This window comes from Corvus hawaiiensis, chromosome 1 (assembly GCF_020740725.1).
Source record: "Corvus hawaiiensis isolate bCorHaw1 chromosome 1, bCorHaw1.pri.cur, whole genome shotgun sequence".
NCBI classification, from domain to species: domain Eukaryota; kingdom Metazoa; phylum Chordata; class Aves; order Passeriformes; family Corvidae; genus Corvus; species Corvus hawaiiensis.
The window spans coordinates 47538560-47610648 of NC_063213.1; the positions used below are offsets into that span (position 1 = coordinate 47538560).

The 72089-nt window shown below is 42.2% G+C and overlaps 1 long non-coding RNA gene across 2 annotated transcripts; it reads right to left on the reverse strand.

Moving 5' to 3' along the window:
* Positions 1–2577: 2577 nt before the first annotated feature.
* LOC125325828 lies at positions 2578–26262 on the reverse strand. 2 transcript variants are annotated; one of them, XR_007203570.1, is made up of 5 exons: positions 26180–26262; positions 25917–26106; positions 15318–15388; positions 13168–13232; positions 2578–3633 (listed from the first exon to the last, which is right to left on the reverse strand). It is a non-coding gene; the product is annotated as an uncharacterized LOC125325828 (long non-coding RNA). The 2 variants fall into 2 exon arrangements; XR_007203569.1 differs by having other exon boundaries at positions 25917–26249.
* Positions 26263–72089: the final 45827 nt, after the last annotated feature.

Genomic DNA, 72089 nt, shown 5'->3' on the forward strand with positions numbered 1-72089 from the left:
AACACCATTTTTGCTGTGGAGTGCATTTTGAAAAGCCAAAGGAAAATATGGCCTCCTGAACCTCTTTGTGCAAGAGGTTTCTTTTGGTGAATGGGGATGGTTACAATACAGATGTATGGAGTTATACAATACAAATCTGTCTGTGGGAGCTACAGACAAAACTCTCATTTCCTTTGCCTCAGACAAATTTCTGCCAGGGGAGGCAACTGAGAGCAAGCTGACTAATTTGGGGCAGCATCTGCTAAAGGGGAGGTACAGGCTAGTTACTTTATGTTTCTCACAGGACACAGGGCTGTTGGCATGGCTGAATTTCTGTTCGTTGACTAAACTGTCTCATGCAAGATATTGGTTTTGCACATTACCTAGGAAATATAGCAGAATTTCCATCATCATCAGTCTTTGAGAACCTTCAGACTCTCAAAGGTACGGTTCATCTTGCCTTGCGAATAGGGACAGGGACTGTTTGACTGTTTGGTCCTTTGCATTCCTAGTTTTCTGTCATTTATAGAGAATAATTATAGACCAAATGGAAATTGTATTTGTGCAGTGTTTTACATTGCACTGGATAATTAAACTATCTTCTATGTTCTTCTATACAAAATAAATATATATTTTAAACAAGCTGTAATATATAAAAGTACTATCCTTTTTACAGTATTTATCAACTATATACCCTTTTCCTTCTTTTCAGACTCATCTAGTTACTTTTAAGATCCATAAAGGAAGGATTATCTCCATTCTGTGTCTGAACAGTGCCTAATCTTTTAAAATTCCACTTCTTGTTGGCCCCTAGGCACTTCTATGAATAAAACTAGCAAAAATAGTAAATTATGATTTCTTGGTTTTAGCAACATTACATATGGAGTCCTCATTTTTGTTTTGACTTCAGATTTTAGCAGACCCTCTCCTAGGTGTTCTGGAGCATTATTATGCCTTTCAAAAGCTGTGTACACATCACAGGGCTGCTTCTCTACTTCTTTACTATTTTACTAAAAATCAAATTATGTGACGTTCAGGACTCTTTTTTAAAGCAAAATTTAGAAGCAGCAATACCTGGAATACACAGCTGAGTTAGTCCTATCAGAGAAGGGTAAAAAATCCTTTTTCTTTCTGTTGACAGACTGCTAGGGATTTTTAACAGCAGTTCTTTCCTATCTGGCTTCTTTTCATTAAAGAAAAAACCCCAAACCAAACAAAAATTAAATAAGTCTTCTATCAAAATTGGAAGCTGGTAGCAGTAGTTTCCTGGGCATAAGATTACTCAGAACAAAGGTAAATAGTAGTGGTAGCTACCTGCAACCTAGTAGTGTATTGGACTTCAACCTACTAGGGACCAAATTACTTTATAAACTCATACATGTTCTGCAGACACTGTCTATTTGTCTATTAGTCAAACACTGGAATCTGGAGGGGGGAAGGGAGAAGGAAAGAGGACATGCCATTGATATTGAAGAGTGCACAGCTGTTTCAGAAAAAAAAATTAAGACAAGAAGTAAAGAAGTATTCAGCTCTAGGCTGAATTTTTGAAGGGGGTGTACACAGAATTTGGCCAGGTCACAAGGCCATGTGATTTCTTCTAGTCTCAATCTGATTGTTGATTCAGGTTTCTGAATTTATGTCTTATCTAGATTCCTATCTGTGTCTGAAGAATGCAAGACAGGGCTCAAAGGCAGGGCAAAAGTGACTTACAGCAGGGCCAGGTACAACCATTCTACAGATGCATCCACTCTCAAATCACCAGTGCCATTGTGCAACAGCTCATGTTTACACACACTGCTACTGGTAAGGCCAGCAGTGGAGGTTGTGTGACATCTAATATGCTCGTTCCTCAAGCTGGAAATTAATTGCATTTTATTAAATGCAAAGCAGTCAATGTCAAAATCAGTTACAATTACAATACCAAACCCCAAATGCAGGTATCAGCTCTTGAAAAAATTGAAATAAATTTTTAGAAGTTTGAATCCACCCAAAGTTCACATTCCCCAATGGTGAAGGCTGACCTCTGCCACTTAGAGCAAACACAGCCCTTTGCTGTGCCCTTCACAACAGTCCCAGGAGTAAGACCAACCTTAGAAAGAAAGGGATGTCAAATCATCATAGGGAATATGGCATAAATTAGCCCTTCCAGGGTAAGAGAAGTGTTTCTGTGTTGAACCAAAAGCCAACACAGAGCTGTCAGTCCCTACTGGGGATCCATCCTCTTGCCACAGTATGCAGCTGTCTGCTCTCTTCCACTCAGAAAAGCAGAAGGGAGCATATGGTTTTGTACATTTATCTTCTGTGGCATGACCTTTTTGCCTCTTTATAAGGAAAAAGGAATGTTGAGAAAATCCTACCTTTTTAGTGCTGTATTAATCACTGAGTGCAAATTTGCAATCAACTAAACTAAATACTTGAGTTTGATTTCTATTTAACAGAAATCTTAGCCCAGCAAATAGGATTTGTGATTATCACTTACATTTCCAGGGTACTATATTAAAATAACAGCTTTAAAATATCTTTATGGAGTGCACTAGAAGCCCTCTCCTTCCATAGCAATCTATTTTTTCCATAAATAGGGGTATGAACTCAATGAAATAGATTTCATTAAAATGGATGTTTATTGATAAATATTACAGAACCAAATTACTATAGGAATAGCACACAGTAAAGCATGTATTACTTGACTATTAGTACAGTTTTGGGTAGCTAAAGTTTCCCAAACTGAAGCTTTTTAAAGCACAGTAGGTGCATTTTAATAGGTCATTAAAACATGGCATCTTGTGTCTTTCTGCAGTATATTACGGAGTGAAACAAGCTGCGTTTCACTGAGAACATATCGACTGCTTTTGACCTAAAAAGTGGATGAGAACACTGTGTTCCATACATGTCGGGAGAACCGGCAAATTGTGGCATTTGTCCCTGATGACACAGAACTTCATGGAAAGTTGTGAGTCATGCGAGGTAGGAATCTGTTGCCTAAAAGACATTTTTGACTGCAGGCAGCCTGCGTGGTGTCCAGCTGTCTCTCCAGAAGGTGCCAGACTCTTCTAGATCTTCCTTCATCTTCACTGTCATTTCTACACAGATGTCTTACATACTTTATATCATCTGATGGACTTCATATGCCTACTTGTTGGCATCTGAACAACTATCATTGCAACCTCTACCTCCCATAATAAACCAGCTAGACTAGCACATAAATACTTCAGCCATGAGCTAGGGATAGAGAGGGATTTGGATAGACAGGTGGATGGGTAAGCTGTCTCCAGACTTTCCATGGAGCTTTGCCGTTGAGGTATTCTCGTTCTTCCAAGATGGTAGGAAATAAGTAACAGAGTTGCTCTCGGTGCAGTTGAGTCAGCTGAGCCAGCTGATGCATTTCTCACCAAGAGCTTCTGCTGCTTCAAAGACTAATTCCTGCAAGGCCTTCTCCTTGAGCTCTTTGGCTCTTCTTCAGAAGGGGCTGAACTAAGGACAATTGCCAATTAACACCTCACAAAGCTTGTCAAGTATCTCAAGTGTCCTCTCTGTGGATATCTAACAATGGCAGCAGTTTCAACCCAAAACGTTGAGGTTTCCTCATCCAGTCATGATTCCGTCAGTCTTACCAGAGATCAGAATTACGCTGCTCAGAATTAAGTGCTGCAGACACTGGAAAGAAGGGAAAAACTAGTTATTAAGCCAGAACAGATTAATTTAGAAATGTTCTAAATGTGCCCATTACTCTATTGGTCTCAACACATATTTTTTTGGTTTAGTGTATAAACTTTTACATGTTTATATTTGTGTCTAGTACTTTATCAGATCTTAATGAGCATATAACAATAAATTATTCCAAACTTGTATGCTGTGATAACTTAAAAGTATGGCAAGGCTTTTGAGTTTTCTAGTGCATTAAAAAAAGATTACATTAGTGCTTCAAAAATAGAGTGAAGTAAATAAGCTCTGACAGTCTAAAGAAATGTTGGAAAGAATAGAATCTAGTTAGTAAAAGAGCATCTCTGTTTATTCAGAACAGAGTTTGATGTGCTAACTGTTAAACATTAATGTATTATCTTGATGGATTTTGTACCTACACACTTTAACATCACAGACAAAAAAGCTTTAAAAATAGCTCACTGTAATATGTGCTTCATTTATTAAAAATGTATGGGCAAAATAGATTGCATTTTTCATCGTCTTCACATTCTTGTCATTGTTCTCACAGTGAAAATCACAAATTCTGTTTTGAAGCTGAAAATGAATTGCAGTTGTCATTAAATGTGGGTGTTTACAGATGTTATTAACTGACAAAATAGTACACTGTTCTCAGCAAGAGGATGCTTCATTTATACTCTAGAGGGCTAAAGCTACCCTAAGAGGGAGAGAAGAGTACTTAGCAGCTTTAGAGACATGAAGAACATGGCGCATGGACATTATCTGTTTCTTGCCTTTTTTTATTAATAATATGCAATGGTTTTTACTGTGTTTCAAATTTTTTTTATCAAATTTCACCAATAACTTTGGCAGCCAAAACATGGTTCTGATCCGTCTGATTTTACAACAACTGTTATGAAGTCTTGGAAACTGGCAATATTCAAGGTAGATGATGAAATGAACAGCATCCAAAAGCTTCTACAGCCTGTGTCCCCCTTCTAATTCTGCTAGTGGCCTAACCCACAGACTCACAGAATCACAGTCACAAAATTTCCATCAGCTTTCATTAAATTCGGTAGGAGATTCAAACTCCATCCATTTTTCAGGATCAGGAAATTAATTTCTACCAGAAATATTATATGTAAAATATATCTTCTCTGAAAAAATCTTTCCTATTTAAGAAGTACTTTACTCCAGAATTTTTTAAACTGCTTTGCATTGATGGGAATCAGAATTAGCACTTTTTAATTATGATAGGAAACTGAAGGCAGGATTGGCCTGTAATTATCTTGCTCATTCCAAAATAATCTGAATCTTAATAACATACAATTGGCTGCTCTCTTTCAGGAATCAAAATACTGATGATTAAGACAGACATTCCAATAAAACAAGTATGTGTGTAGATTCTGGCAGGTAATAGAAGATGGGCAAAGTACAGAATGAACAATGCCTATATTTTATTTTCAAATTACGTGTTAAAGTTTTTCAAAAGGTTTCTGTTGTTTTAATAGGAAAATATAGAATGCTTCTTGTGGTCAAAACATTATCTTTTAATTCCCTAGTATGCAAATTTGTGTAGTAACATTACTTATCCTCTATACATTTCAGTAGCACCAAATAGCATTACTGTGACAAACACATGCACCGAGATGACCCTCACATTTTTTTCTAATATGTGGGGTTTTTTGTGTCTTACTCCTTTTTGAAGGACAAATACAAAGGTAAAAAGTGGTTGATGTAAACATAACCAAGTTACTAAAAAAAAAAAGGATACTGCAGCTGAGATGTATAGCTCATATCTGCACTGCTTCACACTGCAGAACCACTTTCCAGCATCATGGTGTTTTATAAATATGTGTTTGACAGCTCAGTAGCAAAGTATATTCCCACTTTGGGTGGAACATTGCAATTCTGCAGGATGTTGATTCATTGTGAGCTAGTCCAGTTGGCAAGTTAATTAATGTCAGTCAAAAAGAAGAGTTATAAATATCTCCACACACTATGCTCTTCCTTTTGCTTCTTCAGCCCTACTACATCTGATGGTGTTGACCCAGGCATGATCATTAGGTTAGCTTGAATTGTGTCTTGCTTAAGTTGATCTTTTAAACAGTTAACCCTTGCTTTAACCCGGCAGCTCCTTACTGAAAGACACCTCAAAGCACAGCCCTTTGAGGCTCAGCAGGAGCTTACAGGCAGATGGTGAGAGCCTTTATGCTGGAAAATGCTTGAAAAAAGTCACAAAACAGAATGCTTAAACTAAGATTCCACCTTAGTCACACCATATTTCTTACAGGATTCTTCAACAATATTTTCCAAACTGGGGGTCTGCTGAACATTGTCAGGAAATGGGTCTACTGGGTTTGCAAAATGCTGGAACAAAGTTGATTGCACCAGAGTATTCTTCTCAGATAAGATGGCAGCAGCACCGTGCTCGTAGGGCTGGAGAGGGAGAAGCACTGCAGTCATGTTTGTGCAGGAGCACTGCAAACATCTATTTGCATTTGACATTTTGCAGGTCCCTGGTCCTTACAAACATCTGCAGACAACAATACATCATTCTGTGCCCCTGAGGGAGTAGGTACCAGCTGACAGCTCTATGACTGCACCCCTGAGCTCAGGGCTTTGATTCAGTTTTGGTGAAAGTGACCATTCCAACATCCTGAGAACTTCCATCAACAACAGTTTCCAGTGAGCTTCTTTAGCTGGGTTCTTTCAACTGAGACTTTCCTCTCCACAAATTGTTTTCCTCCTGGTGCCTCTCTCTTGCTTTAAGGGAAGATACCAAGTGCTGCTCATGTCACCATAAAACAGCCAGAGACATCTGGGCAAGGGATGCAGGTACGTGGTGAGAAAGACTTGTGCGTGGCCAGAGCATTTCCCATCAGGTGCCTTCCTGCTCTCTGTTTACTGCTGCTAATCCTTTCCTAGCAAGCCATCTCTGCCCCCACACTGACTTTAGGAGCTCAGGTGTTTATCACAGAGCACAGTGCTTATCACAGAGCACAGCCTCCCACTCTCTGGGCCAAGTTCAGGAAAGACAGACATTTCAATGCCTCAGCTTAATTACACACATTATTTATTGGCTCCCACATCTTTCCATTGATTGTTATGTCAGAACATAATTTAACAGTAGTGGAATGAGAAGGAACAGAGGGTACCCAGGGGCTTAAGGCACTTGCATTGTTTTCCTAAAATATCCTGAATCATGCTGATATTTTCTCTTCTCTCTAAGGAATTGGAGAATATACACTAAAATCAGAACTAAACATTTTGACACACAAAGTCAGGAGAGTATTTCCATCAGCTTAATGCAGCATGATTAAACCATAGCTGGACAGCTGCTAACAGGGTAAAAAGCTGGCCATGTGTTAATACATTTTCATGACATCCAGATGTGTACATTTACAAGCCCAGGAAAGGGCAGCCTGGCTAATTTGAGTTGTAAAATATCTTTTCTAAATTGACAGAAATGTTTCTCTGTCTGCTGCTCTTTTCTGTGTGGCAGATCCAGTCACTTGCCAGGAGGACATCTAGTCCTATACTCCACTGCTTATTGAAATATTTATGTAACATAATAAGTAGGGAAGAGCTTTCTCAGTAGACAAACATAATAAGTAGGAACATACAAGTCTAAAATCCGGATTCTAGGGAAAAGCCTAGTTTTCTTCTGAAGTGATCAGCACAGAGCAGCTGAAGTCAAATTGTTAGAAATTTGAATGAATGAATGAAGAGTTTCTCTTGCTCTGGTTCTGCAACCCAGCCAGCATCTTATGGGGCATTAGATGCCTGACCCTCCCACTGGAAAAAAAATCAGATTCTTCCATGTCCTGTATTAAGATTCTTTCATTTGTACATAGACTGCTGTATCATTTTTTGGTGCCTTACAGGAAGATGAGTCATTAGGAGAAATGCACATGGAGAAGGCTTGATGCTCTGGCATGAGGAGAATAGGAATAATGAATATGGGTGAGGACATGGGAGGAGAAGGCAGAAGAGATGACTAGAGTGTTGATATTGCCTACAACTGACAGCCTCAGAAAAACTAATTAGGGCTGAGGAAGCTGAAGAATTCCATATGAGAAAATGGAGTTTGAATATTAATAGGGTCTGTTCTATTATTTTTCAATTTTAAATCCATTCTATTTGAAGGGGCTTAAAGTTTGGGAAAACACATTTCCTTATTCTTGCGACGTGATGAACAATGCAAGGATTAGAAGGTAATAGTTTTTGCAAGGGTCCAAACCCATGTGTATACTGGGGTTAGCACATAGCTAATGCACAACTGAAGTTCTACTTACATAATTCCCTCTTTAGGGGTTTCCATGAAATTTAATGGTAAACTGGGCTCTGTTTCTGAATAGGCTTGGCAATGTCACTCAGTATTTGCCATCAGACAAGGAAAAAAGCATTGTACACTGTCTTTTTCATTTGTTTTGCTATTACGCTCTTTTAAGAATGATTTGCCATTGCTGGGCTCTGTGATTCATTTGATTGTTTTCCCTCATTTCAAGATGAATCGTAGTTTTTAATCTGTTTGCTGTCATGTCTCATTTCACTGAAACACACATATTGCTCCTATTGCCATGCAAATAGGTGCCATATAAATAAAATGTATTATGATGATCATCAAAGTAAAAGAACCCATAGTCATCTGTTACAGAGTGTGCTCTTTGCCAGGCTCGGTGCTTGTGCTCACAGTCCCTCTCCCCGCTTCTGCTGGCAGAGCTCTGATGAGATGGCATTTCTGAGCTGTACCAGCTGAGAAGCATCAGGAAGACCAGAGTAAATGGAAGTAATGGGGCAGATTTACCACTGATACTTCCAGAGAATTACAACTTGCTTTCCTGAGGCACAAAACAGCAATGAGAATACAGCTGTGAGTTTTGAGCTCATCAGACCTCAGGGAATGGAGATGGCAGATTAGCATTTGGGAGAGAAGCCTCCCAGGAGCACCCGTAGCCACAGTCTGACAACTGTATTCCCCTGTCTGTCTCCTGCACTTACCTGCTGGATGCTCTCCTGCCTCAGCTACCTCCCTAAGGAGTAAAAGCAGCAAGTGCAAAGACACAAAAGCATCCCCCCATCTGCCTTTGCCCAGCTTTTCTTCAGGCAGGCAGTGCATGGAAGAGCACACATGGAAATATGGGAAGCAATTCCAGGGTAGGTACAGCTTGACAGGGCTATAGGTCCTCCCAGTCTTACTAACAACATTGCTGTAATGTAGTGAGGCTGTTTGTTTGAGTGTTTGAATTGTAAACTGAACTCCTGGAGATATAAATGTGACAGCCAGCCATCTCTTGCTTTGCTCAGGAGGATGAGAATGCCTGACATGTTCACTTCAGAATGACATCTGCTTGAAGATAAGAAACCTCAAGGAATGTATTTTGGAGTGCTGTCTGCATGGGTGTGTTGGGGAGGAGGAGGAAGAGCACTTCCTTACATTCTATTAATCAAGTTGTTCTGCTATAAACCAGAATGTATTTTGTGCTAAATTTGGCCAAAAAATTAAATGTGTTTCCTGGACGCCTGGGTGGAAAGGGCTGATCTATATCAGTTCCAGGGGCTGATCTATATTGGCTCCAAACACACAGTGATTCATTATATTCTCTGGACTGCTGAGAGAGCCTAGTTAGCCTCCACTGGTTACATCTTGCTGCTGCTGCCGCTTTCTCTGCTGGCATGTAATGTACCTACGGGCACTAGATTTCCTAATTACTTGTGTTCTTACTGGAAGCCAAGACTAGCCATATTTTATAATGGTCCTAAAGGAATAAATATATTCAGCCTGTTGAAGCTGAATGCTATCTGGATTCTTAAAGGTTTTCTTATAATTTATCCCAGCCACCAGCTGGGGTGTCGTGCAATCTGCTTTTATTGGATTTCTGATGACTACATGCAGGGTCCACGCCTGGGAGCTTGCACTTACATTACAGGGGTATCTCAGAGTGGAAAGAAAAGCCTGTCCAGCTGTAGGGCACAGGGAGAAGGAAACTGCCAGACTGCAGTAGCTCTCCATGACATGGAAATGTTTTTTTTAAGGTTTAGGACAGGACATATGGAGGACTGTAAAGCCCAGTATATATTATACTGGGCAAGGGAGCATGGAAGGTGGGACAGCTGCTTAAGAAGGCAGACTTCATGTGATACAGTCTCAGGGGAATGGTTGACTCTGAAAGAGGAATTAGGAGCAGGTGGGGCAAGAGATGGTTGAGGTATCTGGAAAAAAGCAGTGCTTGAGAATATAGAGACTACAATGTATGCATGCAGTACCCTCTAACATTGACCTATGGAGACATACTCCACACCACAGTCTCCCCTTTCCTTGCAGGACTCTAACAGCTGCTGGTGGCAGTGTCAGGCAGAGAGAAAACTATCCTGAGTCCTGGCGTAGTATCACATGTCGTGTCAGCAGCAGTGGCAACCGGTAACATGCAACGTGTTTGCAGAGTGAATGCAATGCGGAGAACTCACTTGAGCATACTGAAGGCTGACTAGAAGTGTATGGTGCAGATAAATCAGGAGACAAATGACCTCAAATACCTTTGTGGTAGTGCAAAGGGGCATGGGAAGCGGTACACTTGATGTGGGCCTGAAGAAAGCTGAGCCCAAAGGCACTGCAGTGTGGACACAACTGTATGAAGCCAATTGGCACAGTGAACTTGAGCCCCTGTGCTTGCTGCTCCAAGCAGCATGGCTGAGTCACTCCCTGCTGAGCTGCTCTCCCCACTAAGGCTGGCAGTCAGTAGTGCTGAGAGCTGGGTAAGAAACAACCCAACTCCTTCAGAATTTGGTTATGATGTCAGTACAACCTCACTTCTCCACCCTCACACCTCTGCAGCTCAAGGGTATCAAATTACCAACACTGAGATCCTCTGCTCTTTTGGTGTATTTCTGTTCTGGCAGAATCTGCTGAATCCTTGAAGAAACATCTTATGATAAGATACAGCAGGAATATTAGTGTATATTTAATAGTGACAGCTTTTATTACCTAGCTGGCAAGTCATCCAAAACCACCTCTGTATTTGTGCAGGAGGGTCAGAGAAGAAAGCTGCCAACTGACTTCCTTGACAGCTCTGTTCTTAAATAACACGCTCCTGTGTCTGCCAATATCAGCCTTGTCCCAGTTTTTACAAGTGATCCTCTTTTCAATCCAGCTTTTCATAGCCACTCTCAAGGGTTGTTATAACTCCACTGGTTAACTTGTATCAGCTCCACAGCATCTGCTGCACTTTCCACCTTCCCTATCTCCATGCTCTGCCTCCCAGTGATCAGGGGGCAGTGACTTTTTGCGGCCAATCTCTGCTGAGCAGGGAAGGGACATCCCCAGGAATGCCTGTCTTGCTGGAGTGGTGCTTGATTCATGCCAGGAGCATTCTGCAAATATACTGAATTTCATTGATTTGCCAAAGGAGAACAGTAGAAATAGTTGTGAACTTATCCTAATAACAGACCTTCCCCTCATAAGTAAAAACCAGGTCTTTTCTGTGAGAAATATCACTACTTGCTTTGATAGGACTTTTAAATATAACAAGACGACATTTGATGCAAGGTAAAATCTATCAGAGGACAAAAAAACAAGGGGTCTGGATGTATTGCTGATCTAGACAAACTGATTCTGACTCATTGCCAGCTCATGTGGAACACCATTATAAAAATTAACAATTTTAGTTGTTTTCTGGTTAAGTGAAAAGCCTGGAAGAGTTGTGCATGTTCACTGAAATGTACAATGTCGAGGGACAGATCAGCAGGCTCCCAGCTGCTGAGCACATGCAAAGCATTTATGCCGGTCTGAAGTAACACTTCCTGTCTCAGAAAAAACACCTTCCATGCTGCAGGAATTGTCTGGGGACTCACTTTCTCCGATTTGACTGTTTCTAATAAAAAGCGGTATTTTTCATTTTGGTTATCGAAGAATTGAAAGAAACATCAACAAGAAGTATTGAGATAGTCTCAGAAACAGCCCATGAGAAGGAAAGCTGACCAAGGAGGATTTATAGAAGTTGCCTGATACAGGCAACAAAATACCCCTGCAAATGTCTGTGCCACTTCAGAGCTGAGCCTCCAGAGCCAAATGCCTTGAGCTTGGTGGAACTGGATGGACTGTGAGGGCAAAGCTTGGGCTTGCTTTGGTGATTGGATTTTCCTGCCAGGAAACCAGGATGCTTCCTCCAAGCTGGAGGCAGAGGATGAGACAAAATTGCAGACAACTGTAGGTAAGCAGGGAATGTCAGGGAGTGAAAGTGCAGCAACAATAAATGTAAATGACTGTGTGGGTTGCACCTTCCAGCTACCTCAACTGCTGTGAAACATGGGATCTGTAGAAAAGATAAGGGGGTAAGGGAAACAGCCAGTTAGTCTTGGACTGAAAAATGGGGAAGAACGGCCTTCCTCTGTCACTTCACAGAAAATCCTGCCTCTTGATGAAAGTTGGTATTTAACGGTGGAAGTGCCTTCCAACATTTCCATTTTATTATCTGTATGGCTGAAGAGTCTTTCTTACCTACAAATGTGGAAGAAGAAGGAGAAAATTTATCTGGAGTTGTTGAAGTTTTATTTACCACTGAATCTTACAGACAACTTCAAAACTGCTGTGTTCCGACTTCCATGACAACTTGCTCAAGAGCTAGGATATCCATCATTAAATACATGCTCTAAAAAAAGTCCTCTGCAGAATTTCAGCTACTTTAGCTGAGCAATTCAGACTATCTATATCTCAGTAACATCTGGTATATGTATTTGTTGCTCAGCTTTGGTTTGTAAATATGTTTGCTCTTAGCAGCATTTGTTAATATAATTTTCCTTGTATGGGTGGATTATTTTTCACTGTGTAGCACAGTTAGGAATTTCTTATTTGTAACAACATATCTTAGCAGTTTTGTCAAAATACATACAATCATTAAAAGCTGATAGGTAACCAGTATTAAATTGCACTGGATATTGGTAAGCTCTAGATTTAAGTAATCCTGAGTAGAGGCTATTGATTTTACTGATCCGTGAATGTTGAGCACTTCTGAGACCTGGGTCTGTAAAGTGGTGTTGTTTTTATTACTGTCCAAACTAATAGCCTTAATGCCGAAGAATTGTTCTTTCCTCTCTTCACGTTCTTACTGTGACTCTTACACCCCCTGCCAAAAGACTGGGGCAAATGACTGCAATTTCTAGCATATCAAAATTTAAAAATAGCATGATAAGACCAGTCTGTACATAATCTATCTTTATCACATCAGAGATTGAAACTTCCTGGCAATTTGAGGAAAAGCCATTAATACTCATAGCCTTTTATTAGCCAAGCCAGATTTGTTTTAATTTTCCTTTGGCAATAGCAGTAGCTCCTTGAGACAGCACAAGCAGCTACACCTGAGCAGAATCCAAAAAGGACACCTTGCCTCCACCACAGAAATGTTAACTCTTGCATAGTAGCTCTGAGAGCACTCCCAGTGCTTTGGTGGCAGGGCAGTCCTCTGGACAGTCACACAGGCAAAACTGACTGTCACTCGCAGTACAACCCTTATTTTACTCAACATAACTTGGTGTGAAGATTCCCCTTACCTGCACCACATGCCATTGTTGAAAAGCTCCTCGTGCTTTTCAGAGGCAGATGTTCCCGGTTTATTCTGCTGGGAAAGAAGACACAGTGCAATCTCCAAATGCAGATTTTAGGGGTGCTATGAAATCAGGTATTTGTAGAGACATTGATAATATAATGAGGTAATAATTTGACTTAATTTGACTCAGATTAAACCCATTTCTAGACTAATAATTTTTGAAGTCCAAAGGGTGTCCCCCATAACATGATTTTTGTTCTGCTTCCCAAAGCTATGAGCTTGCAAAATCATTCAGGCCCTCCCTTTCTGAGTCAGTGCACCTGAACTGTTGGGTGATGGTGAGTCCCCTGACATTTTCCTTCTGAAGGTGATGGCAGAGCTACCTTTCTAGTCTTTTCCCCACCAACACCAACTATTTTTGTATTCTGTTCTCATCACAATTCTAGTGAGAATCGTGCTTTGCAGTCTAAACATAGGGGGAAATGCAGCACGTTTTTATTTTGTTCACAGTCCAACCACACATCTTAAAAACTTTGAGCATTTCATTTTGTTTGAAGCCAGCACATTAAGGTTCATTTATACTTACAAAAATATATATGTTGAAGCTGTTGTTGTTGAGAGCATCTGATTGTTATTCTTTGACAGAGCTATCACTAGAGGGTCCATTTTGAGCTCATTCATTGAAAGCTGTGGCAGCAACAGCAGCCAGCCTTAGCTCAGTTCTGCCTCCAGAGATTTGCGGAGAAGCTATTTGGAGTTTATCACACAGTTTTGCAAAACACTACAGCCTCGGCAAACTGTCATAAAGAGCCTCTCTTTCCAACTGGGCTCGTTTACAAGTAGTATTTTATTACTCTCTGCTCTGTTTTACCCTACAACTTGCAAAATCTTTCTTCACCTCTTCTACTCTGCTGATAGATTGAAAAATTTTGAAATATGACTCTGAAAAATGCTTGATATTTTTAATGCATTTATAATTCAAGAGCTATACAGCTCTACTCCAAGCAGAGCTCTTTGATGCTAAACTGTTCCTGAGCCCCCTGGACAGGACCTGCAGCAGAGAGCCTTGTCCTGATCAGAGGCACTTCCCAAAGCCACTCTGAAGGCCTGTGACTAGTTCCCACCTATGACTGTGCCATTTGATGACAATCATTCATTTCCATCTGCTGTTTTCATAAGAAAATTTTTAACTGGAGCACCAAAAGCCATTGGTGTCTGAAAAGCAATGCGCTTTCATCCTGTCAGGAGGATATCCAAGCAAAACCATGAGGCTGATTTCACTCCTGTACGTTGCTCTGTGTACATTGGCTCTGCCACAAATCTGGCTCCCAGGAGAACTCCTCTTGGAGCCGGCCCAGCGGCTCCATACTCCCCTTTCCTCAGCATAATGTCACAAGGGGTTTGAGGGTGTTCTGGGTTAGAAGCTTAAATTTGGGGCTGTATCAGACTTGTCATCTTAATTACACTAATCTACGTCAATAGAAACCTAGTTGTGCCCAACCCACCAGCTCCTGGCACTCCAAGCAGCATTGCTGAATCTCACAGTTTTATCTCAGGGCACATAAACATTTGGTGCTTTTCCCAAAGTCTCAGCTCCTTGAGTCAAGTGATTATGTGCGCACACCAGCTTGTAAAGGTGAAGAGCCAAGTTCTTGCCACCACTCTGCCCTTTCCAGAAGAGCTAAAATGTCATGGGAAGAGAAGCAACACGCCCTATTTGACAGGTAAAATGTAGTGGATGATGTGGTCTTGCAAGCCAGGTGCACACTGCAAACGCATTGCTGAGGCTCTGAGGTACATACAGCAGGAGCAAGGACACAAATGAAGGAGCTGGGTTTGTGCAGCTGCCTGACGCCCTGGGGATGCTACAATTTTAGTTCCATGTCTGATACAAGCACATCCCTCAACACTGTGTTTTCTGACTGGGAGAGGGAAGCATCTGCCACCTGAAAGTTGCTATTTTGCATGACTCCCTTCCAGCTCTTACAGTTAACTCCTGCTCTGTTTTTCTGTCTCATAATCCTCAGATGCAGTGTGTCCTCACACACTTTTCTAGTCAAGAAGGAACTGTCTTCTTCCCATACATCAGTTTCATCAGTCATATGAATTCCATGTGAGACTTAAAAACCATTGGCCTGCATGGAATTCTTGTACCTATTAAGTGGCAGTAATTCAGGTGATTTTTCTCTTCCACTTCTTGTTCATCCGTATTAGTGGGTGACAGCCTGTAACAAATGCATGCATACATGGTAGATTTCATTAGCATAAATTACATCTCCTTCATGAGGTAATTAATACCAAACATTTCTGTCATTTCATAAGATCATAATTCTGAGAACTATTTTTTTAACACATGTAAACAATGGTGATTTACAGCTTTGAAGATATGTGACTAAAACCTGCACCTTTTTTTTTTTCTCCCAAGACTTTCTGGTACTTAAAATAGTAACTCCTTTTAAAACCGTGTAATTGTGTCTCTGATGTCTATTGATATAGCACCAATTTCACAGTTGCCAGCAGTAAGTTTTCTGGGTGATCACACCAGGAGTTTCACTTCTCTTTTGATCAGAGTAACTCAATTTCCTTGTCCAGCCCAGCCTGTTCCTTCAAATTTTTGCATTCTCTTCCCAAGCAAAGTTTTATTTCCACACAGCCCGAAGAAGTTAGCAGGTAGGTCTGCTCTTTCAAATCTCTTTTCTGACACAAGAAAAAAAAAGCTGAGAATATTATATCTGATTTAGAAAATATTGCATAGCCTCTGAAATCTACCATGTCATCCAAGAACCCCATTCCTGAGGGCTGCCAGGAGTTCAGCCATAACTGCAGTTAGCACTAGTATTAACCCGAATGGTTTGTGTCCCCTCTCCTCCCCTTCCCTCTTTGCAATTTCTGCCTAATGAGAAGTGAAACTGATGCTATTGTTTGCACTTGTGAGAGGAAGGACAGCCTTCCACACACTGCTGCCTGAAGCCCTGCACATTGCTGCCTGAAGCCCCATCCATCTGGACATGTTTCTGGATGTTTTTCCTCCTACCCTTACCAGACTGGGGCAGGCAGCGATGCAGTGTGGTGGTGCACACCCTCCTGCAGTACCCCTGTGCCATGAACCCTGTGGATGCAGCTCTCTTTAGCAGGGGTGCAAAAATCCTTAGTGGAGAGGTGATGGGGACAGGAACCCCAGGTCCCTGGTGACCCCAAGCCTGTGTCACAAGCAAGGGCTGACAGGGGTCTCAGCTGGGGACTGGGGGTGCAGGTTAGCAGACACGATGCCCTCCGCCTCTTTCATGCAGAGTATTGAAGGGCTCATCATACAGCAGCTTTTGATCACTACCCCCTTTGGATGAAAGCCAGAAGCAATGACGTAGAGATGAAAGCTTCTGTATCCCAAAAGCAATCCCCTAAGCCATCCAAGTCCCTCTAAAGCTCTGACTATTTGCTAGCTGAATAGTTTTAGGTTGGTTATGTAGTACAGATAAGAGTGAAAACACTCCTGTAGAGAACAACAGCATTCTTTCTATTTTGGATGCTCTGTCTGTTTCCTTTACAAGTATTTGTTTGTTTGTTTGTGCTTGCTCTACCACTGATCTTTGAGAGATTCCTGCCCACTCTATTGTAAGGGGAATGTGGCTGGCTTAGCTTCTAAAAATGTGCTACCTCCTGTACCTCTTCTGTTAGTTCAAACAAAGAAGTCTTATTAGTATAAACTGTTCTATTCAAATTACATTTTTATGCTGCTTGAGTTTATGGACTTAAATTAGTTTTAATTCTTACACTGAAATAACAAGTAAAATAAAGCTGAAAATCATCCAGTGCTGCCAGGATCACATTTTTCAGCTGATATGCTATGTGGCTATTAAACATGCTTACATTTTTTTCCATAAATTGTCATTTCTCTTTCTCCCAAAGTCAATAGAGGAGTAGTATTATTCTTCTGCCTCTATAAAACTCATTGTGTTTCACTGTCTTTGGTGTAGGGGCTGAAGTCTGCAAAGCATTTACACATGTACAAAAAGATCCTCAGAACAACTCCCAAAAGCAGCTGATTAAAATCAGACTGATTTAAGAGGCAGAGAATATACCGATCTGCCTGATTTTAATCAGCCTGTTTCAGAAGATTGCTCTGACACTCCATGTTATTTTCAAATGCTTGATCCCTGTGCTACATGAATTTGCTATTACAGCAGGGTCACTAAAGTGCTGTCTCTGGTGAGAGCAATGGGAGTTTTGCTACTGACTTCAGTGGAATCAGGATTCACCAGTGATATAGCTGGAGGTTATCTGCTTTTGATTTGACTGCTGCAGTATTCCCCCATTTCTCATACCAAACATGGATATTTGCATGTATTTGCCATCTGTGGACATCACTGACTTTCACCAGATAACCCAATGCAAACATTAAGTTTAACAGTTTAATCATTACAAACAATATGTTTAAAATTATTCTACTAGTGAGGGCATAACATGCAAATATCTGTAACATGTCTGTTTTTTGAGCACATTAGTCTTTGTGAAAGGGTTTGATGATCTGTATAAAGGCCGTTAAAATCACTGTGCAGGATTTGAGTGAAGCAGAAGAACTCACAGATCTGGACTCTTATGCAATGATTTAAGTTTGCAGAACAAAAGGTACCCAGGAGACCTCTAGCAAAATTTCACTTTTTTTCCTAATCACAGATAGATTTAAGTAATATCACACTCCTTAGCACTCTCACCACCAGGCTACAATGTTTAAAATATGCCTCTTTCAATGCATGCCTAGAAACACGCCAATTCACTGCACGATTCACTAGAGAAAGGAACAACGCGGCTTGCTGCTAAATGTCTTTCTCTGATCTCAGTTGAATCAGACTGGTGTTGCATGCTGTGTAGCTGGTAGAACTGGTCTTATTTCCTGGTGTGATAGTTCAGGGACCTTAAAAAACAGTTCTATACTGAAAAGTGTATGAAGATGTAAATAATTTAATTTACAGTTTATATGTACAAGAATCATAAATAGAATTAAATTCATTAATAGAGTCATTTGGCTACATTCACAGCAATGTGCAAACCCACTAAGAGCCCCAAGTCAAATTCTAAATAGAAAGTTGAGGGTGGCTCTACATTTAATTTAAAAGCATTTTTTTTAACTAAAAGTCTAAGTGCATTGTGGGCGGTGTGCTTCTACTGCTGAATAATTTCAGAACGTCAGAGCCCTCAGCACTTCAAAAAAGGTGATCAGCGCCTCAAAGAACATGGACCTAACTCTAACTAGCAAGAGAGTTTTTATCATTTAATGTTAATGAAACCCAAATTTCCAGTAAATACTGAACATGCTAATGAAATTCATTTTGGTGATAGTAGACTTATGCTCTATTTATTATTTTTATTCAAACAATTGTAATTATCTAAAGAGAAATGGAGATTCATACACAAGTTATTAGTTTAAGCTGTTAAATAAAACCTTAAGAACTCTGTAAATCTCTTTGAAATTTCATTTAAGTTTACATTCCTATCAAGGAAAGTATTTTAATGAGGAAGTGAGAGTGTATGTCAAATCTGAAGTTTTAATTGAGTTTGTTGACAATACCCTAATAGCAGTAGCAGAGTGCAAGCAAGGATTTTGAAACAAAGACAATGAGTCAGCCAGCTGATGAGTGGCATCTTATATGCAATTGAATATATAATCATATAGAATATTTCTTCCTAGCTTCTGTTAACAAGAAGGTGTGTGAGAGTGTGCATATGAGTAATGTCAGCTTGACACTGAGACTCTGGAATCTGTATCCACAGCTGAACAAGTCTGGATGGTGTTGTGGTCCTGATTCAACTCTCACTAATATATTTTTATCAACAGTCGGTAGTAGACAGAGGGATTGTTTAGTTCAAGCTGCACCCATGGAGATAGCAAGAAGTTGTGGGGGAGATTCCAACTGCCTGTGCTCCAGTGCCTAAAGAGCAGTTTCTCCAGATACTCATGTTCCCAAACTCACACTCACCTGCTCTATACCCCAAGGTCAGAGGCTGCTTTTGACAACATTTGCTTTAACTGTTTATTCAGGATTTTTTTTACATCTGCCAAATCAAATGAGCACATTAGCAAGTGACCTGATCACCAGCTAGGAGGGCATGATGCCAGTGCAGTAAGGTACAAAACTTAAAGTGCTACTCAAGAGGGCACAACCAGGTATGCTCCTCTCATCACCCAGAAGAAAGAAATCTGAAAAACATGACACATAATCTCTGACTTTAGTCAGTGATACTTCTCATGTACACACAGCCAGGATCAAAATAAATTACTGGAAATACCAAACTGTTTACAAATATAAACACTACTACTTACCGGTTGACTTACAGCTCAGTCAAAGAGCAACCACAGTTTCCTTGAAATTCCAAGTCTTACGTAAAATATGAGCTGCTTCTGGCTTCAGAGTAAATATGTGCTTTTGTTATCAAGCACCTGACATTTGCAGGATAAATCCTGTGTGAATTTTAAAATAGAGAATGAAAGTGAAAATCCTTCTCATTTGATGAAAGGTAAACTGAGTAGTTCCTGGGAAGAGCACAATTTTCTGCTCCTGAAAAGAAGCGCCTGGGTATTGTCAGGGCAACTTAATTGTCCGTTTCTAGCAGATAGCAAGAAATAAACACTACCGAGCTCTGTTTGTGCCACCAATGTAGATCACAAATCTTTCCCATAGAATTGGATATTGCTGAGATAACTCAGAAACAGACTTTACTATAGGAGGAAATAAAATATCACATTGAAAACTTCCCTATCTACACAACAAGATAACTGTGAAGGAGTGAAAAATAGCAATTTCCCAATTAATTTGATAATAAAATCAAAACTGCAATGTTTACTTCAATCATTTTGTATTCCTGTCGTGAGAGATAGAAAATGTTTCTTGTTAAACAGATATATATAATATGAGAACTTCAGAGCTTCAGAGACTGTTTTGAATATCTCATAAATTTTACCTCATTGATCACTGTGGTTCAAAACCATTGCCCATTCTTGGCACAACAGAAGGAATGAGTGTCTGAAATTGCATTTCTGTGGTCTGGGGGGATAATGACCTTCAGAAGAAAAATGTTAGCAGTTTCCTCACTATATGACTCCACCAGAGTTAATCCAGCAGAGGATGTGGCCATTTTTTCTCAGAAAAAAAAGATTAATTTCTGTAGAGAAATTCCTACCGCACACAAGACACCATATTTTTAGGACATAGGGGTGCTCCACTTTGCAATAATAAAACTAGTGTCATAAATGGTATTTTTTGTACTGTGTAAGTTCCATATCCAACCAGAAGAATAAAAACTACAATGAAACAGAATCAGATTGTTTTGCTGCCATTTATCAGTAAAATTAACAATGCATTAATGCAAGACTTGTGCATTGCAAAAACTTAAGCCCTAGTGACCCGAGGTTAATATTCATGTATTTAGATTGCTGTCAATTCCCAGGATTTAAGAAAAGCCTGGGATTTAACAGAGTGGTTAGAGTAATCATAAGAGGCTGCTGTTAGAAACATTGGATTGAGCTTGAACTGTCAATCACTTTTAAAAGCAATGTACATATAAAAACAAGGTGACCGTGAAATGTCTTTTGTCATCAGTGAATGAGAGCTTCAAGAGCTTCAGGCTCTCAAAGTGGCAAAACTCTTGGAGGCTGGGTCAGAGAAGGGGCTTGGAAAGCCCTGCAGCTTCCCCAGTGCAGACTGCAGAGAAATGGCTGTATTCCTGTTTGCTTCTGTGGCAAATATTGTTTGGGTTTTTTCAGCTGGAATAGTTCTTTAGGAGTCCCTATTTTAACAGAAGAGAGCTGCAGGAGGAAAAGCTTTAATGCGGCCGTGCAGCTTCATGGGGAAGGAGGGACATTCCATTCATGTGGTACCAGATACAAAGCTTCATACAGGGAAACGTTTGTGTTCCAATTGTTGCACATATCAATATATTTAATAATGTTGACAAAACCCAAAGAAATATTAGTGTTCTGGTTTTGGCTGGGATAGAGTTAAGTTTCTTCCTAGTAGCTGGTATAGTGCCTGGAATTTAGTATGAAAATAATGTTGATGACACACTGATGGTTTCAGTTGTTGCTAAGTGGTGTTTATACTAAGTCAAGGACTTTTCAGCTTCTCATACTCTGTCACTGAGAGGAGACAAGAGGTTGGAAGGGGACACAGCTGGGAGATCCAACTCAAACTGGCCAAAGGGATATTCCATACTGTATGACAACATGCTTAGCATACAAACTGTAGGTCAGGGACCTCTGCTCAGGAACTAGCGGGGAATCAGTCCGTGGGTGGTGAGCAATAGCACTGTGCATCACTTGTTTCGTATAACCTAACTATTCTGATGTTGTTGTTGTTATTGTTGCCATCATCATAATCATCATCATCACCATCATTATTATTATAATTACTATGATGATCATCATTATCACCATTATTATCATTATTATTATTATTCTCTTTCAGTCTGTCCCATTAAATTGTCTTTATCTCCACCCAAGGGTTTCCTCACATTAACTCTTCTGAGTCTTTGCCCCATCCCACTGGGAAGGGGGAGTGAGTGAGTCGTTGTGTGATGTTTAGTTGCCAGCTTGGGTTAAACCATGACAACTAGAAAAAGTATGTGGAAGAAAAAAAAAGTAATTTCTTTTCCACAAGTACTGTACTACGAGTCTCAGTATTAAGCTGTTCCCTCTGACTTTGAGTGGGAGGGATGAAAGCCTGACATAATCTAGGGGCAATTGCAGGACCACAATTCCTCCATAGCACTGTCCCTCCATCATCTGGATAAAAAAGAAGATGCCCCAAAGTATTTCAGTGGGCCTGGGGTAATCAGTGAGGCGGGAGAGGGATAAGGAGACCAACTCTTGTCTGTAGCACTGTCCTCAGCCAACCCCAGGGATTTCCGACTGGAAATCAGAGCTACAGCTAATGCTGCTTGACACAGAATTAACTCTCCCAGGGCCTCCTCTTTGCTTCTGCAGAGCTGCCACAGAAAAAATCCCTGAGTTGGGTTGTGTGCTCCCCACAGGGTTGTACTGTGAGGAAGACTAGAAAGACAGAGGAGAATTGTGAAAGAAGAATCCCTTAAAAGATCCATCTTGCAGCCCCACAGGATACAGGCTGAGGGAGAGTCCATAGTTTAAAATTATATAAATATCATATATCTCCCATATCTCGCCCACAGGAATAACGATGGTCTGCAGCAAAAAGCACCATGAGTTCTGTATCATCTTTCATGCTGGTGTATTTGGATTGAAACTAGAAAATAAACTTTGTGTTTCACCACTTTTTCAGACTTCAAACATGTATGTAGCACTGCTTTCTGTCTCTCTTATAATTGCAAGCTGAAGCAAGTATTTTACCTGTTATCACCAATTTAGCACTGCTCAAGAGCATTACAATGATTTCCTCGTCAGTCATTTTGTCATCTTACTTTTTAGGTGCAAGTCAGTATTTCGTGGATTGGCTAATTTATCATGCACAAATCAGTACACTGGAGAATGGTAACAGGAACTTGAACATTTAGAATAATGTGAAATCACTCCAAACTCTGCACCAAGACATGAGAGTAACAACTGCAGTGTGGAGCCCCTGGGATTTCCTCAGATCACCTATGCAGCATCACAGAACTCCAGGTGACCCACAGGGTGACAGGGACCCCAACACACAGGGCATCCCAACCTCACTGGCTTCCGGGCCTGAGGGCCTCCTCCCAGGCAAGGACAGCTGGTCCATGGTGTCTGTCATCAAACAGAGTGCAAGCAGGCAAGCATTTCTCAAGGTTGGATATGGAATACAGGATTTCAGATGGCAAAAAGGAGCCCTTCTCAGAACCTGGGTTAGCCAAGAGGTGTCGAGGAACCAGAAGCAGCTGACCCCTTAGCTGGGTGTTTTCTGCCCTTTGCAGTGAGACTGATGATTTCTGCCCTGTGAACTGGCTGACAGCTGTTTACCAAGACCTCGGCACAGCACTGGATCTCCAGCTAACTGGAGCGTGTCAGCCCCAGATCAGCCCTGAGCTGCCTCAACATTAACCTTCGACCATGGAGACCCAGTTCAAACTTGCTAAAATCTGCAATCAGTAATGTGACAGCACAGATTCTTCCGCTGACGCAGAATGAAGAACTTCTGAGGGATTTGGAGCAAATAATGGGTTAAACATTGCCCTGGAAACACTCCTGGAGCTCCCTTCATACACTGCTTTTTTTCCCCTGTCCTGAAACAGAGGTTTTGCAAGCCATGCAAATGAGTGAATTCAGCATGTAATTCCAGAGTGGTATGCAGCTCTTCTCTTGCCACATACACAGACACTGTTTTTAGTGCACATCATCACATAGAGATTAATGGCAACATGGCATTTACTCTAGGGAATGCAGCCAGCTTAAACATGAAAACCCACATAGACTCCGATGGACAGACAGGCATATAAATTTTATTTATTTTGTCAGCCAAGCAAGAAAACTGTAAAAATAAGAATACAAAAATCTGCTCTGATGTTTGCTTTACTCAGGGATAAAGTGATTTAACAGAATTACCAACCATGATTTTTTCTGAATAGGGTTACACACGCTGGCTTGTCACCACCCCTGCAGCTAAGCTGCACTCGGCACAGCACCAGATGCAAGAGAGAGAAAAGAGAGAGGGACTTTCCACTGCCTCTTTATTCCTTTCTTTTGATATTCCCAAGGGATATCATCAAGACAGCGGCTCCAGGAACAGCCTCAACTGTGGTCACACCTAAGGGGGCTGTTGGACAGCAAGGGATCACTGACCTGGAGTAACATTTACATCGTGCTGCCTCCTCCTCACCCAGCAGCTCTGTGGCGGGAGCTGTCACCCAGGGTCCTGCCGGGATGGAAAGGCTCCTCAGGAGATCATTTAAATTGCTTTATGGCCCTTGCTATTACTCTGGAGTTGCAGAAGTGCTATATATATTATAAGTCTGAAGTTCTGGTCTGATATTTGTATTCCATATATATTTCATCTTTCATAGCCATTAGAAACTATCAGTGACAAACTGGCTCTCCAGATACTAAAGGTTTAGAGTGACTGGTAAAAAAAAATGAAAAGGACAAAGATTTGTGCCATAAATATGAAACATAGGGTCCAATTGAATTAGGTTATTTTTACATCTCCGATTAAAATTGGCCTTTCTCCTTAATTTTTCTGATTGTAACTTAAATCTTGCAAGGTCAGTGGTTCTCTCAGGTAGTTTTGTGTTATCTGATATGCTCTTTCCTGATTTTCTCATTGGCGTTCCTCAAAAAGACTTTCTCCTTCCTTTTTGTCTTCATTAATACAGGATTTTTTTCCTGAAGTTGTGTAATGAAAAGCAAATAAATCGCTTTTTTGAAAAGGTGCTTTTTTCAGAGATAGATTGCTTTCTGTGAGGATCATTCCTCATAGCATGGCATTATAATTCAGTTTGCTAGCCAGCTACAAAAAGAAGCACTTGTGAATAGGGATGAAAGGACATGAAAGTAGAAATCAGAAGTCTAATGCCATTCAAACATGCTCCTCTATATAACATTTTTGTGATACTTTCCCTACTCTGTTTGACTAGATGGGAGTCTCAGAGGCTTAAAAATATAGACAGAGTATACAAATACTATTGAATATCTAAATCTTAGTTGAAGTCCTTTTGAAGGAATATAAAATCCTCCATTTACGTACTTCACATGAGTCTACATGAGCATTTCAAAGAGAACAACATATACAACATACTCATTTCATGCTGTGAGGAAGGGAGGGAGGAGCCTTTGTTTTCATCACCAGATATATTTTTAATGTCTGTCCATTCAAGGCTGAATTTTAAAATATCAGATATCCAAGGGAGTCAAAGGCAAACATAAAACCCCTTACATGATTCAGGCACACCCTTGCCATGTTCCATGCAAGTATTTGTCTATCTTGGACACATTTTCTGGTTTGATGTTTTACATCAAGCCCATGTAGAGAAATAAGACTAACCAAATTATCACGCTGTGCTACATGTCTTTACACAAACACTTCCATGATTTTTCCTGAAGAACCCCAGATAATAGGAAACAATAATGAACCCTTTTATAATATAAACTTCATACTCTGTGCAAATTGCAATATTATCAGGAAGCCAAATTTCTCGTTAATATATTACGAACTTCTCAGCTATTTGCATGCAGCAAGGTTATTAGAATGATAGTATTTTAAAAATAGACTCACATAACATTTTTTAGTGTAATTAACCATGGATGAGGCCCATCTGTCATATCTAGTCTGTATGACTAATTGTTAGTGGTCTGTAATTGAAATTTAAATTTATTAAATGAACAGCAATGCCATTATAAATGCACTAATTCAATATGTGGAAGGGGGACGGCAGGATATGAAACTGGGCAGTAGCTTCTGAGCACTGTTTACGTTTATACATATTCAGATGGATGTGATCCCTTCTACAGCTGGGCCAATCCTTCTGCAAGGCACATCAGAGCTGGCCGGCAGATGCCTAAATCATCACAAACATTCTCCTCCCCATTTTTCCACACTTCAGAGGGGGTTGTGAATGGAAGATGAGCTTGGGCTTGTTGCATGTTTATATTTTATAGGACGTCCTAGAAAAAGAAGAGTTCTTTGTTATCATTATAAAATACAGTAATGTCCAAGACATGACCTGTGGTTTTATCCACACCGTGACAGTGGCCAAGGCCAGCAGAGTGTCAAAGAATACGTATGCAGACAGCAGACAGATCTGTTTTACAGACATAGGAAGAAATCTTACCCAGATTGATGGCAGAACTCCCATTAATTTCAAAAGAGTCAGAATTTCACTGCCTGGAAGCGAAATGCATTTCTGTGATGTGCTAAGCATCCTCGGCTGGCATCAGGTAAACTCACGGAGGAAGGAGGTCACTCAGCCCCTGCAATATTGAGTTCTTCATCCCTAGAAAGCAAGGCAACATCTTCCCGCTCTATAAGAAAGAGTTTTCAGAGTGACTACACAGCTAATTTTTCTTCAGTGGAATAAATAACCACTGAACATACACAGATGTCATCACCAGATGCAATTTCTCGGTTGGTGTCACTGGAGAAGCAGAGAAACCACCAGTGAGCTCTGCACTGCTCCCTTGTTGCTTTACGTTGTCACTTATTTTAGAAACTCCGTATTTTCTCTGCTAATCTGTTTTATTATGGATGTGTTTTATCTTTCTGTTTGAAAAAAAAAGGCTAAGCACCAGATTTAATCCCAAGGATATAAGATCATGCCTTCTGTGAGAGCATGTAATTCTTTAATGACTGCAGCTTTGACATATTGGGTATGTGCATGGGCAAGAAGCGGGGCATATTTTTTAGCACTAGTAGCTTGATCCTGCAGCCTCCTGAGCAGCTTTAAATTGCAAGTACTATCCTGAGAACTGAGGGCACTTGGTGCCCTGCAGGGACTGCCAAGGATTTCACAGAACTGGCACTTTCAAAAGAGTGCAGCTCTGTGTGTTTTCAGAGATGAATTTTGGGACTCCTGCCACACAGAGGTTTTTTCCTGAGTTTTTTCCTGGTTGTTTTGAAAGAGCTACTTTTTTTATATAAGAACAAAACCAAATCCACTCCAAGTAAAAAATGCTCATTTAAATAGATAACCACTTACAGCAGATGTACCAGAGACAAGTGTCAGAAAAAGGCTGGAAATGCTAAGGCTGTTAACATAAGAGGTCAAATCAGACACTGCTCTTGGATTTGGCAGAGCCTCCACAAACAGCTTATGACCAGAAAGGTCTCCCTTTTGATTAGGTATGTTACTTTTGCTTTTCAGCTCTGCCTTGACCCTGTTTACATTTGCTGTGGCAGTGCTTCTTTCCAGAGCACACTTGCAATTAGGGTAGGAAATTTTGAGGCGCTGTTAGGAGACTGCAAGCAATTTTCACACAGAAATAAGCAAGACCAAGGGCAGTGTTTTGGAGAAGAAATGTAGTATATGAATATGAATGTTATGGTTGCTCAGCTGAGAGGAATGATGAGCCACTCTGGGAAGAGAAATTAGATCCTATCTTTGTCTAAAACATTAATGCCCTTATTCTGACTACGAAACATAGAGCAGGATCCACAGCCATTCCATTATAATTATAATGATCAAGCCTGTGTGGCTGAAGCTTAAAAGGATATTCTACTAAACATTCCCACAGATGATGAGAGACATTTTGCTTTAAGTGTGGGCAACATTGTCCTTGAAGCTCAGTGCTTGTGTCAGGTGAAACCATGGATAAACCCTGTCTGTGTTCCCACCTAAGCACACAACCAGAGAAGGACAGGGTGGCATGGGTCCTTGCTGAAGAGGAAGCTCATCAAACAGCTTCATTTTCCTGCTCATACCATTCAACTCTGCAACAACTGTTTGTTTCATGATCTAGCAGGCATTTTGCCCACTTCGTGTCATGCAGCCTTCGCTCAGATGTGTCGCTCATACAAGGCACTGCTCTTTCCCAGGATTGCTGGGGTGTTTCAGGATTTCAGGATTGCTGAAAATTGTCACATTTGTTATTCTGGCTGGAAGAGAGAAACTCTACCATTTCGAGGAATCTTCTGTACATCCTTCTCTGGATACTTCTTGCTGGCTTCCTGACTTACACAGTTGATGATACTTTTTCTTTGTAAGCCAGTGTCACAAATGTTAGCAGTCTGGGTCTGGTCTTCATTATTCTTTTGTTACTTTTCCAAAATACAATTTTTCTTCTTGGCTCCATCACTTTTATGGTGACTTGCTCGTATTTTGAATCCTAGGATTTCGCTTGCTTTATGCTGGCAATGTTTCTTGTGGTTTGCTGTAAATTACAAATTATCAAAACAATATAGTATTTCAGAAAACTGTGTGGGAAGAAGAGAGGGAAGAAAGGATTTTGTGTTTGTTTTGAAAAACCAATCTCCTGCTTGCTTTGACTGTCTCACTCTTCCATCGGGCTGTCTCCCTAAACCTAAGGCGTTCTATTTAAAAACTTCCCAAGTGACACAGGAGCAGAAGTTAAGGAACTTGAGAAACTTGAGCTAATAATTTCCAACAGCAATTTGAAAATGTTACTGTCAGCCTCAAAGAACTGTCCTCGTGTCAGCTCATGAGATCTCCTACAGTGGGTGTGTGCTAATGCCTTGCATTTCGCTGAGCTTCATGCCACAAAAATCCAGCCTCTGCTGCCTGTTATCTCCGTGGGATCCATTCCTGCTCACCAATCCCCAAGTGGAGGCCAAATTCATCTTCCAAACCTTGCAGACTATATGCCCAGCTATGTAGAATGGCATCACACTGCTGACTCAAAATCATAAAAGACAAAAAGTCCTAATACTTTAAACTGAACCATCATGGAATATTGAGTCAGGACTCAGGGTTGGGAAAGATCGTTCGCTTTATGCCTCAGACCGTGAAACGTAACTAAGATCTGTGGCATCAATAAGCCATGAATGAACTGTCTGATACTCTTTTGTAGCTATTTCAAGTTCCTTTTCCCCAAAGCCCGAGCCTGGTTTGCTCTGCCCAAGCCACCTGCTGGGAAGTTGTGTGCCCTGCAGTTTGTAGGCTCTGCGAGCTGTCACTCAGTGTTCGCTGTCAGAGGACATCAGCATCTTTGGATCTGGTAAATGAAAATGAGGTCAAACCTATAACATTTTCCACTGAGTAAAAATACATAAACGTTGCCTCTGTGATTAAACTCCCTCTTTTCTTCTCTCGTCTTAGGGATTTATTGCTTACACGCAAGCTTATCAGAATCGTAATTCATTCAGTTTCGCACCTCTGTCTCCTAGTTTTTATCCAATTATTTCAGCTCTCTGGTTTTGTAAACTTTTATTTCTCAGGGTATGCCCCTTCCCATCAGGAAATGTCTTCTGGGGTCAGATCTGAAAGCAACGCACTATGATTTAGCCTCATGCCTTCCATTAATGTCAGTGGGAATCAGGATGCTAAACCCTGAACACTGTCTTTAAAACGTAACTCAGGGTATTTGAGCTCTTGTGCATTTCTAAGCATTTATTCTCACTTCAGACACATGTGCCAGCGGACTAGCCAATGGAAATGCTTTTTTCCCTCCTTTTTTAATTGATCTAGCAGTGGAGATGAATGAAAGCCGGGGGGAGTGCAAATAAAAGGGTCAGACAAAGAAGGTTAATGCTTTCTGCACAATCTCATCACAGGACTTAGGAGTGCTACGGCACACCTACGGAGGAGATTACGTGGCTTGGTCAGCAGCGTACACAGCACAACACCAACGCTGAGCTAATTAAACGAACACAAATTACGACAGCTTTCAGGATCAACAACTCGCCTGGTAGCTCGTGTTTAAAACTGATTTCACATGTTACCAGTATGAGCAGCTCCATGTAAGATAGAGCAAAGGTGCTAACAAAACTGACTACTACTTCCTTATGTCTCTCTCCCCCTTCTACACAGAGTTTGCATACAAAAATTTACACAAAGCATTCAGTCTCTCTTAGTAATGTTTCCGTTATGATCAGCCTGCCTAGACATCCCATCCCTCTGCCAGGGAAAACTGAATGAGGGAAAAAATACTGAGTCAGGGAAATGTTTGAAAAGATTTACATGGTATTTGCTAGCATCCCAATAATCAGCTCTGTAATTGTGCATTTTATTAAAAGCCCACATGTTTATTTGAGCTGCTGGAGTTGTTCTGCTTAATTAACAGAAGAGAGAAAGGCAAAGCCTTGCCTTAAATTCACACGTCCAGACCCAAATCCTGCAAATTCCTGTGCAGCTGCTTAATTTTCTACACCCAAATAGCCCCTCAGGGGTCAGAGCTACCCAGTTGTGTTGTTAGCGAGGTTCTCCACTGACAGATCCACACTGAAGCACCTGCAGGCTCCTGAAAGTGCCCCAGGTGCAGCTAAGTTTCCGACCTGGGATGCACTTGGCTCCATTTATTTCTGCAGCTGTTGGAATGCTGTACAAAGAGCACCCGCAACCTGTGGTCACAGGATGTGCAACACAGTGCTTGGACAAAGCCAGGGAAGGTCAGTCGGATCATCCAGACAAGGAAACCTGTTTAGGGAACCACAGCATCTGTGTGGACATAGCATCCAGTGGAAAAGGAGAGGACTTGAGGAGCCTTGACCAGCTCCTAAGAAGTGCAGCAGAGCACCAGATGGTTGAGGTCCATGTGGATAGCAGTACTGTAGGAAAGGAAGGGCAAGGAGAAGGGAGAGTGGGAGAGAGGTGATGAGAGGTGCTAGAGGTGAAGCTGAAGCTCTGAGGTGCTGACAATCAGGTTTTCTGTGATAGCTGTCTCTGAAATGCTCCTGGTAGCCACGTGCTGCCAGGGAAAGAGAGGCAGAAAGACAGAACATTTAATGCCTGGTTAAGAAATAAGGTTAAAGAACAGGCATGTGTGGTCTAAGTGAAGGCATCAACATAACAGGCATCAGAAATACTTGTGGGAAGAGAATGGTAAGTGGGATATCGTAACACCAAATATTCAGCATATGGAGTAGGCCATGCTAGAATCAATAAAATTAACAAATTACTCCATCAGTATGAAACACAAAATCTGTGGGGATTGAAATTACAAACCTAATATGGTGTTACTATAGCTGGGGAAGAACATTGTGTATGATACTGCCTCTGTGACCAGGATGTTGACACCAGCTGCAGAATACGGGGGGATTCCAAGATGCCGGAGAGGCAGGAAAGGCAGTAACAAACACCAGATTTCAATAATTTATATGCAAATGGTCCAGATATTGTGCAAGAATGTAATATGGAACAGTCAATAACTATTGCATGGAGGAACTGCTTAAGGATATTGATCAGAAAACAGGCAGTTATGGAGTTGGCTTGGAGGAGAAACTTATGTAAATGAGGAATTTTGTTTAAAAGAAACAAAATGGGACAACAAAGAAAATTAATTATTTCCTGAAGACATGAAGTCTGCTAAAGGATGCTGTGCTGAAAGCACAAGGCCAGTGCACATTATTCATCAAGTAGGCTTGAAAATGGCCAGTACATGGTAACTGAAAACAGCGAGATAAGGGAGGTTATTAGAAGAATAACTGCAAATCCTTCAAACAGCTAAAGTTGGATCCAAATGAATAAATTAGAAAGTAACAGACACTCTGGAAGATTACATGTACAATGACAATTTGACAGCCAAAAAGGGGTTTGATGAGTTTCTAGCAAAAGGAATCAAAACTAGCAATAAATCTCTTTTTCCTGAACATCAGGATCAGGAAGCTTGCCAGAAAATCAGTGGAGCCGATTGATTACCAGAGTTTGAAGGAAGCACTTGGAGAAAATAAAGCCATTAGAGAAACTAAATGAATCCTTTGCATCACCTTATTCACTGTAGAAGAGTAGATTCTCACATCAGAAACTTTTTAGGAATGGGGTGACTCCATTAGCAAGTGTGTCTGAAATAGCTGTGCCCAGGAACCAGGTCTGGGAACACTGAAACAAAATGAAGAGCAACAGGTTGCCAAAACCCAGATGATGTCACCCAGGAGTTTCAACACACCTCAGGGATGAAATGACTAAATGACTAGTAGCAGATTATAACTCTATGCTTAAAACTCCCTTGATATCCAAAGAGTTGTTATCAAATATCAAATGCCTGGCCAACTTTTTTTAGCAAAGGTTCCAGGGGAGATGTGAGAAAGAACAGACTTGGAAATCTGAAATCTGCACTAAGCAAATTAGTAGAAAATGTAATGAAGAACAAAATTCATTGACACTTCAATAAATTTGATTTACTTGGAAAGAGTCAGCATGACCTTTTCCATTTTTGCAGATTGGAGTTGTTTGATGAGATCAATGCACATACAGATAAGAGCAATTCAGTTGATACGGTCTACTTGGATATCTAAATGCTTTCAGCAAACTTGTTCCTTGATTCTCCACTACAGGCTTTTAAGGGAGTCCAAGGACTTCCCTATCATGAGAAAGAAAATCATGGCATAATAAAAAGATATTTAAAAGATAGTAAGCAGAGGAGGGGACCAGAATAATTATGCAGTGCTGTGTACTGCAGCCCTTGCTATCTGGGTGTTCACAAGCAACCTGAAAAAGGTAGTGAACAGAGGGGAGAGTTTGTTAACAACAGCAAAATATTTATACTGTTAAGGACAAGGGCTGATTTTAAGAGTAAGGCTTTAGTAGTACTTTAATGAGAGTTAGTGACAAGACAATAACATGGTAAATGTGATGCAGAGTAGATCAATATAAAGGGATACATAGGGGAGAAAAAGCAATCCTAGTTTCACAGCCAAAATGGCATGCAGTGAGATGACCATCAGCAGTCAGGAGCAAGACCTTGGGACCTATTGTGCAGATCCATGAATATGCCAGCTCAGCACTCAGTAATGGTCAAAAACCCCAACCTCGAATAAAGTATTAGGGCATAGTAGGATAGAAATAAAGAATAAAAGAAGGAAGAACATTATGCTAGTGTGCAAACTCATGACTCACCCATGTTATGATTAGTCTGTGGAGTTTGGGTCTTCTCATCTCATAAATGAGACGACCCAAAAGCCAAAGAAGGTTCAGGGGAAAGTAAAAAGTACAATCAGTTTCAATATCTGATTAGATACAGAAAGCTTCAGTGTAGGCAGTGTAGGCAGTTCTGTCCTTTACCAGGACAGAAGGTTCCAGTCTGGAAGAGGCACAATTCAGTGAAAGCAGTCTACAGTACGAAGAGTGTGGTGAGGATGCTCAGAAACCAGTCACTGTCTGTCTTCTCCAGTACAAGGGGTGGGGGGAGTGATGTTAATGCAGAGCTATGAGGAGCCATTTACAAGTTCAGAGAACACTGGAGACACTCACAGGTGGGAAAGCCTTTGGAAGCTACTGAATACAAAAAACACATCTATCCCAGGAAGATCCTAACAGAAAATAGCTTGAAATTGAAGAATTACAATTTTGGGTATCTGGAGGAAATGCCATGTATGTTCATCCTGCTCTTACTCTTCACTAGGCATTCTACAGAAAGACGATCCAGAGCTAGCTCAGTTTTTGGCTCTTGAGTGGGTGTGATCATTTGTGTGCTTTTGTGCTGTCAAGTGCAGTCAGGGTGTTTAGTCCCAGGCTAGGCTGGGTGTTCCTGTGTGAGCTCCCCCACCAGCAGGACTGTAACCTGCACCATACACACAGGTTCACACAACTGCACCTCCATCCCTGTCTGACTCTCCCACTGCCACACAGAAAGGATGGCTCTGGGTATTAAGCCAGACGAGAGAGAGATGCAGCTCTGTTGGGCAAGCACAACAAAAAGAAGGAGGCAGCTGCTCTGTAGAGTCGCTGAAATGTCAAAGCCTGCCTGGAGAACACTGCCTATGCACTTCCCCAGTCTTTCCTTTCCCCAGCCCCCTGCCTGATGCTGTGATCTGCTGGCAGCTTCCTCCAGGTGGGTGATGGCTTGGGGGTCCCTCTCTTCTGCCAGCAGTTAACATGTGTAGGAGTGCAGGGTGGTCCTTCTCACTCAGGGACACAACGAGTCCACTCAGGGGTTACTGAGCCTGGAAGATAAACATGTAATAAAACCCAGGAATAACATACTGTTGTCAAGTGTAAAGAAACCTTTCCTTACAGCAAGCTGAACTGGCCTCACCCAGAGGCTGCTGGCAAGCATTAAGCCTTGAAAGCCAGCCCACTGGTCACACACCAATCCACAGTGTGCTCATCCCATCAGAAGATTTAAAACAGTAACAGATAATGTTTGCATACAGGCTTAAGCCCCTTTAAGGGGCCCAGACCAACTACTCAAACTCCACCGTTAGAAATTTTCTTTAGATATCTTGTTTTAAGGTCAGCTAGGCCAGTCCCGGTCTTAGCCTTTTGAATCCACTCCACCTTCCCACTCTGTTTCTCTTTGGGCTTATAGAGAGTGCAGTTCAAATACTTGAAGTTCTTTATTGGCACTATCTTATATCTTACTGTAACAACTCCTGAGGATATCAGAGCTCCACACCCTACAGAGAGTTTATTTAAAACTTAAACTTAAATTGAACCAAACCTTTCTCTCTCCTATTTTTTAAGGTATTATTCATATTTTAATGGAAACAGATACTGAAGAGGGAATTTTCTTTCTTCCTGGAAGAAAAAAGTATGGTAAATCACATGGGAATGCCTGTTTGTATGAAATACTGAGCTTCATTTTCAGTCTCAAGTGGTTAAAACTAGTTATGAAGTGATTCAGATTAGCAGCTGTGCTTGGGGTACTTATCTAATTGACCTAAGCTTGGCAAGCTTTTGATGTTCCCTCATCAGTGATACTGCTCTGTGGTACTAAGGATGTAGCTCAGTAATCACAGATTTAATTAAAATGAAAAGTGCTTTAGTTTTTATGTTGGTTTTTCTTTCTGCAAAAGGATGGAATCTTCCCATGAAAGAAACAAAACTGATGGCATCAAGGATTAGAATTGATCTAACATCAATTACTGAGGTTTTGTTTCTACACCCTCCTAAAGTACCTGCAAAGAGCCTATGCCCAAAATTTCTCAGAACAAAAAAACATTTGGCAGTTCTGTCTGTCAGGTGGATGGACTTTTCCCTCTTGCTAAGCAATGCTTCTGATTCAGAGCCCTGCAGCTGGTTGAACTGCAGCCTCTCTGAAAAGAGTGGATGAGAGGGCATAAATACTCTCCAGCACTTGCAACATGGCTCTGAGCCCTGGAGAGAGACTTTATTTCCACTAACTGTCTGCCAAAAGAGTCTCTCCTGTCAAAACACAACAGATGAATTCACAAATTCCAGATTTACGTTCCCTCACATTTGTGGGCAGGTGATCAACTGCAATCATCCTGCAAAAGGCTAAATAACCAGTATGGCAGCCGGCTCCTGAGCTAAGTATTCTTGAACTCTCTTCTGTTGCAGCATTCTCTTTTCATGTTAGTAATCAAGTGGGCTGAGTAAGAGGCTTTGTGACAGCAGAACTGACTTCTGTGAACCCATAGCAGCCTCCTATCCCTTCGTGTCCCATGGATCAGAGGTGGCTGTTTACCTTTCTTCTTCCTAGAAGCCTGGCAGAGGGGGCAGAAGAGTTCTTGCTCTTAAGGTTGAAGACAGTCTCCTAGACGGGGGTTTCCTTAGCCAAGGAGAGAGCAGTGGATGCTGCTGGAAGTGGTGGTGATGTTAAAGGGTCTGTATTTTAACAGTATTTTTTTTTAACTAAAAAGTTGCATTTATTTTGTGAGGGAATATAGGCTCACAATGGAAATGTGAAACATTTCATTAAACTCTGAGAGTACAAACCCACAAAACAGTTATTTCTTTTTATTTTTTACTTGGTTGAAAAGTTAAGGTTTTGCGTATAAAAAAAAATGAAACAACATATGAGATACAAACTCTGTTCAGAGTTTCAGTTAAAAATTGCTCCTTTCCTTTAAATGATGGGGAAAACCTACAACTTTAAGCTCATGCAAGTTTAACAGGTTGTATGTTGACCTGACTCTAACTTCCTGAGGTTTTTCTTTTCACAGTACACCTCCTTTACATCTCTTCAGAAAGTGAGAAGGGAGAACTTCTCATCAACCATTCTTACATTTAAAAGCCTGTTATAAACTTAGTAATGCCAAAATTGTCCTTCTGAAAGTTATGTTTTTCTTAAATCACTCTTTAGATTTAATGTTCTTTTCATTTCCCCTCCTTAGGAGTGCATTCATAGTTCTAAATGACTGGAAAGAAGAAAATCGTTCTTTCAGAGAGAAAAGTGTGTGCATTCTTCTCTTTCCCTGAATAGCAAAAACACAGCAGTATCTCAAAGTGCCAAGTCCTGCACTTGAGTCACAACAGCCCCAAGCAGTGCTACAGGCTGGGGGCAGAGTGGCTGGAAAGCTGCCTGGAGGAAATGGATCTGGGGGTGCTGGTTGACAGCAGCTGAACAAGAGCCAGCAGTGTCCATGTAGCCAAGAAGGCCAGTGTTATCCTGGCCTGTATCAACAATAGTGTGGCCAGCAGGACCAGGGCAGGGATTGTCCCCTGGTACTCAGCACTGGTGAGGCCACACCTTGAATCCTGTGCTCAGTTCTGGGCCTTTTCACTGCAAGAAAGACATTGAGGGGCTGGAGCGTGTCCAGAGAAGGGCACTGGAGCTGGGGAAGGGTCTGGAGCACAAGACTTATGGGGAGTGGCTGGAGAAGGCTCAAGGGAGAACTTGTCGCTCTCTACAACTACCTGAAAGGAGGCTGTAGCCAGGTGGGGGTCAGCCTCTTCTCCAGGTAACAAGTGACAGGATGAGAGGAAATTACCTCAGGCTGTGTCAGGGGAGGTTTAGATTGGATATTAGAAAAAAAATTTTTGTGGAAAGGTTTGTAAATCATTAGAACAGGCTATCCAGGGAAGTGATGGAGTCACCATCCCTGGAAGCGTTCAAAGAACGTGCAGATATTACATCTGAGAACATAATTTAATGATGAGCATGGTGGTGGTGCTAGGTTGATGGCTAGACTTGATGATCCCAAAATTCTTTTCCAATTTTAATGATTCTCTGATCTTCCAAGAGTTGCTCTTGCTTTTTTCCTTGGTGAAGCTCCTTCATACTTCAGGCTTTTACCCCTGTTCTGCCAAACCAAGACAGAAACCAGGAGTGTTCCTGCCATTCATGATTCTATTGGCGACAACGTCTGCTTGTGCTTTTCTTCCTTGGTGAGGCTGCTGGGTACTTCAGGCTTTCTTTTGTTCCTTCTACCAGAAGGGCAACTTAGAAATATCAGCTTTCAGGCAAAAATCTTTGACTAAGAACTTGGGTGGGTTGATTTTTGATTTGTAAGGGGGTTAATTCAGGCATGATACACACATTTTCATCATCCCTTTCTGTAAAAACCAAATGACTTTTACAGCCACACATATTGAATCGCATTTTGAAAGCATTTGTGGTAGAAGGTTTACTTCATGGTTTTTTAGTTGAAATTCTTCCATAGAACACCAGCCATGGACAAACTAGGTGCCTGATCACTGCTTATTAGAAATGCAAAAGATTAGATAATGGGGTATCTGGAGAGGAATAAAGTAGCTTAATGCAATTATTTTAATTCTTTCCATTTCTTTCACCCCCACTTCTTATTGAATAGTTCCTGACTACAGGAAATGAAATTCTTATCTGGAAATTGGCTTTCTACAACACAGATTTCCATACATCACTGGATATGTTGGCTTATTTTGCATTTATATCAGGAAAAGATCTGTGCTGTTCTGCCTCTGGAGCAAAAGAGTCCTTCTGGATGCTGTATAAAGACCAGCCCATGACCAGTAAGAGGGTTTTTTTCATCTGAAATGGTCTTATCTGAAAGCCAGGGTTTTCTCAGATACTGAGCTTGATTTGTGAGTCTGATCTGAGGAATCCAGTTAGAGGTAAAGATGTTCTCTTAGCTTTCATTCAGGTGTTTCATTTTAACCACAATGGCGATTAATTTGTGTTCATCATGCAGCCAACGTCCCCCTGAACTCAGAGTGCTCCAGGCAAACAAAAGATGCTGTCAAGGTCAGTGTAATTTTACCATGTGGCAATAGCAGGCAAAGGTAAATTGCTTTCTCCTATTTCAATCTAAATGCTAAGTGCTCCAAGCACTAAAATTTATGTGTACTCTTCTACTGAAAGGGTGCCAACCAGGATAGCAGGCAAGTTGCACCTTAGCCAAGAAGCAGTGCTTTAGCAGTGACCCAGGAAAGGAGTTGGTGTTACATGCTCCCCACGGTGGGTCTGACTCGATACTGCTCTAACTGTTCAACCCTCCTGTGAGCACTAAATTCAGCAACAAGTCTGAAAAGCACTCAATGTTTACACTTCTCATGGTGAGCAGAGCCACAGCTGTCTGGAATCAGTCTCTGTTGAATATCTTTGGATCATTCATATCCTTTCCCTATCAAGTACCTAGGGGAAAATGTAAAAGTTAAATATTCCATTTACTCAACTTCTAACACTGAAAGCTGCTGGCAGGGCTGGCAGCTTTGTTTGAGCTGTGGTACAGACTAGAACATTCTGAAATTCCCCCATTTGAGTTAACTGATTTTTTTAAAAGTCAGTGCACACATGTAATGCAGTATGAGCCAATAAAAATACCAATTTCATCAGCAGAATTAAGCACAGAACATAATAAGAATTTAGAAGAGATTAACGAAACCAGGAACCATGAGAGACATATACATAGGTACGACATCTATGGACACATGAATTTGCATATAGCTAAACATAATTAAGGGGAAGATGTCAGTGCAAGGTATACAAGTGGGAGGTAGGCTCCTTCACTGGGAGAAGCTGCTGCAACAAGGGGAAGCTGGAAGATGCAGTGGTCTTATATGAGATTTCTAGACAGAGGCTATGAATGTGCCTTCATGGGCACAGCAAAGGTGTACCACAGCCTCAGAACACCAAACTTGTACATATTTCTAATCAAATATGAAAATGCATCAAGCCATGCAAAATTCTGCTTATGTGGTACTAACCTCACGTAAAAACTGAACATATCTGCCTTTGAATAAGGAACATGGAACACTGGTCCTATTTCCTCACTGGCAGGATGCTCAGCTTCTGCTTCCCAAGCAGCCGTGTCCCTTGGCAGTGCTGCTGTATTTTTCATTATGATATTCTGTACATGCAGTTTTACAAAAAAACTTACCACTTTTTCCCTGAGGCTTTGGCTCTTCCCACGCTTTTATTTGCTTGATCTTTTTCTAAAACTAGTCTAGGCCTTCTATTCCTCTGCGCAGCTTTTTATTCCTTCCCCTATCCTCTGCCCCTCTTCTTAATAAGAATGGGGTTTTGTTTCCGTGACCCTTTCTATACTGTTTGACCCAAGTGTCTCCCAGTCTTTTGATAAGTCTATTCTCACAACATGTAGAGATATTTCCCCTATTTGAATCATAGAATGGTTTGGTTCAGAAGGGACCTTAAAGGTCACTTAGTTTCAAACCCCTGGCCATGGGCAGTGACACCTTCCACAGATCAGGCTGCTCTAAGCCCCATCCAACCTGGCCTTGGACACTTCCAGGGATGTGGCATCCACAGCTTCTCTGGGCGACCTGTTCCAGTGTTTCACCACCCTCACACTAGAATTTCTTCCTAATATCTAATATCTTAATCTCCTAATCTAATCTCCTAATATCCACTCTCAGTTTAAAGCCATTCCCCCTTGTCCTTTTATTACAGGCCCTTGTAAAAAGTCTCTCTCCAGCTTTCTTGTAGGTCTCCTTTAGGTACTGGAAGGTGCTATAAGGTCTCCCAAGAGCCATCTCTTCTCCAGGCTGAGCACCCCCATTTGACAGATGAGGCTTGGATGTTTAGATGCAGAAAAAGCTGAATTCAGTGAGGAGTTAACTGCCTCAATTCCTTCATTGGAATTCCTGGGTTGCAGTGGTTTCTATTCCACATAAAATTTTGACGTAAGTCAGGAGATTATAGACTTTGTGTGCTCTGGTGTTTGGGTAGACACTGAATACTGTGTTTTATCACCTACTTACGATTTTTTGTTGTTCTTTCTGAATATGTACACAGGAGGGAGTAAAAACCTTTCTTTTCAATGGGTAGCAGTTGAAAGGAAGAGAAATATTTCATAACTGAGTGAAGGAGACAGGAAGGTCCTGATGCTTAATGATAGGTGCCCCATGCATAGCTCTTGCCTTTCTTAGGCATACAAAGCTCTCCATAAGTTTTGTGCGTGCAAACAAAAGAAATCTTCAAATGCAGCTGCACTGCATTATATGGATTCTTCAGGATCCCAAGGGGCATTTTCTCAGTAACAAATCATTACCCGGCTTCTAGAAAACATTTGTGGGAGTGAGACTCAGCTCCTTAAATCTTAGGCATAAATAGGGTTCTTCCCAGGAGTGGAATGCTGCTGAGCTTTGTTTCTCAGGAAGCCCTGGAGCCTGAGGAACCAAACATTAGCAAGGATGAAAGCACTAACTGCTCTGAAAGAAAAATGTGGAGAGGGGAAGAAGATCTGTTTTGGTGCTTTTATTCACTGAGCTCTCTTAGCCTGGACGTGTGTGTTTGTGGGTGAGCCAAAGCGTGATAGACCACGTTTCATTGCCATGGCTTTAGCGTTTGATGTCTGTGATTGGTGGGAGATAAGAGCCACCTACAAACCTTACACTATTTTACACTTGAATATCTGTCTGCAAACCACTGCGTAACAATCCAAACCCTTTGCTAAAGATATTAGAACTTCTATTAAAAGCAGTGCAATTTCACTGCATAATAAGCCCTAATGGGATGAGTTGCTGAAGTTACTTGTTGCTTTAACAAGTGCAGTGCTAGACAGGCTGAAGGAGGCCTCAGTGGAAGACTTCAGAAGGGATTCTCAGATGTTGTTGGCATGTACAGTGATAACAAGGTGATAGCATTTTCAGAACTGACCTTGTTTCTCCCACTTAAAAGAAATCCTCCCCAGGATAAAGAGACCTTTAAGAGATCTCTATATCAGATATTGACATTGTAAATGGATATAGACACTGTCACATGCTGGGACTGGTCTCACATGATAATCAAGATGCCTGGGCTGCAAAACCATCCAGCTTGTCCTGAATTACTGCATTTGTATATTCCTCTCAATTTTGTGACTATTTTAGTATGAGACAGAATGATCTGCTTCAGCCTGTGTGAGAGCCACTGTCAGAGCAGCAGTGGGGGCTGTGCTGCATGGCCTCTCACCCCCACAGGAGTGAGGGAGCTGCTTTCTCCCCACAGCACCCTGCAAAGGGCATGGTCTCCATGTCAGCCTGAGCCTGACTCACCTCCTGCTAACCAGGACTGGAGAGAGGGTCACAGTGACATGTCTATCCAGTTACACAAAAGACACAATACAGAATTCACTGGGCAACTTTTGTAGCTGTGGTCAGGAAGAAACAGCCAGGCAAAGGCACCTTGTAACTTAACAACCTGCTGTACCCAGAGATGAATTGGGAACCTGAGCGAGGGTGCACAGACAGGCCATGGTCTTAATTTCTGCCACAGCCTCCCACCAGGCTGTGGATGCACCTTTCACCCTCTCTGCACCTGACTTTCTAGCCATACAAGAGGATAGTACTTCTTCCCTACCTCCCAGGCATATTGAGACGATAAACACATCAGAGAGATCATAGCTGTTCAGGCACTGCGGTGCTTGTGGGGAACAGTGGGAATACAGCAGCACCAGAGATAGAAACCTGTGGGCAGAGATGCCTGTGTGTGTTATCCCGTGGGTTAGTTACTCACCCCATGTGTTCAGACTCGATAGACACAAACACACAAATTGAGCACAGGCTGGCTGGTTATCTGCCCCACACTGGCTTTCACAGACACAGTTGCATAACCTCCCTAGATAAGGCAGCTTCTCAGCTTGGTTTTTTTTTGGGTATAGCATGAAGTGAGAGAATAAAGTTCTCCTTGAATATTTTTGCTTTTCCCCTGTTGATATATTTTCTATTAAAAAAAACAAGGCTTGTTTTTTTATTTTCATAAAATAAATTATGTACTCCCTCTAGTGTCAGAAATTGTATATAGGCTTAAACCACGCTTGATCAAATGTTGCTATAAATGCTAAAGTAAGGTGCAATTTCATTTCTACACATTTCAGGGTTAATAAGTTATAGTGATATGTAGAATTAACAACAGTCCTACCTGCTGCTGCTCTGCCTCCTCAGCACTGCAGCTACAGAAAAGAAATATGTTATTAAACAGTGAAATAAAATAAGTACTTGTCTTATTTATAAAGCCAGGTCTCTGATCAAGGCTTTTTGCCACCCTCTTTAATTCCAGTTCCAAATTGCTGCTTTGAACGGGAATATCTGAAAAGCCAAATTGTGTAACAGAAAGGGGCCAAACAGGAGAGCTAAAGTCAGGGGAAAATGCAGGGAAGAACTCCTGAAGTCCATCAGAGAAGAAAAAGGGAGTCTCCTGAGTGCCTTGAGGTCTATCATGATTTCATGTGCTTTCCCAGATCATCTTTTACCATAATCTGAGAGCACAGGAACACGGATCTTTAGGCTGTTGGAGAGCCCAGGGCAGTTTTTGGGGCAGTCAGTGCACCAGGTTGAACATTTCAGCTGCACAAGGGGCTCGGTGCATCCCTACTTCTGCTTGGAGAGGGCCAAAGACAGTCACATTTCAGGGGCTCCATGGTCCCCCACCCACTTTTTTCAAACCATCATTGCTAGAATTCTTCCAAAAGGCCTGGGGAAAGGTGTGTCTTCTATTGCACAGAGAAGAGCACTGCTGGCTTCCAAAAGTGGCATGTTGACCAGGATATTGGATGTCCTCCATGGGTTTCTGCTCTGGTGCTGTTTTTAAATCATGGGTAGAGGTAACACCCTCTATTTTCCACTAACTGGAAAAAATGAATGTCCCTGGCAGCTGGCCACCTGCAGAGGCTCTGGTTTTCCTGCCAGAAATGCACGGCTTGATAGGGTGAGTGGTGGCAGGTGAAAATGGAAAACACAGGAGGGATTCCAGGTCCAGGGGAGGCTCAGTGCTGTGTCCAGCCTGGGGTGAGTGTTTTCATGCTGAGGTGCCTAAGGGCAAACACACAAATACTGAGGCTGTGAGTTTGAATGTTGGCAGGTGCTGACCACTCACAAACAAAACTCCTTTCCTTTAGCCACCTAACCACTAATTATACAGGTCTAATTTTATCCATCCAGTTTGAAAGAACTATGATTACTCTTTGCCTAATCTTTTCTCTAAACATCCTGCCCGAGACTGGCAGGGTGTGGGCAGTGCAGGAGAGGCAGCAGGCATGCACAGTGTGACAGTGAAGCTGCAGAGGGGCAGGGTGGATGCTGCATCCACAGGCATGGACCACGGCCCCAGGCTGGTCTGGAGAAGGTGCTCACCTGGGATCCATATGTATCCAGACATCAGCAGCTTCAAAGCCTGGTCTTAGAGAAGTAAAAGAAAACAGGAGACCTCAATGCTTCTGATTTCCTAGAAATATAAAAAGCTGTGCCCTTAAAGTTGTGCCATGGCATGGCTGATCAACCTTCTCATCAAAAATATAGCCAAGACTATGCTGTGCATCCCCTAATGTAGGAGTCAGATCATCCTGCCTCCTCTTCACCTGTTTGCTGCAGCCAGGTAACACATAGGGCCAGGCAGCAAGCAGGGATCACCACCAGCTGGGGACTCACCACCCTCTTTGGTGACCTTCTAGTTCCCCAGGCCTAGCTCACATGGCTCAGCTGTTTTCTGCTTTTGATCACACCCATCTCCTTCCTCTCAGAACAAAATTAATTATTTAAAGACATCAGGTACTGTACTGCTGATGGGAAGTTGTTGCCCACAAAGCTGTGTGAACACCCTGGGGTCCCCACTCCTGCTCACCTCCAGCCAAGTGATTACTCTCCATCAGGACTTCACAGTTCCTTCCTTTAAAAAGAGAAATAAAATGAGTGATCTTAGAAGCTATTGTGTTTCTTTACAAATCACCTAAAAATGTCCTTTCCCTGAACAAATGAACAAGGAGTAATTTATTTATTATGAACCTCAACTCACTTTCAGCCAGGCCTTGTCCTAAAAGTTTCCTCTCTTTCAGTGACTGCAAATATTTTTTCCAATATTTCAAGATCACAGCACCGTAAAGACCCTGAGGAATTATGGGAAATGCTTGGAGGTGCACAGCTGTAGGCTGAGAGGCAATAAAGAGAAATTGCAACAAGGGAAATTCTGTTTAGATACAAGGAAATTTTTTGTCATCATGATGATGGTCAAATACTGGAATATGTTGGGAAGAGCAATTGTTCAACTTGTGTTCTGGAGATATTCCAAACTCAGCTGGAAATGGTCACAAACCACCTGATCCCTTTGAGCTTTCTTTGAGCAGGAGTTTAGATGAGATGACCTCCAAAGGTCTCTGAATAAAATGATTCTATTATTCTGTGATTATATGCAATAAATCACATAGCCACCTTTCAGATATTATTGTGACTTCTGCCTGTTGCATGGACAGCAGGAGCATTGACTAAACATTGTCAGGGCAGGAGGACATAGGCACAAGCTGCACCAGGGGAGAGACAGGTTGGACATCCGGAAGAATTTCTTCATAGAAAGAGTTGTTAAGCTTTGGAACAGACTTCCCAGGGAGGTGGTGGAGTCTCCATCCCTGGAGGTATTGAAGAAATGACTGGATGTGGCACTCAGTGCCTTGGTCTAGTTGACGTGGTGGTGATTGGTCAAAGACTGGACTCAATGATCTTGGAGGTCTTTTCCAACCTAAATGATTCTGTGATTCTGCAAACTAAAGATTCAATGGGTTTGCCTATGCCTCCAGTATCCAGCCTTTTACTTGCCTATTCTCTAACACCGGAGCAATTATCCCATCTCGGCTAAAAACAACTGTTCTGTCCCAGCCCCACTAGAGGGTGCTTTAGCAATATAAATCTTGAATGCTTGATTTAATGCTTCATTACTGACATCATACTACTGAACTACTTTGCATGTTGGAGACTGACAACTCTTTGAGACTCTCTAAAAGACTTTACAATAACGGATCCAAGGATGCAGCATTTTTACATATGTGATAAGCATGCAAACAACACAAATAAATACACACACACAAAAAAGTTAAGGGTCATTTCTTAAAAGCTGAGAAACTGGAAAAGTCTTTGCACTATTTCTTTCAATAGCAGCTGTCCTGCAAAATGATCTCTTAATTTTTTCTCAGTTTGGTGGTACCTGGTACCTTGGGGCAGCTCTCCACAACTAGACTTAAGAGACAGTCAATATTCAGATCATTTGAGTTGGTGTTGGCAGGATTTGCAGTGCTGTTACCTTTTGTGATTTTACTCTGGGCGTCCTGATACTAAGACATTTTGCTTTTGTTACTGTTTTTAAAGGACAGCCCTTACAGCATTCTGTTTGCCTGGAAGGGTTAACATTCCTTGGCACAAAAACTAAGGAAAATATAGCCGCTCTGAAACCATTATCAAAATCCTTGTGAACGTCTGTGGAGCCACTGTTGGCAGACAGGCTTAAGCTGTGACTTTAAAGTCTTCAAATTTAAGGCAAATACAAACAGGCGCCATCCTGGTAACTCTCCTGAAGATCACGGGTACGCAAGAATGGAAGAAGGATGTTCTCCTTTAGCTTTTGTCATAGGGGTGGTTGTAGATGTCATGTATAATCTTTTCATGTTATAAAAAAAATCTGATGGGTCACAGGGAGTCAGATTGTTGGTGATGTTGTTACACCCAAGCTCTTTTACTTGCCATTATCTGCTCTCTTGCTGAAGCTCAACAGAGACCTGACATTTATCATCAGGTAAATATGGCAAATGGTGGTTGGAGCATTGCTCAGGTTCACTCTACTGTAGTTTTTGAAATGCATGACAGCACAGTAATAAACCTGCAGGCAGTTTTATTGTAAGCTACAAATCTGTCATTTAGACCCATGAGCAAAGCATTCTGCTATCAGCACATGGTTGTCCTGGCTTCAACAGGAAGAAGCCACCTAAAAGCAGCATTAGTTTTGGAGACAATTATATATATATGAAATAGTGTGATACGTGGTGGAATGAACAAAAGGAGTACTAGCCTTACCTTCACTTTTTATTCATAAGCAATGGCTGAGTTTCAGTGCATCCAGATGAGACCTAGGAGAATTCCAGTTGAAGTTCTCTGGTACATCTGGCCTCATCTGGCTCTCCTGGAAGCTAGTCCACTTATCTAGTGGTGGGCTAAAATAGTCTCTGATTGCATTTCGGACAGACAAAAATGTCTCTCCCTGGCTGTATCTCAGCTAGTCTCCTTTTTTCCCTTGAAAACACTTCATTGTGTTTAGCACCTTGTCGAACTCCATCAATAACACACAGTTAAGTGTTCAGGCATTGGGTCAAGAGGGGGATGAAAATAGGAAGATAAAGGGCAATGTGCGGTGTGAGGGGGTTTACAACTCCTGCAAAAAGAAAGAGACAAACTGATAATGTAAAGAGAATGGGTTTCACAGGCGTAAAAACCTATTGCAGGTAAGTAAAATCCTACTGGAAGCCTTAGAGGAAAATGAGCTTGCAAGACCTGGCGTCTCCTTGAAGAAGCTACATGAACGACAGAAGTGCGAACTCCATCCTGTCAGAGGAGGCTGTGAGACACAGTCACAGACCAACACGGCCAGGCACAAGCTCTTCTGCCTCCTCAGAGAAAGGAAGAAACCTCCCAGAAACCTCATTCTATTAAGCATAGACAGAAAGGATAATTGTGCATGGACACAACAATAAAAGCTTAGGATCTAAGGCAGATACAGCTCCCCAGGGACACAAATAAACAGGATGTATAAATACTTTCCTAATATTGAAATGACTTAAGTAAGAGTCATCTAAACTTGTAATGGGGCAGGAAAATTATCTACTGATTACATTGTGAAAAGTATCCTCAGTAGTCACTCAGGGTCACTTGGGATCACTTAGTTAATGTAGTTAACACCAGCAACTGAAAATAAAACATCAGGCTACAGCAGGGAATGGGTAGATGGAGAGTGTTCATGAAGGTTAGCATTTCTCAGCCCTGGTGGTTCAGAAAGACCCCACAGGGTACTGGGCTCCAGTCCCATGTTTGGTTGAGGGGTATTTGCTCGAGCCAGGTGAGGTGTTCAGGGTGCCCTGCCAACCCCTCCCCCAGATTGGAGCCATCCACTCCTGCTGCTGTGATGCCATGAAAGAAAAGGCTGCTTTTCGGCCTGATCATAGTCCTGGGTCCAGCTCCCTGCTCAACCATGCCCAGTAGAGGGGTGGGCATGGGGCAGGACCGAATGGCTGTGGCCACAACCTCTGCTGGGAAGATACTCTCCAAAGCAAACTTTCAGGAGCCAGCCAGAGCAGCCTCAGAGCTGTTAGAGAGCTTCAGAGAGCTTAGTTAAAACAAGAGATTTCACAGAAGAGGAGGGTTAATGCTATTCCTACTGCTGAAAAGAGGAGATATAAGGCCAAAAATATTATTGACTAGTCAGCTTCTCTTGATTTCCTCTCTCAAATCTGGAGGGACTAATCAAGCAACTTATAACCATAAAAAGGGTAAAAATGACAGCCAACATGGTTCTGAAAACAATAAATCAAGAAAAGTTTATTTCCTCCTATGACAGGGAAACAAGCCATGTGAACTGGAGAGAGGCACTCCCTGCCATTGCTTTAATACCTTCACTGTCACTACCCTCTCTTCACTGGCCTGTACAACACACTCATAAACAAGTGAGGGAAATGTACACTAGCTGGAGGTGTTATCAGTGGTATATAACTGGCTGGGGAATCCATACTTAGGTAATAGCTACCCATAGTTCACAATCAACACAGAAAGATGTATCAAGAAAGATCTCCCAAAGATCTGTCCCCCATCCAGTATTATTCAATATTTTCATTAATGACTTAGATGATAAATTAACAAGTATGCTTTATTAAATTTTCAAGCAACACCAGTGCTGGAAAGGCTACAAGCATGAAGGAGCACAGAATCAGAATTTAAAACATTCTTGATAAATTAGGAACTGAAAGTAATAGGCAAAGATTCAGTAAGGACACACAAAGTTCTACATTTATTTCTCCAAATTCAGGATGGAAAATGTCTGGCTACACAGCCATAATGCAGAAAAACACCAAGCTTTACAGTCAATCACAAACTAATCATGAGTCAAAAGTATCACACAGTTGCAAACCAGGGAAACCTGGTGTACCTGAGCTAGGCTTCTGTTTCTGAGTCAGATGAAGAAATTTCTGTCTGTACTTGGTAGTAATAAGGGTCTGGCTTTTGTTAGCACTAGCTGTGAAAAACACTCGCCAAGTAGGGAGAGGCCAAAGGATAATGGAGAGAATGAAAAGAAGTCTAGAAGGCAGGACCTATGCTGTGAGAAGAGATTGAAGAAAATGGCGCTGTTTAGTCCAGAGAAGGAAAGGTGAAAGGAAATGACACCAGCTCTCACTTGTATAAAAGACAAAAAAAAAGTATAGGTAAACTTTTTCCATGCCCATCCTGAGAAAGACAAGCAATGATGAGTTGAAATAAAAGGAATCTAGACTAGATACCAACAAAAACAGTAAGGCAAGCAAAGTCTGGAACAGATTGCTTAATGAGGATGTAGGCGGTAGTTAAAGGTTTTGAAGGAGGATCTGGACATTCATCTATTAAGAATAAAAACACTCTAGGTCACAGTGCCTGGGGCAAGGGAATGTTCTCCTGCTCTTAAGGAAATGTCATAAACTCAGCTTTCTAAGACTTTTGACTGGTGGTATGAAAGTTTTCAATGAAAAATGTTTGGCACAGGTAAGAAGTGTTTTGCAACCTTTCTACAAAACATATCCCTCACAAGTTCAAGGTAAGAGACATTGTTCTGCTCACATCACTACAAGTATATTTAAAAAAAAAAAAAAAAGATCCAGTATCCCAAAGTATTATATCTGGAAGTTGAGAACAGTCCTCCACCCCTGGCAATAGTGTGTTCCTTACATGTCTCCCCATTACCCTGCCACTTGCTGTTGTGCCATATCATAGAATCATAGGAAGGTTTGGGTTGGAAGAGACCTTAAAGTTCATCTTGTTCCAACACCTCTGCCATGGACAAGGATGCCTTTCACTAGACCAGGTCGCTCAGAGCCCTGTCCAAGCTGGCCTGGAACACTTCCAGGGATGGGGAAGCAAAAGTATGGTGTAGCCATGCTTTTGCTCCATACTACATTAAAAACTTGCTCTTCATTTGACAAGTTTTGGTTTAAGACATGCTTGTTCAATTGCCTCTGTTGAGCATCCTGGGACAGTTTAGATAGCATTTTGTAAAAAGTTCTTTCTAGACCTATTTGGGGACAAACACATATCAGAATTTAATGTATGTCTGTCCTAGTATTTATATCGTGTTTATACTAGCAATTCTGCCATGACTTGGCCTAATATTTTTGACTGATTTTGGCACAGCCTGGGGTTTCTTCTTTTCTCTGTTACACTCAACCAAAGACAGCAACATCTGGAGACTTTCCTATTTTAAGGATCTTTTGTCAAGGAATATATTTGGGTGGTCCAATGCCCATATGCCATCCCTGGCAGCTGTGTAATTCCACTGCTTGTGTAGGTAAGCAACTAGATTTTTGTAAACCTTTCAGTTAAGACTGAATAGTCAAGGTTAGAAATGCCAGCCTGGTATTTCTGAGCTGTCCAAGACTCCAGGGAGCTGATAGGAAAAAGCAATAAATAAACTAAAATCAGAAACATGAAACGTTTGCAGGAAGCAATCTCTTCGTGCAGGGTTTATCAACGGCCCTTTTGCAAGTCCCTGCTGACCACAGCATAAGGGTAAGCTGCAGGTAGCGTATTTTTTTTAAATATCCTGTCAACTCAGTGAACTTTTGTTGTCAAGGAGAAATAGGGAAGTAACTGGAATGGCAGGAACTTCTAAACCTGCTGGAGAAGCATAACCTTCCTCTCCTCTTGGGAAGCTGCTCATTTCTCACTGTGCAAGTGTCACTTCCCAGGTAGGTCCAGGGAAAAGAAATGTCAAACAAATCCTTTCATTAAAAGCATAAGTGTCTCTTTCCCTTAAACCACTCATCCTGTTTGAACAAAAAACTGGGGCAACCAGATGCTGCAACCAAGTCATAATTTCTCGTGTGTAATTATTTATCACAACACCATAGGTGCTGCCTTTCCTCTGAAAACAGAATAAGTTCTACCTGATGTTATTTCAGATCCATAATGTGATCCCATCTCATCAGAACAAAGATCAACTCCCTGACAATACTGTTCCTATTTCTAATCAGTAGTTTCTTTATTAAATTGATTTACTTTGAAATATTCACATAAGACATTTGCCTCACAGTAACTAAGAAACTGCATTGACCAACTCTACCAACATTGCAAAGTTCAATAAATTCCAAAACCAAGGGTTTGCCTATGTTACTTCATTTCAAAATGCTCTTGTGCATGCTCATCATGACACAGCGCTTAATTACAAGGCCACATGCTCATGGTAGTGCTGGACTACTTACCGCCCTGGATGGACAGAGATCAATTAATAAGCAATTATATTTGTCTCAATCAGTATGTGGTTTCAGGCACACGTCAGATCCTGACCTGAATAAAAATTTAATTTTTCTCATGGATTTTATACACATGCGTCCTCCTAATACCTTGGGGTTGAATTCACCATCACATTTAGGTGCCAAAAGTAGTCTGAGGAGCTGACTGTGGCTGATGAAATGACCACATCCTATTTCCTGTCGGCTGAGCCACAGCACCACCTAATTTCTCTTGGCCTAAATAATTTCTTACACAAATAGATTAGTTTGTGATTCAGGTCAGCTGAAGTACCCAGCTTATCTGTGGGAAGTTTTTAATATAAAGCAACTCAACCAAGTAAAACAGAATCATTTACTAGGGACCTTCTTGTGGAGAGTACTGAATGGGACTTCATAGGGGCCTTCCAGGATGGGTAGGGTAGAAGGTGATGGCGTTCACGAGTGCTTAGAGCATACCTAAAGGAGTCCTTGGTGTGTAGAAAAGCCTCTCCAAGGGCAGCTGGGAGGAGGAAGATTAATTATCCCTGGTCTTTGGGACAGATGCTGTGAGGGAAATGAGGAGGAATGGAGTATCTTCTAGCCTCTTTAACCAAGTAAAACAAGAATTCTTCTGGAACAGAGCCAGACATTTCTGTAGGGGGAATCCATCTCTATCAGTGTCCTTTATCTTTCTGCATCTATTCCCAAACACAATAGACTGTGGCCTCATCCTCACTAGCAGGACTATGTGTGCTGTAATTATGTTCAGTCACAACTGAACACAGTAAGACCTTAATTAAAATTAAAATTAATAAATGCAATTAAGAAGTAATTGCATTTATTAGAGAAACCTTACTAAAAACTTCTTTGTTTTGAATGAGACTTAAATCTGTATCTTCCAGTCCTAAATGGAGAACTACACAGATGAGTGTGGATCACAAGGGCCGAGTTAATACAGTGATTACACCAGAGACCTTGAACATGTTCTCTACAAACAAGATGGGGAGTAACAGTTTTCACTGTTATGCACTGTGAGTGCAGCCTTTCCACATGTAAAAGAGTGGAATTAATGGGAAATTTTGTTTGGTAAACAGTGCAACAGCATTGCAATATTTAAGCTATTAGTTACTGTGTTTTATAGGAGTAAAAGTCGTGACCACTACTGATGTGTGAAGACAACAGCATATGTCATTATTCTACCTTTTGTGTAAATAAAAAAGAGTAAGAAGCAATTGTTCAGCATAATTGTTGCATTTGGTTGTGATTTCTATGCCTGTCATAGCAGTTAGCAGGACTATTAAAGTGCATTAGCTCTCTGCTGGTGTTTAATGACAAAGAGACATGGTCCATATTCATCAAGCAATTATTTATACCACGACCTTTTATAGAGCTGTGAATTGCCCTTAAGACTTTTGCAGTGAGTGATATTTCTAATAAACTGTTAATTTTGCTCCATAAGTTGTTCATATTTTTAAGCTGGGAAACTAAAAACTGTGAAATTAAACCCACAGTGCAAGCTGTGAAAATAGGATCTATGAGACTAGGACACAGTTTCAGGTCACTCTAATGTAATAAAAGCGCATCATGACAGCAGAAATTAAGGAGAGCTGCAGATATTAATATCTGCACAATAGACTTTTATGAGAATAAATGGAAGTGACCTGCCAAGGTAAAGGATGTACACAGATTTCTTCAATGCTGCCGCTGGGACAGGCTCAGAAATGGCATCTGCATCAGACTTACCCTCAGATTTTCAGCTGCATCAACTCTGTGAAACACCTTTTTCTCTCACGGCTGCTCTGTCAGCTCCTTGCCATCAGGATGGGGCTGACACATGCTCTCAAGCTTCTTTTTGTTAGCAACACAATTTTCTGCAATTCAAAAAGTAGAAGGAAATTTTGGGGGCCAGGCCACACACTTCTCAGTAAGGCCAAATATTTTCTGATCCCAGTGGAGGTGCTGTCTCAGAGACGAGCACGTGCTCCAGATGCACCTGGCTCCTGTCACAACATTCATGTCCTAAATCAGAAACTTGCTTAGGCTTTGTTCAGGTCTGCCAAGGGGCCTGATTTTGCAGGTGCTTCACAAACTAATGTTGCAGACAGGCATCTGGAGAGCTTATCATGAGGGTGTTTGAGCTTAATTTCCCACATTAAGATGCCTAAATGATTTAAGGAGAAAAGTCTGGTCCTAAATGACCTTGAGTAGCTTTTCCTCATTTTCAGAACTGATGGAGGCTCTGCAGACTCTGTCCACCAGACTGCAGAGTCATCTCCTTCCACCTGGCTTTCCCCAACACCCTCCACAGAGTGCCATCAACATCCTCCCAACTAGTGATTGCCATGAAGTGCCATTGATGTCCAAACCCCAGGTGCAGGGTGGATCAAGCCAGGTGCTGTTGAGACTCAAATGGCCTCTTGTTACAGTGAGGACACTGCAACACGCGTATCAAACAATGAGGTCCGTGGGAAAGAAATATATATGGATCGATTCTTGATAGATGTTTCAGAGAGATTTTATTTTTCCCAGCCACATGGACGGAGCTCTGCCGAGGAACTGAGGCAATCTCGGGACCCGAGGGTCCTTGCCTGTGCAGGGGAACACAAAACAGCCAATGGGGAACGAGGCTGACCAGGGGCTAGGGAAACCCTGTGTCTCTCCCCCAGGGCCCCTCTCCCAGGGCTACATGACAGGGGGGAGGGCCCCAACATTTCACCCGTTTATTTTTTACAAAAAGAGATTTAAAACTTAACATTGAAAACAACTGGATAAACATAACAAGAACAGTTTCAAAACAAAACAAGCCACCCTCCTGAGTCTTTAAATGTCCAAACAGATTCTCCAGAACATCTTAAGGCTGACAGAAGGGAGACAGGACTCTCCAGGCATGCTTTGTGGGGAAACTGAGGCAGGAGAGGGTTTAATTTCTTCCCTCCCCCTTTTCATCCCCCCCTCGGCATCAGAGAGGAGTTGTAGGGAAAGGGAATTGTATAGGGAAGCCATGGGGTGAAAAACGGATTAGGAATAAACTGGGGATGGGGTAAACTTAGGAAAGGGTTCACATTGGGTATAGGGTAAAAGGGGAAAGTGGGATTAGGAAAGGGAGACTGTAGGGGGGGCTTATAATGGAGATATTGTGTAACATGGCTATGATTTTTAGCATATATACTGCCTTTTACAGAAACACCATCAGGCCCAGTGAACTCTGCTGCCTGCAACACTTTTCTACCTTGCACAATTTTGAATTCCACCACCTCTCCATCTCCCAAGCTTGGGATGCATTTTTCAGGGTTATTCTTTTTAATAGCAGTTCTATGAACGAATATGTCTTGCTGGTTGTCACATCTCGTTATTAAACCATAATTTTGTTTAACATTATACCATTTTACTATTCCTAAAACCTTAGCTACAGTGATCTTTTCCTTTTTCCGAGTGGCTGCTGTTTTCTGTCTCACTGTTTTTGCTTTCTCTTTCCCTTTTGCACGCTCCCGTGTTGGAATTGTTGGAGCTGCTTGTGCCTGCGTGCTCTTCCTGGGGTCACATTCAGGGCCGCGTGGGCTGGGCCGGGCCATGCCGTGCCGCTCAGCTCTCTGTGCTCCGCTGCCTCTGCTCTCAGCTGCGCTGCCGCTGCCAGGCACTGCACCCATGTCTCAGCTGGGCCCCTGAGCAGTGGCCCCCCCACGCCCTGCTCCAGCGCGCATTTTGGCTGGGCGTGGCTCTGCTCCACCGGCGCCGTCGCCAGCCGCTGTCCGCACGCCTGCCCTCTTGGTCGGGTGTTCACGGGGCTAGCTCCACCACGCGCTGCGCGGGGCCGGGCGGGCACCGCCGGGTCGCCCTGCTCCCACCACGCCACCCCACTCCCGCCGCGCCTCGCTCTGCCACCAACACTGCAGCTCGCGCCGCTCCGCCCACGCGTGGGAACTGCCTCGCTGCTGCTCGGAGAGGGCTCGGTCCACATGGTCTGGGTCACACAGACTCTGAGGCACGCTTTCCTTCACCAAGACACAGCTGACATTGCTCAACAGTCTCGGTAATTAAATTATATTCACGAAAGTATTCTTCCATTGGCATATATTTTGACTCAGAAATTAACTGAGTCCAAACGGTCTTCCAAAAGTCTTTGGTAAGAATCAGATCCCAAGAAACATAGAAAAAGTTCTTAAGCAACCATGCCAGGAAGTGTTTCAGTTCTTTTTGAGCTTGAATTAAGCTAAAATTTACAAATGGTTGTTCAAGAATCTTTTCAAGTTTAAGATAAATGTCCATATGAGGCTCTGAGAGCCAGGAGTCTTTCCACGATTCCTCCATAGTATAGAGATGGAATAGCAAAACAAAAACAAGAAGAGAAATCCAGATTTTCTAGAGTTTACTCACAAATCAGTCGCTTAGGGATCAGGGATTGTTCTGCTCGCATTCTCTACCATTTTGTTACAGTGAGGATACTGTAATATGCGTATCAAACAAGGAGGCCCATGGAAAAGAAATATATATGGACCAATTCTTGATAGATGTTTCAGAGAGATGTTTATTTCCCCAGCTGCATGGCTGAAGGTCTGCCGAGGAACTGAGGCAATCACGGGACCCAAGGGTCCTTGCCTGCGCAGGGGAACACAAAACAGCTAATGGGGAACGAGGCTGACCAGGGGCAGGGAAACCCTGCGTCTTCCCCCCAGGGCCCCTCTCCCAGGACCCCACAGCGGGGGGTGAGGGCCCCAACAGCCTCTGGCTTCTAAAGCTGGAGCCACAGAGAAGAATCATAGAATCATTAAGGTTGGAAAAGATCTCCAAGATAATCAAGTCCAGCCTCCAGCCAAACACCACCATGCTCACTAAAGCATATTGTCAAGTGCCACTACTCATTTTTTGAACACTTTCAGGGACAGTGATTCCATGATGGAGACTGACATTGACCATTGTATCATGATGGGCGATACTCTTAAACGTATTTCTTCCTAAACACAATCTCCTGCTGGTAGATGATTGGGTCGTGTGCAAAATATAATCAGAAATTGAGCACTTATTATTTGGCCAGATGGATTTTCTACTAACAAATTCCTACCTTTCTCCGATAGGAACCAAACCCAGAAGAATAAGACAACATTTCTCCAGGATTACCATCTTTATTTCTACCTTCCAGCACAAAGCAATTTTTCAGGAACAAGGAACAACTTCCAAAAATAGAGTTCAGGATAGAAATACTGATTTTATTGTTTTGAACAAGAACCTTATCATTCGTGTTTCTCATGAATGTTTTATGGCTCGACAATTTTCTGTTCCTCAGCAATGTACACCACCAGCAATCTTACCTCATTATGTGCTTTCTAAATGGATTTTCCTCTTCTTCTCTATGCGGTATTGCCTCATAGCATGTGACTGATTCAGCAGAATACTTTAAGATTTGATGCCGCGTATTAAAATGTAGGCTATATTCACTCAGGAAAAACTAATTTATTTTGTTACCTGTTGCCTTGTGGCCATTCAAATTCCAGACTGAGTGTTTTCATAGTTTCAACGGTACAAGGGCACTGGGGCTGCCTGGGTGTTGAGATGAAATAGCAAATTAATTTTGAAGCCTGCAACTCCTTTTGACAATGCCCTCTGCCCCCCAAAAGGTACAGCAAAAAGTAGGGCTCTTATTTTACCTTGCTTGGTGCCATCTGACACCCTGGGAAGGGATGGAAGATTATGCTTCACCCTGTAGAGAAAGTGCCATATCAGGCAAAGTCTAAGCACATTTTATCTATACGCATAAAACAGCATTCAGGGAGAAAGGCAACTGAAACAAAGCACCTATTCCAACCTCTCTAGCTGACATGATCATTTCAAACTGGCATTTATTGTCGGGAAGATGCTGGCGGAGTTAGCACTGACTGTTTCATTGCTAGCAATATGCAACTCTGAAAATAATGATTTGGAAATGTGGTGTGGGTTTTTTCCAATGTACCCACCGGGAAAAAAATAGAGGAGCACAATAAAAACCACAAAACTAGGCTGTTATGTTTTCTAGCTGTCCACGGAGAAAAGTTAAAATCATCTTTTTTTTTTTTTAAGAAAAGTGCTTTTGTACAATCTTGCAGTGTCTCACAATCTAATTTTGTTTCAAATCCCATCTCCCAAGGAAGTACCAATAAGAACTTAAAGAGAGCAGAGTACAGATCATATTTCTGTCACAAAGAAAAATTCTAATATGCTTTCAAGGCTGTAGTGATTCTAGCTTTTGGAAAGAAATTGAACAATACAGTACATGGTGTTTTGGTGGTGGGTAACTGGAAAAGATTGATAATTTTGCCTTAGATTTAACGCAGTGGTAAATACTCCACTTGCTTAAGAACACAGTAATACTGCTGAATGCAATTGGTTTGTTATCACTTCTTGAAATATGGGATTAAATGACAAAGAGGGAAAAGATTTGTCACTTTGAAACACCTCAGGTGGATGAGGAAGAATCAGCAATATTTTGTAAGTTCAGATACTGATACTATTTCTCTGTAATAGAGCCTTCATGGCATTCCTGGTGGCATTTTTCAGACAATTGACAGTATAGATGTTTGTGGACACAAATGGGAAGGTACATCTCCTTAGAGCGATGTGACTTTCCATGAATACTTCTTAATTTTTTAGGCAATTGCCATGTACTTTTTACACCAATTAATCAGCTACTAGGTAAGATGTAACCGATTTAGCAGAATGCTGTTGATAGCCTCCTCCAGATAATTTAGCAGTTAACGAGACTTAAGGTCATCAGGAGTGGGTTGCCATATAGGTGCTCACTTCGGTTTTTCACAGACAGAGAAAGGACTTTGTTTTAGTGCTGGCTAAGAGGCCAACATGCAACAAAGACCTGCATACCTGGCTCATGGAAGGGAGGCACCAATGTTCTCTCAGTGATCTCAGGAGCGGATAAGGAGGATATGAGTCATAAACAAATTATTTCTTTTGAAAGGGATTTCCATAGGTCATTGGATTAACCCTCCTCTTGAAGCAAGAACATTTTAGATGAGGCTGCTCAAAACCTTGTCCAGTCACACTCAATATCTCCAAGAGTGGAGATTTCACAGTCTCTTTGGGTACCTTGTTCCAGAGTTTGCCTATCTTCATGAGAAAATATTTTCTTCCTATTATCCCAAGGAAGAATTTCTTGCTGCAACCATGTGTCCCTGTCCTCCTGTCCTATCCCTGTGCACTTCTGAGAAGAGTCAGAGCAGAGTCCAAAAGAGAGAAAATTGATAGACCACTTTGAAATTAAGATTATTTCTGATAAGATATCTAGATAGGTAAATGGTAGTAGGCATTTTGAAGGCCAAGAGATAAAAATTTCCCTGAATGGTCAAGAAAAAAGAGATAATGTCCATTCTGAGCTGAGCCAGTAAAAAGATTCATGGTTCTAAGTCCACTAGGCATTACTACCTTTCATTCTGTTCTGACATCAAAAATAACCACTGTCATAAAACTTCACTCTTTTTCTCTGAGGTGCAAGAAGCTGAGTTTTATTGTAGTCAAGACCTGCACAGAGTTCCCTTTCTACCAAACCAGGCTCACCTGAGAGAAATTGTTGAGACTAAATAGAGCAGATGATAGATTGATTTCAGGGCAGGAAAGACAGAAAGACTAATTCAGCCAGCCTCTGGCAATGGGGACTAAAATCCAGCTCTATGAAATGATGGAGCATCTTTCTGAATGGAAGTGAATGTACTTCTCTCAAGGGGGATGCATGTAGGAGGAGAGTGAGATTAAGGTGAAAATTCATAGTTTCTGCTTTTTCTCTTTGGGGTGCCAGCAAATGAGGATGATGAGATAGAAGTCTTCCTTAAGTGGTATCTCTCCTGCGTGCTGCTCTGTTTGACACCATAGACTGAAAACGAGGACGTATCTACAGTATTTCACAGTATTTCACAGAATCACAGAATCAGTCAGGTTGGAAAGGGCCTCCAAGATCATCGAGTCCAACCTTTGACCAATCGCGATCTTCTCAACTAGACTTGGCAATAAATGCCACATCCAAGTCATTTCTTGAACACTTCCAGGGATGGTGACTCCACCACCTCCTTGGGCAGTCCATTCCAGTGTTTAACACCCCTTTCCATTAAGAAATTCTTCCTGATATCCACCCTGTCTCTCCCGTGGCACCCCTGGAGGCCATGTCCTCTTATTCTGTCAGTGGTTGCCTGGGAGAACAGGCTGATCCCCACCTCACTACAGCCTCCTTTCAGGCAGTTGTAGAGAGGATAAGGTCACCCCTGAGCCTCCTTTTCGCCAGGCTGAATACCCACAGTTCCCTCAGCTGCTCTTTACTTGACTTACCCTCTAGACTCTTCACCACAACACACACATGTGATTCTAAATTTCTCTTGGTGCTTGGGAAGAAGATGTCAAAAAAACCAGTAATGCCTTCAGATTCAGGTGTTTTGTGCATTTCCATCCTTCCAGGCCTGAGTAGGATTGCCCCACCAATCCCAGCCGTGAAACCTGACACAGAGGTCCCTGCAGAGCAACAGAGGTGCTCAAGGTCCTGGCAGCAGAAACAGAGCCTGCAGGGAAATCTGGTAGAAGGTTTGGGAAGGGAACCCTACCCATGCTGCGTCCTTGCTAGTGTCAGTGGGAACAAGATTGATCAATGTGGCCTTGATTGTGTTCAGACACCCTAGCACAAATCTGGTGGCACTGTAAGAAGAGAAAAATCCATTCCCTAGAGGCATCCAAATATTTGGTGTCATACTCAGATTAATAGCTATAATTGCCAGGAACAGAGACCACAGGTGGCTAAACATAACTGTGGTCTCTTTCATAGAGACTTCATATCTCCCACTGTTACCCACAGCTGTGGGAAGAAAACAGGCTGCACTACAGGATCAAGGATAGCTCTAGGTTTCTGTCCTGACTTTAAAGTTAGTTCTGGCTTTCATCAGAGGATGAGCATTTCCATAGCATGTACTGAAAGACATCCAGTAACTCTGACTTCTGTAGTGCCATGATGAGTTCTTTGAAGTGATTTGGCTATTATAAGACATCTTGAAAGAAATTCTGTTCATCATTGCTTGAAAAGAATTTAACCCTTAAAACTGGCTGAGCTGTGAAGTTACTTTCATAAAGGCCATTGCAAAAGAAATTGTGTCCTTGAAGGCTGAAGAATCCTAAGAACATTCTACTGACAATAGAATCAGAAGTGTAGCAGAAGAAAATAGGGGGGAAAAAACCCTTTTTTCTATGGAAATCTTTAAGAACAGAGATGCCCATACCTCTCCACATGTTAGACAGTATCAGGCATACTCTGCTTTATGTACTCAAAAACAGAGCATGAGAGGTAGGTATGGAGCCAGCTCTGTGGATAGTGTGAAAACAACAGAAAATAATCTGGTTTTTAGTGATTGTTACTGAAGGCATATATATCTCACAGCAGGAATTTAGCTCTGGTTTATCTCTTGAAAATGGAGCTGCTTAAGCCAGTACTGGAAATACCTTTCTTCTGAGATATTTTTCTCTGTGGAAGCTGTCAGTGAATAGGCTGGTTGCCCCCAGATTTCTTTCTGGTTAAAAGTATTTTAAATAGTTGTAAAACCTTTGCTGGCATGATTTATTCTTGTAGCCAGATTCAGCTTCTGGACTGAACTGGGAGCTCCCTCATCCAGTACATAGTTGTGCGTGCAAGTCCCAAGGGGCTGTTTCCCTTTTCTGGAGTGGCCAAAACCACCTGAATTTTAAGGAGTACAGAAGGCCAGCCTTTGAGCACTGGCCACCTGCTAGATGACAGAAATATCCCTGACAGATTGGCATCCAAAGTTTTGTTTGTCCTGAAGGCTTATCTACCCAAGACAAGGTGAGCCTTTTACAGCAGCCATTTGATCAGCTGTCATTGCTGACTAGGCAGAGCTCCATATAAGAGATAACAAGTGCTCAGTATTCATCAGACATCATCAGTAGCACAGCTTGAGAAATGACAGGCTTAATATATGAAGTTGCAAAAATTACATGTGCATTTTAAATCCTGTTGAGAAAATTAGCATTTGTGTTGACTGGATCTTTTTCAAGAAGGAAATGTGATGGTCCTGTGACCTAGCACCAGGTAAAACATCTCATAAAATCCTAAATGTACTGTGCATTGCTGGCTCTGTGCCTGTAAAGGAAGAAGAAACAAAACGGTCAAAGCAGAATTATAGAATTTTTTGATGTTCTACTTTTATATGAAGGGTTGCTATATTAAATATACAGAATTTGAGCAACCTAGTCTAGTGCCTGGCATCCCTGCCTATGGCAGGGGGTGTTGGAACTAGATGAGATCTTTAAGAACCCTTCCAACCCAAACCATTCTAGGATTCTATGATTTTAAATATCAGCCCTGGCAGAAAAGAAGTAGTACTACATCTATAAATTTATATATAAATGTCATGGCTTAAGTAGAGAATCATATAATCAATACAGAATGACCTGAGGTGCTCAGATATGCCTCACAAATGTCAACTCTCACAAAAACTCCATGATATAGAGAAAAACACCCTCATTTCCCTTTTACGGGGCAGGGGGGCAATTGAAGTTTCCAGAGTCAGAGGCCAGGAATCACTTTCCTGATAATCAGATCTTTGATCACCATGTGATCAATGAAGAGAGAGGCAGCTCCAAAATAGGAGTTGGTCTTTAAGGGAAAAGGGCTTTCCATGATGATGCTCTTTATTGAAGCAACTCATTTAGGTTCTTAATTACACCTCGTGAGTCTCAACCTGAAAGGCTTTCAAAAGTGATAGGACCATGGTGGTCTTACAAACAGGAAAACACAGTTTTTCCAATCTCCAATATTCACTATTGTTTATTTCTACAAAAAGCAGCTTTCTTTAGTTTTTCTTCTTTTTTTCATAACCATGTTTCTTATCTAAAACCAAAGCAGACAAATAGATTTACTGTTTAGTTCTCCTCTGTTATTATTGTGCAAATTACCTGTTGGAATTATGCACACTAGAGTAGAAAAAGAATTTAAACATTTGCTGTTACCAGTTTCTGACTTTTTTGTGAAGGATTGACTATGAAGGATTTGCCACTGCTTCTCAGAGGAAACATAGAGGTCTAGAAATGGTGTTTTGTTTTCAGCTGCCAGCTCTAGAGTGAACTTCTTGAGGGCATGGGCTTGGAAGCAGCAATGAACTGGGGCCTACCTCCAGTGTACTTTGGATCTCAAACCTGCATTTCAGACCTGCAACCAATGCATTTCTGCTTCTTCTAGCAAGAAGGCCACATAGGCAAAGACCAGGTACAGCACTGCTGTAACGGAGAGGGGAGCATCTCTTCAAGCACAGCAGGGTCCCCTGCAGTGACCAACAAGCTTCTTTTCAAGCATCCCTGAAACATGCACATGCCATCATCAGTATTTAAATACATTTCATGCTATCACAGAACAATTCAGGTTGGAAAGGAAAAGGAAAAGTGATGCCTCTCAAAGGCTTTTCCTTGCATAGCTCTTTGGAAAGATTCTATAATGACAGCAGATGGGCTTACCTCAGTGTCCCTTCAGATGCAGTATGACCCACTCAGTAGTGCAATCACTCAGCAAAGGGCCAAGGAATTGCTTTGGAGCAATTTAGTTCCCTTTCTTCTTCTATTAGGAGTAATTGTAGGGGGAGTACAGAATAAGGAACCTCGAGTTTTGACCAAACCCCCATTCAGAGCATCGGCTTTAAGCCTAACAAAAAAAAAAAAAAAAAAAAAAGATGGAGGGAGCATCAAAGTTAATTTGCAGCACAAAAGAGCCTTCCCTGAATTTTCAATAAAACACAAAATGCCTAAGTTGCAGGGATGCTTACAAAGCTAGGAGGGCACCAAGAAGGTAAAATGGAATTGGAGTTATCTTACTGTCTTCAATAATGAAGGGGCTCAGCCTGGGCATAAAATTGCCGCCCAGCCCTGTTCCCTCTTTTACAAAACCCAGCTTTGACACTGCTTGCATGAGAGTGGCTTATTCCACTTTTTATTCCTACTTTCTAAAACATGTTTTCCCTACAAAGTACTGAGGACTCTGCAGAAACTGAAGCTCCCAGAAGACAAGGAAATCACAAACAGAGCAATACCTCCACAAATACATCTAATTCCTGTAAAAGGCAAGGGATTTGTTATGTTTTGTGGGTTAAGAAAAAAACAAGCATTCATAATCTGTGTAAATCATACTATTTTCTAAAGGCTTGATCCAAAATTCACAGACATCAGTGAAGCCTTTCCACCAGATTAGCCCAACTTGGAAATCAAGACTGTTATTATTCTTAAAATAATAGGAATAATTTGAAATAACTAAAATGGGTAATCCAAAATTATTGTGAATAATTTGGAAATCATTAGAAAAATTAGGCATAATATAAATATTCCAATTACTGTATTTTCTTAGGAAAAGTATAATTATTCCTAATACAATAGATTTCCTAAATCATTTTATTTATTTATATATATGTATATATATTACTCCCTAAATAAGATAGTGTCTAGAATCATTAATTAAAGCCAAATGTAACCAGCTATAAACCTCTTTAAATCCTTCTCAGCCTTAGGAATTCTTCCTCACTGGTGCAAATTATGGCCTCTTCTGGAGTAATTTTGTGGTTCACCAACTCATTTCATTTAGACAATTCAACAGCCATCAAAAGCAGCAACATCTGAATGAAGCACATAATCCTCAAGTGAAAAGCAACACATGCCATTTTCAACCTCCTTAGCCATCTGGTCTCTCATCACCAGATTATTTTTAATATTCACAGACCACGGCCATAAAAACTGCTTGGGGGATAGAGCAAAAGATAATTAATTATCGTGACCTGAACTACTTTTTTCTACATGGAGGACACTGATTGTTTAATTAACATTTTCCTTGATTGTTCTGTAAGGCTGGAGGGATTATTATCTGGATTTAATTACCAGCATTTCATAAAGCACTACATATTCCAATCAGAAATGTTTACAAATTGATGAACTGATGCAAAACCTCTGTCTAGTGCACAAGTTTGTTACTCCTAATTAGGTGTCCCTTGAAAAAGAACGCCAAAACAAAGCTTAGGATGGTAATGACACAGTAGGCACTCACAAGGATCAGCATAATTGCCTCTCTAAAGCCAGAATGATGGAGCAAGGTACCATTTTTTTCTCCTCTGCATCCAGCACGCACGAGGAAATGCTCCATTAGATGTCTAGTCAGGAGCAAAGCATGATCACATACACACGTGTGTGTGTGTGTGTGTGTGTATGTGTGTGTGTGTGTGTGTGTGTGTGGGGTGTGTGTGTGTGTGTGTGTGTGGTGTGTGTGTGTGTGTGTGTGGTGTGTGTGCACCAACCAGGTGTCCTGCAAAACACCAGGTCTGCACCAGAAACATCACGGGGCTGCAGAAACTGCAGGTCATGGGTGCGGCGTTGTTCTAGGAGGTCCCTGGGAGAAAAGTCCAAGGCTGGACCTGAGCCAGATGTGATTGCCATGAATGAAGCAGTGGTCACAAAGGAGACACAAACACACAGGGCCAGGCAGGTCATGGTGTCACTGAAATACCTCCTGCTGGGCCACACACTGCCTGAGGGGCTCCAGCCTGCGATGAGCATGGATCTCATCTGTCAAAACTCTTTGCAAGCCTGTGTGCTTACAGTGCACCATCAGATGAAGAAAAGTGACCCTCATGCTTATGCACGACCCAGCTTAGCAGCCTCTGACGGTCCAGAACGTGTGCATGCATGAGGGCAAGGAAAGGAAGGGAAGGATGCAGTAGCTCAGGAAAAAGCCATGGCACAGAGGCTGGAGAGGGCTCTCCTGAAGTACCTCTGGTGCCCTGGTCAGCATGTTGAACTCAACCAAGATCTCATCTATAGTGTCTGAGATGGTTTCAGGACAGGGCCTGGGCACTGTGATCATCCCCCTTTACCAGAGCTCCCCAGGGGCACAAAGCATCAGACAGCAACTCTACTCACAGCAAGCCCTATGAACCCAGGGGGAGTTTCCTTCTGCTCCAGACTCCTCCACCTCCTGGAGGCCTCCAGTCTCTCCCCAAGGTCTTTCCCTCACCAGGACACCTTGCCCTCCAGGCCGCTATGGCCTGGGGAGGTGAACTGCCCCTTGCAGAGGGTGCAGCATGCTGCACAGACAGCAGCCTCCATCCTTGGAGCAGACACAGTCCTTACTGGATGGGTACAGGGCACACCTAGTGGTGCTGCACTCCTCTGTGGGGTTCTCAGAGGGCAAGAGGACAGGGTCACAACTGGGTTGTGTGATCTTCACAGGGGCAGATGAGAGCAGAGGGGACAAGCCACAGCAGCCAGTGGCAGCCAAGATCAGAGAAGGCACCCAGCCCATGGGATGTGCTCTGGCAGCCTGTGCTGAGCTGTTTGGAAGGTGTATGGGTTCAGTTCATCATAGGGAGCATGGCTGCCATGGACACATGTATCTTCCAGCCAAGACCAGAGTGCCTGCATGTTTGCATCCAAGCAAGATCCTAGGAATCTGGTGACAAAGTCTGTACAGTGGAGCTGGCTGTCCCTGACAGCCATCACATCAACACCACATCGACACCATAGGTCCTTGATGTTGCCACCTTCTCCTCTGCTGCACTCCTGGAGATCAGCAGCCCCCTCACTTCTAGCAGACACTGCACACAGCCCCTCCATTTGCCCAGACTCTGCCACACCTCAGGCTCTGCCTTGCTCTTCAGAGAGGGATGAGGCTGTCATCACTGGTCTCTTTCAAAATACTGTTGGTAATTTTGGGGTTGAGAGGAGCCTGCATGAGGCAAATCTGAAGTCAGATGGGTTTCTTAATGAACTCTTCTGTGGCTTTAGTAAGGCACTTCTGGGAAGAACTGATTGGACATAGTAACTCAATTTCAAATACTAAGATTAGACAATGATCTAAAGATAGCTATAGTTACATGGCTCTGTGGCATATCAAAGTTAAGTAAGGCAGAAAGGATATTTTTGTTAAAAATCAATATTATGACAAAGAGGTTAACCATAGACTGACAAAAAGCTGTACAGCCCTAGGATGCAGCGAAGGGGTTGGTAATCTGATTCTCTTCAGGGGGAAGGGAACAAAATGATTAAATGACCTTTGAAAATATTAAGATCTATGGATTGACTTCCTAGAATAATGAGATTAATATTTTTTCCTATTTATTATGAGTATCCTCTTCGGCTCCCCCTCCCCCTCAAAAACCCTAGATATGCAATTATTTAAAGTTGAAGTATATAAAATGGAATTTAAGAGCATAGACCTAAGGGGGGGGAAGGCAGGCAGGAAGCCAGGAAGGCAGGCGGGCAGGCAGGCAGGCAGGCAGGCAGGAAGGCAGGCAGGAAGGCAGGAAGGCAGGAAGGCAGGCAGGAAGGCAGGAAGGCAGGAAGGCAGGAAGGCAGGAAGGCAGGAAGGCAGGAAGGAAGGAAGGAAGGCAGGAAGGCAGGAAGGAAGGCAGGAAGGAAGGCAGGAAGGAAGGCAGGAAGGCAGGAAGGCAGGAAGGCAGGCAGGAAGGAAGGAAGGCAGGCAGGAAGGAAGGAAGGCAGGCAGGAAGGCAGGCAGGAAGGAAGGCAGGAAGGAAGGAAGGCAGGAAGGAAGGCAGGAAGGAAGGCAGGAAGGAAGGAAGGCAGGAAGGAAGGCAGGAAGGAAGGCAGGAAGGAAGGAAGGAAGGCAGGAAGGAAGGAAGGAAGGCAGGAAGGAAGGAAGGAAGGAAGGAAGGCAGGAAGGCAGGAAGGCAGGAAGGAAGGCAGGAAGGCAGGAAGGAAGGCAGGAAGGCAGGAAGGCAGGAAGGAAGGGCAGAGCTGCTGAAAGCAGGCCGCTTTATCTAGCTCTTCTCCAAAACTGCTGAATATTCTTTCGGTTTCTTTCTGCTGCCAGACAAAAACCTTCTCTCTTGCACCTGGGGGAGGGGAATGGCAGCAGTTGGCTGCTTATCCTAAAGCAAGCAAGAGAAGAAGCAAGATTTCAAGACCAAACAGAAGCAAAAGTGTGTGCCCCTGAAATGCCAATAAAATAATATTTACATGCATACATGCATGCAAGTGTGTGTGTGCCTGGGCACAGATACAGGTGTACATGCAGCATGTGCTTCCACACCTGTACATGTACACACACACAGAGCACAGCTAAACAATTGGTACTGGACATGCACTTCTCATGTCTTAGGGTGCTACACAGTTCTATATTTGGTCAAGTTATGTGATGCCCATAAATCTCATGATTTTCCTTACCACATTTTAGGAAATACAGCTTCCTCCAAAATGAGATTTCTGGTTTTGTGAACACTCTTCCTGGTAGTATGACTAATGGTTTTATTAGCACAAATAAGCCAGGTTTTCTTTTTACTGTGCTCTGATCAATATGTGGTCATCTGTGTTTGCAGCCTTCTGGCTTGGCTTCATTTAGTATTTGTTCACTCTAGTGGAAGGAATATATATGCATACATGCATATAATCCCTTCTTCACTATGGGGTTTTGATACCTGGTTACAGCAATGTTAAGGGTAGTTATAAAGCTTATTTACTTGAATTCATTCAATTGTCTTCAGACTACTACACAACTGACAGCCTGGATTCCTGCAAACCCCTCTGTTGGCTTTGGTGATTTTTGTTTTGGTTTGGTTTTGACGGGGTTTTTTTTGGTTGTTGTTAGGGGGTGGTTTTTTGGGGCTGGGGTTTTTTTTTTTTTTTTTTTTTGGTTGGTTGGGTTTTTTTTTGTTTTGTTTGAGTTTGGTTTGGGGTTTTTTGTTTTGTTTTGTTTTGGGGTTTTTGGTTTGTTTGTTTGGGGTTTTGAGGGGAAGGGTGGGGGGTTTTGTGGAAAATTTGTACAGCTTAACGAGAACAAATCCTTCCAGAGTGCTTCTGTTCCAGTCAGGAAAGGAGTGACTTTGTTTACAGGCAGCTGAACAATTGCTGTACCCTAAGTGCCCCAGTGGGTGCCTGGTAACCACCTTTGGGCACATTCATACCCATGCAAGGAGGCTGCTGTGTGTTTTCCATGGGCTGCACAGGCACAAACACTCAGCCAGACCATTGCTGCGGGGGGTCTGACACACTGCAAGCCCACACCCTGCTTTTCCTCACTGCAGCGTGATCGTCTATCCCTCCCTTGCCACGAGAGTTAGCTCAAATAGCAGAAACTGTGGGAAGCAGCTTGCCCCAGTTCTGTCAAGGACACTGGGGAACCCGTTTTGTACAGACACCGAGTTTCTTGATTGTGCTATCAGCACACACCCAGATTTCAGGAGATAAAATTAGTGATTCATGGCTAGACTTGATTGAAATCATGCTGATTTAGGTTTAGGTCAGACATTCATGACTGGAAATAAAGAGTGCTTTAAATAAAAAGGAGACTGTCTACGGGGGAGACTGCAGTAGGGTAGCTAAATGAGACCCAAATCACGCATGGAGGTTTAACTGAGTGAAACAGCTGTAAAGCCAATGCTGGGCTGTGGTTCACGCTTCTTTTATCAAAAAAAATTGTCTTTTTGTTTGATACTTCAGTTTTCTTCCTATATGTTTCTTCCATCTTATTTTTTCCTTCCTTTGCACCATTTTCCCTGCAGTGGCTCACTGATGGGAGAAGTGCTGTGCCAATTATCTAATAAGAATCTGGCAGAAAGTCAATCACATTCAATGTATGACATTTAGAAAAAAAGCCTGAATTATGATTGAAAAGTCAGGAATCTGGTTATCCCAATAATGATAAAATAGCAGATTTCCTTTGTTAACATTCTCATCTTCAGGAGGGAGTGGGAAAGGACATGAAGGTGATTTGGGTAAATGCAATTATCCGAATATATTTATAAAAGGCAGATCTTTTTTTCCCCACCACCCACCTCCTGTAAGAGAGCATATCTTGAGCTCAGCTTGTCAGTACCCACAGAGTCATTGCTGACAGTGCAGATTACACCTGTGGAACACAAAGCTCTTTTAAAGAATTCTGCTCAAAGAACTAAAATCACTGGTGTAACTCACTGCTAGGTGCCTGGCATACAGTGGTGAGTAGGAGACAACCCAGAGTTTCCAGGTAGCTGAGGGGAAGGTGGGGCTTTTTCCAGGAAACATTGCACACTCACATATTCCATCACAGACTGTTATTTGTACTTGCAGAATACTCCAAGTACAAACACAGCTTAAACAGACCCAAAGGATGTGTTCAAATGGTGCAACTACCAGCCATCACAGCTTCCTGGTGCTAAAGAGGTCTTCTGTCCCCATCCAGTTCTGGGTGAACCTGAGTGCAGGGCTGCCCCAAAAGAACCCTGTTTGGATTCCAACCAGGGAAGTGTGAAACCTTCTCCATCCCTCTGAAACATTTTTCCCACCACACCTGGCAAAACACGGCCCCAGACAACAAGAAGGCAGTTTTGCAGTCAGTAGAAATACATGTGGTGCTCACAGATGCTGATGGTCCACCCGGTGCTGTGGAGGGGCTCCCCCCTTTGCTTATGGCACAGCTCTAGCACTGGGACTGACAGAAACTTCTCTGCAAAGTGTAGAGGTGTTAAGAAAATGTCAGAAAAAGACAGCTCAGTGACCACATTTTTCAATCTTAACTTGCAAATGAAAAGAAACATTAATTGTCTGTTTATGTCATCTCCTCCCACAGCTGACTGATGCAGAATACAGCTTAAGGTGGCATTAAAATGTAAGGTGGGTGTTATAATTTGCCTGAAGTAGTTTAGCAGTTTTTAGGTTTTGTTCCAGAAGTTATCTAAAGATTGTCATCCTATCGATGTCCCTGTAAGTCACCTACATCCTCTGCCATTCAGAATGGGAGTGTACAGCCTCATGATTTACAAGTGTTTCCAGCGATGACAATGCTTAGTACATGATGTTCATTGTTTTGCATAAAAAGCATACCAGAGGTGTGTAAGTATCAGAAACTGGTACTCTGCAAACCTCAGAGCCATGTTCTGCCTCAGGTTCACCAATGCCTTCTACTCCCATCCCACTTTCTTCTCTGTGGGAATTGTGCAGAAGCAGTGATGCTGAGGATGCACAGGCTGGTGCCCTCCATGCCTTTCTGGAAGTAGATTTCCAAACTCCTACTTAAAAACACAGGAACTTTCTTGATATTCCTTAAACAGTTGTGTTTCTGGCCTCTAGGCTTAACCTGATTAGTAGGAACACAGCATTTCACTGCTTTTTTTGCCCAGCACTGATGGGTACTTTGCAGCCTCAAACCAGTTCTTCAAGAGCCCGAGGATGACCCTGCCTCTCCTGCAGCACCCAGATGCTCCAGCTGAGTGCCCCAAAGCTGCCCACGCCATGGTGAGTGAGGAAGGTACAAAAGAGCAGCTTGCAGCAAACCAAATGCAAGAGTGATCTTTTCCCGCCCATGAATCACCAGTCCTGCCGGTGCTCGCACGAAGGAAACAGCTGCAGCCACAAATCAGGCAACTTAATAGGTCATTGCACTCTCCAAGTATTTCCCTTCTAGCTTTTCTCTGAACAATACAGAAAAAATGTCTGATCACATTCTCTTCATTAAGGAGCAAGTGAGTAAATCTGCCAAAATATGCCATCCGCTCTGTGGCCGGTGAGGGGTAACATCCAGATCCTGTTAGCATCACTTACAGTGATATCACCACCAAAACTCCTCAGGTTTGTGAACTGGCTGTTTTTTACAGGCAGACAGCAGGTAATGGGGGAGGATTTGCAAAATTCCTACTTCATGCAAGCATAAAAACTATTAGATCTAATTATCTCAGTGGCAATAGATATACCACACTGTACCCAGAAAACAGGGAGTGTTTCGCCCTGAGAATCACCTGGGGCTGCCCAGGGCAGTGGTGCTGTGCCAGCTGAACTGGCACTGATGGGCTGCATCTATTGTACCTACCCTGAAGCTGTGTAAAATTTACTTTTGGCTCCCTGCTAGGCTGCCTTTCACCATTTCACTGCTGGGCTGGGAGCCATATTGGCTTTGACAGTTCCCTGGCAAGCAAGCTGCGGCACTGTGGTCTGTCTTCAAGCAATTCCCACTCCAGGAAATGTAACACTATCTCCTTGTTTAATAGAATGTTTTGGGTTGAAAGGGACTTTAAAGGTCATCTGCTTCCAACCCCCCATGCCATGGGTCAGGATACCTTCCATTAGATCAGCTAGCTCCAAGCCCCATCCTTTAATACTCCCAGGGATCGACCATCCACAGCTTCTCTGGGCAACCTGTTCCAGTGCCTTACCACCCTCACAGTAAGGAATTTTTTCCTTCTATCTAATCCAAATTCAGTGCAAATCTATTCCCCCTTGTCCCATCCCTACATGCCCTTGCAAAAAGTCCCTTTCTGGCCCTCATGTAAGCCCCTATTCAGTACTGGAAGGTGCTGTATGGTCTCCCTGGAGCCTTCTCTTCCCTTCTCAGCCTGTCTTCATAGCTCCAGCCCAATGATCATCCCCATGGATTCCTCTGGACTCGCTCCAGCAGATCCATGTCATTCTTGTGCTGGGGCCCCCAGAGTAGTACACAACATTCCAGGTGGGGTTTCATGTGAATGGAGCAGAGGGGCAGAATCACCTCCTGTGCCCAGCTGGTCACGCTGCCTTTGATGCAGCCCAGGACACATTTGGCTTTCTGGGCTGCCAGTGCACATCACTGGCTCCTGTTGAGCTTCTTGTCCACCAAGACCCCCAAGTCATTTTCCCCAGAGCTGGTCTTAATCCATTCTCCACCCAGTCTATACTTGTGCTTGGGATTTCCCCAACCCAGGTGCAGAACCTTGGACTTAGTCTTGTTGAATTTCATGAGGTTTTTTTTTTGCACAGGCCCAACTCTCAAGCCTGTCAAGGTCTCTCTGGATGCCATCCCTTTACTCCAGAGAGTCGACTGCACCACATAGCTCAGTGTCATCAGCAACATGCTGAAGGTGCTCTCAAACTCACTGTCCATGTTGCTGACAAAGATGCTGAACAGTGACGGTCCCTGAGGAACGTTACTCGTCACCACGCTCCTCTGAAAACCCTCTTCTTCTGCAGCCCCTGGGAGATCAGGCCACCCAGGGACAGAGGAGTGAAACAGAAATTCCCACCCCTCCTCACACACAGTCTCCTCTGCCTGCTTGTGCCCTTCATACACACTCATTCTCAGGGCCCCACAGGGCAGAGGAGCACTTGCCTCCACTGAGCAAGGAGCAGTTTCGGGGCACTGAGCAGAGCAGGGCCAGCCTTTGTTCAAAGCAAAAGTGTCTTCAGCTGCCACAGTAAAAATGTAAAAGAAGAAAACATCGATGTGTAAGTGAAATTCAAGTCCATAATTTCTAAGACTGGGAGTCCTAAGAGGTTCTTCCCAAGAAAACCTAAATCCACTACATGACATGGGGAGCTTTTTAAATACAAATCTCTTGTATCCTGTTATTGCAACCTTTAGTTGCAAAGGACATCTCCACAGCATGCAGTGCAGTTTCATACCCATTATGGCCCAGCAGAATGCTGAATATTTGAGGGCATGTAAAGTAATTATAAAGTGGCTTTTATATGCCATTATGCCTGGCTTCCTGGAAAATATTCCCAGTGCCATTTATATTATAGCCTGGAGAGAGGTCAGTTTTATGCTTTATATTCTTCTCCTGAGCTGTACTTTTTAAACCAGCGGTTATTATAGCAGAGATGGGAAGAAATTTGGACCTTTTATACACAGAATACACAATATTGATGAAACTGCTTACCTAGACAGAAATTGCCACAATGACACTTACAAATGGTCAGCTGAATTTAGTTCTATGTCTTTAATAGCAATCTATGCCAGATGGATTAAGAAAGAGGCATAAAAATCCTGAGATGTGCCAATATATTTTCCTCTAGTCTATTCACTGAAAGATCCCACTAGGGCTTTATTCCTTTTTTTTTGTTTGTTCAAAATTATTTTAGTAAGCAAACAGTAACATAACAAACAAAAAAGATAAAACCACAAAAATCCCATTATTTTGCATGACATCTTAGCACACAGCCCAGCCCTATATGATCCACAAAAGAAACAAATGCCCTTTTCAGAGGACACATACTGATTATCTGGGGTGCTGTTGTGCTTTCCAGTACAGCTTTTCTGGTGATGTTTACTTCTGCGCTGTGGGTGAGGATAGTT